Source organism: Tuber melanosporum (assembly GCF_000151645.1).
Source record: "Tuber melanosporum whole genome shotgun sequence assembly, scaffold_1, strain Mel28".
NCBI classification, from domain to species: Eukaryota; Fungi; Ascomycota; class Pezizomycetes; order Pezizales; family Tuberaceae; genus Tuber; species Tuber melanosporum.
Window position 1 is genome coordinate 1 of NW_003298755.1, and position 65,941 is coordinate 65,941.

General features: G+C 46.5%; 12 protein-coding genes; 6 read left to right on the forward strand and 6 right to left on the reverse strand.

Moving 5' to 3' along the window:
• Nucleotides 1–4,202: 4,202 nt before the first annotated feature.
• Nucleotides 4,203–7,762, reverse strand: GSTUM_00003802001 (uncharacterized protein). XM_002835015.2 has 4 exons: nt 7,168–7,762; nt 6,512–7,100; nt 6,320–6,418; nt 4,203–6,232 (listed from the first exon to the last, which is right to left on the reverse strand). Exons 1-4 carry the CDS (start codon nt 7,605–7,607, stop codon nt 4,862–4,864), a joined length of 2,499 nt encoding a protein of 832 aa, XP_002835061.1. The 5' UTR covers nt 7,608–7,762; the 3' UTR covers nt 4,203–4,861.
• Nucleotides 7,763–9,129: 1,367 nt separating this feature from the next.
• On the forward strand, nt 9,130–11,534 carry GSTUM_00003803001 (uncharacterized protein). XM_002835016.2 has 3 exons: nt 9,130–9,440; nt 9,508–10,958; nt 11,016–11,534. The coding sequence occupies exons 1-3, from the start codon at nt 9,344–9,346 to the stop codon at nt 11,379–11,381; spliced, it is 1,914 nt and encodes a 637-aa protein (XP_002835062.1). The 5' UTR covers nt 9,130–9,343; the 3' UTR covers nt 11,382–11,534.
• Nucleotides 11,535–11,726: 192 nt separating this feature from the next.
• Nucleotides 11,727–12,915, forward strand: GSTUM_00003804001 (uncharacterized protein; the record flags this gene model as incomplete). XM_002835017.2 has 3 exons in its annotated part: nt 11,727–12,423; nt 12,475–12,643; nt 12,697–12,915. 3 exons carry the CDS (start codon nt 11,727–11,729, stop codon nt 12,803–12,805), a joined length of 975 nt encoding a protein of 324 aa, XP_002835063.1. The 3' UTR covers nt 12,806–12,915.
• A 221-nt stretch (nt 12,916–13,136) lies between these two features.
• GSTUM_00003805001 (uncharacterized protein) lies at nt 13,137–13,935 on the reverse strand. XM_002835018.2 has 3 exons: nt 13,531–13,935; nt 13,337–13,422; nt 13,137–13,255 (listed from the first exon to the last, which is right to left on the reverse strand). The coding sequence occupies exons 1-3, from the start codon at nt 13,889–13,891 to the stop codon at nt 13,193–13,195; spliced, it is 510 nt and encodes a 169-aa protein (XP_002835064.1). The 5' UTR covers nt 13,892–13,935; the 3' UTR covers nt 13,137–13,192.
• An 844-nt stretch (nt 13,936–14,779) lies between these two features.
• GSTUM_00003806001 (uncharacterized protein) lies at nt 14,780–15,910 on the reverse strand (the record flags this gene model as incomplete). The annotated part of the gene is made up of 1 exon (XM_002835019.1): nt 14,780–15,910. The coding sequence occupies one exon, from the start codon at nt 15,908–15,910 to the stop codon at nt 14,780–14,782; it is 1,131 nt and encodes a 376-aa protein (XP_002835065.1).
• Nucleotides 15,911–26,341: 10,431 nt separating this feature from the next.
• Nucleotides 26,342–31,130, forward strand: GSTUM_00003807001 (uncharacterized protein). XM_002835020.2 has 10 exons: nt 26,342–26,446; nt 26,509–27,303; nt 27,531–27,578; nt 27,663–28,199; nt 28,250–28,505; nt 28,561–29,170; nt 29,222–29,690; nt 29,741–29,979; nt 30,035–30,345; nt 30,407–31,130. Exons 2-10 carry the CDS (start codon nt 27,100–27,102, stop codon nt 30,949–30,951), a joined length of 3,219 nt encoding a protein of 1,072 aa, XP_002835066.1. The 5' UTR covers nt 26,342–26,446; nt 26,509–27,099; the 3' UTR covers nt 30,952–31,130.
• Nucleotides 31,131–31,760: 630 nt separating this feature from the next.
• GSTUM_00003808001 (uncharacterized protein) lies at nt 31,761–33,515 on the reverse strand (the record flags this gene model as incomplete). XM_002835021.2 has 2 exons in its annotated part: nt 33,009–33,515; nt 31,761–32,930 (listed from the first exon to the last, which is right to left on the reverse strand). The coding sequence occupies exons 1-2, from the start codon at nt 33,450–33,452 to the stop codon at nt 31,761–31,763; spliced, it is 1,614 nt and encodes a 537-aa protein (XP_002835067.1). The 5' UTR covers nt 33,453–33,515.
• A 167-nt stretch (nt 33,516–33,682) lies between these two features.
• Nucleotides 33,683–34,886, forward strand: GSTUM_00003809001 (uncharacterized protein). XM_002835022.2 has 4 exons: nt 33,683–33,797; nt 33,922–34,173; nt 34,242–34,489; nt 34,556–34,886. Exons 1-4 carry the CDS (start codon nt 33,757–33,759, stop codon nt 34,798–34,800), a joined length of 786 nt encoding a protein of 261 aa, XP_002835068.1. The 5' UTR covers nt 33,683–33,756; the 3' UTR covers nt 34,801–34,886.
• Nucleotides 34,887–35,017: 131 nt separating this feature from the next.
• GSTUM_00003810001 (uncharacterized protein) lies at nt 35,018–36,092 on the reverse strand. XM_002835023.2 has 3 exons: nt 36,008–36,092; nt 35,302–35,945; nt 35,018–35,275 (listed from the first exon to the last, which is right to left on the reverse strand). The coding sequence occupies exons 1-3, from the start codon at nt 36,049–36,051 to the stop codon at nt 35,199–35,201; spliced, it is 765 nt and encodes a 254-aa protein (XP_002835069.1). The 5' UTR covers nt 36,052–36,092; the 3' UTR covers nt 35,018–35,198.
• A 482-nt stretch (nt 36,093–36,574) lies between these two features.
• Nucleotides 36,575–38,705, forward strand: GSTUM_00003811001 (uncharacterized protein). XM_002835024.2 has 6 exons: nt 36,575–36,792; nt 36,871–36,996; nt 37,069–37,146; nt 37,216–37,901; nt 37,959–38,298; nt 38,361–38,705. Exons 1-6 carry the CDS (start codon nt 36,628–36,630, stop codon nt 38,406–38,408), a joined length of 1,443 nt encoding a protein of 480 aa, XP_002835070.1. The 5' UTR covers nt 36,575–36,627; the 3' UTR covers nt 38,409–38,705.
• Nucleotides 38,706–38,911: 206 nt separating this feature from the next.
• Nucleotides 38,912–42,100, reverse strand: GSTUM_00003812001 (uncharacterized protein; the record flags this gene model as incomplete). XM_002835025.2 has 3 exons in its annotated part: nt 40,935–42,100; nt 39,210–40,853; nt 38,912–39,129 (listed from the first exon to the last, which is right to left on the reverse strand). Exons 2-3 carry the CDS (start codon nt 39,997–39,999, stop codon nt 38,912–38,914), a joined length of 1,008 nt encoding a protein of 335 aa, XP_002835071.1. The 5' UTR covers nt 40,000–40,853; nt 40,935–42,100.
• Nucleotides 42,101–43,091: 991 nt separating this feature from the next.
• On the forward strand, nt 43,092–43,897 carry GSTUM_00003813001 (uncharacterized protein). XM_002835026.2 has 2 exons: nt 43,092–43,284; nt 43,344–43,897. The coding sequence occupies exons 1-2, from the start codon at nt 43,176–43,178 to the stop codon at nt 43,823–43,825; spliced, it is 591 nt and encodes a 196-aa protein (XP_002835072.1). The 5' UTR covers nt 43,092–43,175; the 3' UTR covers nt 43,826–43,897.
• The last annotated feature ends 22,044 nt before the right edge of the window (nt 43,898–65,941 follow it).

Genomic DNA, 65,941 nt, shown 5'->3' on the forward strand with positions numbered 1-65,941 from the left:
TAAGGGACGCCTGTCAAGATGCGCAGCAGTGCAGTTGACCTACGACTATTCCAATCCTGGCAGCAAGTCTTATGAGCTCTGCTGCATAGGTATTTGAATATGGTGTGGAGGGTCCTGAAATTGGAGAGGGGCTCTTGAGAATGGTGGGGCAATAAAGATTTTGCCTGCTCATCCTCTGAAGGATTTTTAAAGAGCGAGAGTGAGAGAGGAAGAATGACTAAGAGTTCTGAAATAGTGATCTCTAGAGGTATTCATTAGGTCCTTTAGAGTAATCTGCTTAGGAGGTTGTGACATCTCCTGTATTCATTTACGAGCTTCTTTTTCTCATATGTAGAATAGAAAGCCCGTATTTTCGGAAGTTTCTATTTGAGTAGGATATGCAGTAGGACACTTGGTATCATAGCCATGTCGTGGGGTAGGAAAAGGTAGGTAGATAGGTAGAGAGCCTTGGTAATAAAAAGATCTAACAATATACCGTTAGGTGAAAACAACCCGATAAACTTCAGAGTTATCTAGGCCAACCATAATTCATTTCTGTAGACAGAGATTGTCTAGGAAGGATCAGGCTTTGCTCGTTTCATTTATAACTACTAAGAGTGAATTAAAAAATATATAATGTAGAACTGAATTGTATAGACTATATTATATTATTAAGGTCTCTTCTCAGTTGCTTGATGAGGTCTGAAGCTTGGAAGGCGCTTCGATATTTATATTCTGTGTCTGAGTGTTTGCAGACTACATCTATTTATTACACAACTATGTACCTCTCTGATTATAACTCGCAACATCGGGTATTCTTAAAAGGTGCGAACATCTGGAGACCCTGAAAATCACCACACCCTCTTTAGAAATTACGATATAACTAACTAGGAACCGTACTATTCCCAACAGTAGTTATTCCATCATTAGAGTCTTTAGACTTGTGGCTTAGTCCTCAAGTCAAACTGAGTTGACCCCAATTATTTCCGTCATTGATGAAATAATCAATTTTATCTGCACGTTGTATCTATAAAGGTAGTCATAATCGCAATCTTTCTAGGTCACCTGACTTCAAACGTTTATAACTTCTTACCCAACAGATAAATATCTTGTGAAGGACTTCCTACTAAGTTGCAGGAAGCTATTTCACTTGATTGACAAATATTCCCTTTTTCGGCAACTGTTGGTTGCTCTGTATAACAGGGTTTCAATCACTGTGTTAGTGTTGAGAGTTATCCCCACACCTCCAATGTTTTCCGAAACCTAGTTGTAACACTCCGTAAAGTCCATTAGCTTATATGGTAGTATCTCTCAGAGTTCTAGACTCTTCTGGTTATTGTCGAGTGGATGCGAATTTATTGATCTATCATTGAGATCCTTTATCATTCAATACCATCTCTTCATGTGAAAATGTCCTGTTACTTACAGTCCATGCCAAAGACAGTACATCTTTGAAGCCTAATAACACTCTAAGTAGTTGACAGATTCACTCCATTCTACTTCACAGAACTAGCCTAAGGTCCCCTCTCATATACCCTGTAAACAGGATCTGGTCTGACAGACAGTAGCAATATATTGGGTATTATTCTGACTCCTTCAATTCTGTGGCATTATAGTCACAGGATGCAATTGAGATTAATGTATATAATGATGTGTGAGCCTGGTAAGGGGGCCGGTGGGGGGTATTAGAAACCAGGAATTCCGATTCCGAGTGGAGTTACTCTACTTAGGGTGATTCTTGGGTATCGGATCCTGGTATTCCTAACAGTTTACATCTTTCAAGTTTTTCCAGTACACCTTTGAAGCCTTCTTTAGTTTACAGCTCTCGTCCCAACTATGGAAGAGCAGGCCACATGTCTATTATTGTACCCTACCCAGCATTGTGATTCGCACCTAGTGAACACGTTATAGGTTTAAGTAAACTGAAACAACAACTGTAAAACTTTTCAATTTACTAAGAGCCGTCTTCTCTGATCATTTCACTCCTCAACATATTTCATTAACTTATAATTCCTCCAGAAATCCTAATAGTTGATATAACATTTCTCTCCAATATCCTCTACATGGTGGAATGATAATTGTTAAAGGATCTCCTCTTGTCTCCATTTCTCCAATTGACTGTAGTCTGTCTGATCTGATATCTTTCTTCACTATCTCTTTATCCTTCTGATTAAGCCAGCCCATATGTGTATTTACCTTCATAATCAGCCATACATGATAATCCAAACACTTGACCTTTTGTTTAAATTTCTACCTCTGAGAATTTCCTTCTAGCAACATACTTTTACCTTCATATTTTATCAAAATTGTTGTTCAAACAGTTAGAGGTCAATAAAGGCTCAGAATTTGTATGGTACTGAGTGGATTTCTGATTGGAAGAATACCATAACTACTTACAGTCTCTCATACCTACTTGTGATGTATTTCTCCTGCCTTCTGCTATGCCTGCTTTACCTCATCTGTAAAATTTAGTTGTTTGAAAATAATAGTCATAGTTCCTATAAAACTTTCTTCTCTTTTAGTTTTCCTCCAATAATCATAGAAGCCCAATGGTAATTTTGCCTATGTGGTACTGCTGAATGCCTAGTAGTTGTTATGAATTCAACTTCTTCCGAATTGTTATCATCCAGTTCAATTACATCTTGTTCATGGTCTCCTATAGTAGATCATCGTTGAAACATGTTGGATGTATTTGTTGTATCCTTAATTGCTTCGGTCTTAACGGTTGTTGGTTCTCTGGTTAATGTGCCTTTACCTGATTGATGTGTACTAAGAAAATGACCACATTCTGTATCTGGACATGTTTTTCCAAACTTGGAGGAAATAAAGTTTTCGCATTCACAGTCTACAGCCACACATGGAAGTATTGCTATCAATCTCAACATTTGTTGTACTTGTTATACATGAAAAATGTTGTTACTTTCCTATATTTCTCTATTGTTCCCACTCTTCATTATAATATTTTTTTTAATTTGTAACTGCCCCTTATTTCAATCTAAAATTTCTGTCCTATCATACTTGTGCTAGCCTAAACTGTAATTACCCTTACATGAATCTTTTGTTGCCAAGCTTGTGATCATCCATGTCTCCATTTTTACCCTGATTTTTTTTTTTTTTTTCAGCGAAGTTGGTACTCATGCCTTGCCGTACTAGACCAGTGATAAGTAGCGACTATTCCATCTAAAGTCGAAACGGGGGAGCGAGCGGTAAACAAAATCCACAAGGGACTCGCTGAAAATCTCAATAGACAGTCTGATAGCATAATACCTAGTGTATTATCAAATTCCCACTTTCCATTAACTTACTGAGCCATCTTTAAGCCAGAAACATCCACTGGGAAGAATTGCCCGGGATCTCGTAGCCTGTATATACTGGAGGCTCCGCCGGTATTGAGGGAGGCAATTGCCATCTCACCAGGCTGACCATTCGTTGAATAAATTTATCAACCACGCCTTCAAACAGCCACCACACCATATTTTACGCCAGAATAATGCGAAAACCCTAGACACAGGATATATATTTTCCACTTGAGAAGCGGCGAGAGATTCTGAAGAAAATTCCATCCGATCTAAAAACAATCAAAATCTTTGACGATAAGGAGTATTCCCACGTCCCCCTGACAAATCTTGAAAACCCGCACAGGATAAGGAAAAATCGGGCTGTGACTAAATCCTGAACCTCGACAACACGGCCCATTGTATAACCTTCCCATTATACCACAACCCAATATGCACTATTACCCCCCGCACTTCCGGACACTACCCGACACAGCTAATGCTCAGGCAGAGACAAAATGTCCGTTCACCAAACACACCCCACAGTGAGCCCTACCGTAAGTACCCCCCTCTATCTCATACCACTCCGCTAAATTCTGCGTAAGCCCCGGCCGACCGGATTCACATTTTCCAAACGTTGGTGAACGTTATCGTGATGTAACGAACAGTTAGAGAAAAGCACAACACATATTTCAGATGGCTAGAGTTGAGAATACGGGAGTGAGGATATGTTGCTGATGGAGAGGTAAGTGTGGAAGAGTACGGGCTCGAGGGGTGGTGATTCCTGGGATGGAATGGGATGGAATGGGAGGACTGCTTAGACGGGTCATAAGACGCGCCGCAGCCCGCACACGAGGCGACGCCCCAGAACGCAATTGCCAGTAAGGAGGGAGCTAAAGTTTGGAGGCATCATAATAAAACGCCATTACATTTAATTTGAAGGAGAGAGCGAGGAGCACGGTGTTCTTGTTCTTTTTGGTTAATGTTTAAACTGCCGTCGCTACGATTAACACCATGAACCTCTTCCACAAATTTTCACGAGTGATACCCTGTGACTGCTCCTCCACAATTCCCCTCCTACCCACAACCAATCACAACGAACACACCCATCATACCGCAAAAAATACCATTCCATTTCAATTTCACATAAAAAGGAAAAGAGAGAAAAAAGAAAAAAAGAAAGCGCAGACAGTCAAACGCAAATGCCAATTTTGCCGGCTTTTTGTCGAGGAAAGGAAGAAACCTAACGAACACATTTCCACCCCTCCCAGCCTCCCCCCCTCCGTATCTTCCATTTCTATAATACAACGACATGAGTAGAGTTCCGTTCCGTATACTAAGCCCCGCGAAGACCTAGCGCAGACAGGGGAGAAAAAAGAGTACAATGAATGGAAAAAGGAATAACAGAAAAGAGGAGGAATGCAAAAATACATGAAAGAGAACTGGACCAAAATAATTTTTTTTCCCCACAAATACGGATAGATGAAAACCGAACAAGCGAATAGAAAGATAGTCGATCACCATTAATCATAAGATGATGAGAAACACATCCTCCGGACTCCACCCTGGTAATTCGAACACAACGGGGTTGTATCTATACTACAAGCTCAATATCGCCCTCCTCTACTGCTACGACCGCGATTCCCGCGCTCCCACATTCCGGGACCAGAATTGCGCGCGCGCTGGTACCCACCGTGACCGCGCTCGCCGCCTGAACCCCGACTGGACCTTCCGCCAAAACCGCCACGACCACGTCCCCGGCCACGGGAACCTCTGGGGGCGAAGGACCCGCGCCCGTAGCCGCCGCCACCGCCACCGCCCTCGCCATCATCATCATCGCTTCTGGAACGGTAGGGCCTGCGCTCGTAGTTACCACTACCACCTTCATCGTCGTCGTCGTTCCTAGGACGGAAGGGTTTGCGCTCATAACCGCCAGAGGAATCGTCTCTGGAGTGGAAGGGCTTGCGTTCATAATTACTCCCGTTGTTGCTGTCCCTTGGCCTAAATGGCTTGCGCTCATAGCCCCCGTCGCCCTCGCCGTCTCCATTTTCTTGCGGCCGGAAAGGCTTACGTTCATAGCCACTCCCATTGTTATCGTCCCTCGGTCTGAATGGCTTGCGCTCATAGCCGCCGTCGCCTTCGCCGTCTCCATTTTCTTGCGGCCGGAAAGGCTTACGTTCATAGCCACTCCCATTGTTATCGTCCCTCGGTCTGAATGGCTTGCGCTCATAGCCACCCCCTTCTTCACCACCGCTGGAGCGGTAAGACGGGCGATCACTGAACCCACCCCGACCCCCCCTTCCACTAAAACCGCCTCTTCCACCTCTTCCGCCCCCTCCACCACGACTAGGTCGGTCAGACTCCTCGCTATCAGCCTCGCCGCGAGTTGAGGTTGAGACATGGAACCCGTGATGGGAACCTATGCCCAGCTTCGACGCAAGTACCCGAGAAACTTCCGGAGGTGACGGCAGCCCCCATCCAAGGGTGGCGAGGCGATTCAGAGATTCGGCCAAAACAGGTTTTTTGATACCGCCATAGCAGCCGATAAGTGACATGTAAGTATCCTTCATCGTGTACGGGTCAATTTTTTTGTTGGCTTCCGTAACAGACATCAATATCTCAGCTGCGTGTTTTGGGAGTTCTTGCTCTACTCCCAAGTCGATCCCAGCGGTGACAAGTGAATTGTTGAGTTTCAATGGAAGCTTTCGAAGTTCACTCATAGCATCTGGATATTCCATCCCCGAGAGGAAGAGATAACCTACGCCAGATCTATCCCCTCGAGCAGTACGGCCAATTCTATGAATGTAGGTTTCCTCATTTTTGGGGGCGCCCATCTGGATGACGTGTGTTACACCAGGGAAATCCATCCCGCGCGCCGTAATGTCAGATGAAAGAAGGATTCCGGACCTAGCCCTGCGGAAACTTTCGGCGGTTCTTGTTCGCTGGTATTGAGAGAGACGGGAGTGCATCTCAAATGTCTTAGCCGGATAGAATGGGTTTATGGATCGTCCCTCCTCCTTATCCCCTAGATTGAGGTTTCGGAGGGCTTTAGAGAAGAGCATCACTGGGCGAACAGCCGTAAAGAAGATGATAGCTTTGAATGGCTGAAGGGGTTTTTCGGTTCCTACAGAGTTGTCGACAATCTCGATTTCGCGTTTTAGGAGCTCGACAAGCGCCGGCAGCTGGTTTTCAAGTCCCTTACATCTAACAATGTGTTGTGGGACTTTCTCGTGTGTCGCTGCCTCGCCTTTCTCGACCATCTGTAAGAATTTGTGCCCGTGGCGCATGGTTTTCCTCGCCATCTTCTGGACCTTGTCTGGGATCGTAGCAGAAAACAAGAGTGTTTGCCTAAATTTCCCGGTATTTCCAACGGGCGCGTCTCTATTAGGTAGGAGTTTGATAATATCATCAATTGCTTCGGCGAACCCCTGGTCAAGTAAGTGGTCCGCCTCGTCCAGCACTAGTATCTCGAGATTTTTTGTGCTAATCCCGGCTAGCGGGTCGGACAGAAGGTCATGCAATCTACCGGGAGTAGCAACCAAAATATGGCACCCCACGCTTCTAATATTTGCGAGACTCTCCCTCTTCCCAGAACCACCAACGGCAAGTTGGGTAACGATTTCAGTATTCTGAGTAAGGAACTGGGCATCGACCTTAATTTGCTGCGCCAACTCACGTGTAGGAGATATAATTATCGCACGAACATCCGCATTCGTCTCTCCGTTCCTAGTCCTAAAGTCGATCCTCATGCGAGGCTTAAGAGGGATAGTGGTGGATATTATGCGTTGTATAACCGGTAAAAGGAAGGCAAAAGTCTTTCCTGTACCAGTCTTGGCTTGACCGAACCTGTTGTCCGACAAGTTAACTTGTTAGCAAACAAACCTGGACACAAAATATTGAGAGCAAGACATACACATCATCTCCTCCCAAAGTCTCCAGAATAGTCTTCCTCTGAACTTTTGTCATTTCCTCATATCCCTTTCCTTTTACTATCTTGTCGATAATGACTGGGTCAACCAAACCTCTATCAGCCAGCTGTTGAAAACGAGTGATTGGCTCATCTTTTCTGTAATGATGGGTTACTCCAGGATCGCCTGTGTGATGGATATATTCCCCTGCAGGGGGATCAGGATCTGCTGCCGATTCCTCAACGAATTCCTGCTCCGCCTCGGTATCGTTTTTCAAAAAGGGCGAGACCGAGAAAAATCTATGTTGCGAAGAGGCGGCGGGAGGATTTTTTAGAGAATTGCGTACAATCGTGCGTGTAGGAGTATATGAAGTAAGAGAGCGAATGGAGATGAAAGAAATGCGTGCAATTGAGGAAGAATGATGGCGGAGGGTGGAAGAAAACATAATTGGATCGAGGGGAAAGGATATTTTGCCTTTCTATAAGAAAGGGAACGAAGAGGAGGGAGAGGAATAGCAATTGATTCCTTGTTTGAAGGGGAGTGGGGAGGGATAAAGTGGGAGGGGAGGAAATCTTCCTCCAGTGTTGGATGAGGTTGACGGCAAACAGATGGAGGAGCAGAGATTTCTTTCTTTCGCTATTCTTTTTTTCTTCCCCGGACCCTTGTGGTGGGTTATTATGCTTGGCATCCCACCGGATAATTGTTTCTCCGGATAAGAGATTGTTTCTCAGCAACGATATGATAAAATTAATCATATCATATCCATAATACAGAAGGTGCAAGGAGACATTACCGATTCCCATGGCACCGTGGAAACCCTCGAGTATGATATGATATGTAGCGACACAATAACAATTACGACCCTTTATCTCACAAAACCGGCAGCAGTCTACTCCAGTACTGGTACGGTGTTCGGGCTAGTATCATTACCGTACCTTGTATAGGCAGTCTCCCTTAAAGGATTCAGAAAGAGAATCCTTTCATTTGTCTGTATTTCCTCCAACCTAGGAAACCTGGGTTGGTATTTCCTCCCAGACGCCAGCAGCCACTCTAGGAGTCCAAGCCCTGAGAAGAGTCCCACCGCACAGTACTCGTAGTCGAGAAGGGAACCGCCTAGCCCCTAAGGCGATTTCTAGATTTTTCCAGCCCCCGGACAGGTCCAGTACTGGTTACTTCGGTAGGATTGATCATGATCTCCAGTTAGATCTCAGGATTCCGGTGAATGCACAGCTACCAGAAGTAGTAGGAATGACGGGCCTCTTTGATTCGGGGTCCAGCCATGGACCCATGTATATAAGAGCGGACCTCTTGACTAGCAGGAATGTCAGACTTCAGACAGACGCACAGAGGAAAATATACTGGGTTTAATGGCGACCCTACTGTTTCCCCTTCGCTCTTGGCTATTCCTCTTGACCCTGGCTTCCCAAGACTTGCTGTCTTCGCCCCTCCTTGAGTCTCCCTTTGACTACCGTACAATTCCAGCAGGCCCGCCTCTTCACTATTAAACTACAGCTCATACAAGCTACTGCGACAACCCAACGATAACAGTCTTACGGTAAACTGAACCTATCCATACCATAATGCAAAACAGGAGTTTCTTGGCTGCGCCATACCAGTTGAGTGTCAAGACTCAAGGCTCCCCTCATGGGTCGAAGTTGAACACCAAAGGCGGCAATACAGAATGTCCGGCTTCTGCTCAGCCGCACGAGTACCATAGGATATTGGGGCCATACAGGTATGGCGATTAAAGCTAGGAGGGCTCAGAATTGGTTTTGTCAAATCGCATATGCCATTCTTCCATCTATTTCCGGAAAGGCGCACCATAGTCCCAACACGGCATGCTATTGTAGCAGGGACTTGCGAAACGCCCATATGAAGTATACCTCAGACCAGACCAGTTTTGGTTGTTGAGCCAACGTTGATTCGGCCAGAGCCTCAACCACGGAGCTTTACATTTCGCGTTTCTCCGATAACGAATCTCTTACCCAACCCGCCAGACCTTCACCCTATCACCTTATTCGAATAGCACCAATTTCCTCGAAAACCCAACCGTACTACATCTCATAAAATATGGTTTTGACTATGCCACCAGCATCCTCGAATCTCGAGGTTCCTTCATTAGACAACACACTCGTTCGCAAACGTGGAATCTCTTCCGGAAGAACCCCTACGAATCCAAAGATGGAGGAATTTCTCAAGAGTTGGCGACAAGACGCTTTGAATAAACACCAGTACGATGCCGCTATATACATCGGAGACAAACTGTTAGCTTTGACCGGTATTCACGCCGCTCGCACGCCCCACTACTCTTTTGAAGATATTGCTAATACTGCCCTTGAGTTAAGGGGACCCCAAGGATGCTTTTTGGCTCGCTCAAGTTCACTTCAGCACCGGGCACTATAGTAGGGCTCAGACATTTCTTACTCGTAACGACTTAATCTCTCGATCCACTTCCTGTCGCTACCTCGCTGCCCTGTGTCTAATCAAACAATCCAAATACGACGAAGCTCTCAACATCCTAGGCGACAAGGACCCAACACATCTCTTTTCCGGTTCAACTTCTACTACCAATGGACGACGGCGAGCTGCTGCTGGCGGGCGGAGTAGTAAAGATCGAGAAGAACATGTTGGGAACGTAAAGTTTGAGGCGGCAATGTGCTATTTGAGGGGCTTGGTATATGCTAAGCAGAACTCCTTTGATAAAGCGAAGGAATGCTACAAGCATGCTGTCCTCATTGATGTCAAATGTTTCGAAGCGTTCGATCAGTTGATGAGAAACGCTCTCATGTCACCGGACGAAGAGTGGGCATTCCTGGAATCGCTAGACTTCGAGAGTTTAGGTGCCGATGGGGAAGAACCAGGTGAACAAGCAGAGTTCGTCAAAATGCTCTACACCACCCGGCTGAGCAAGTACAAGAACCCAGCGTACTTCAACAAAGCTACCGAGATACTCTCAGAAACTTATAACCTGGCACAAAACGCCGACATGATACTCTCCCAAGCAGAATTATTGTTCACGCAGTGCAAGTTCAAAGAGTGCTTAGCACTTTGCAAGAAAGTTATCGACGACGACAATTACAATTTTTCGATTTATCCTTTGTATCTGGCATGCCTACACGAGCTAGACGAAAAAAACACCCTTTTCTTAATATCCCACGACATGGCAGACAACTACCCGGAAGAACCAGTAACATGGCTTTCAGTTGGTGTCTATTATCTTACTATTGGTAAAATTGCTGAGTCTAGGCGCTTCTTCTCGAAAGCCTCAATGATGGATCCACACTTTGGACCGGCCTGGATCGGATTCGCGCACACTTTTGCAGCAGAGGGCGAACATGACCAAGCGATATCTGCCTACTCTACTGCCGCTCGACTGTTTCAAGGGACCCACCTGCCCCAGCTTTTCCTCGGTATGCAACACCTCCAACTTAATAACATCACCTTGGCAGACGAGTATCTCAACAACGCGTTTACCCTCTGCAAGTCGGATCCATTACTCCTGAATGAGTTGGGCGTTGTGTTCTACCACAAGGATCACCTCAAAGAATCCGTTCAGCTCTTCACCAAAGCTCTTGACATTGCAGAAGAGATCGAAAGTGATCCCAAAGCATGGATAGCAACAAGAGCAAACCTAGCACATGCTTACAGAAGACTAGAGTTCTTTGATAAAGCATTGGAACAATTCCTTATCGTGAAACGCACCGGAGAGGGCAAAGATTCAAACGTATACAGCGCTATAGGACTGTGTCAAATGCAATTGAGAAGGCCCTGGGAGGCTGTCGTTAGCCTGCACGAGGTATCCCTTCACCTCCCGCGCCCACCCTTTGTATCAACACTAACATGGAAACGTTAGGCGCTGGCTGTGTCACCTCAAGATCCTATAGCAACAGAACTTCTCGAGAAGGCCCTCCAAGAGAACTCATCCTCAAACCTCCTTTTCCAATCATCGGTAATGAGCGCCGACGGCGAAATCATCATCCAAGACGACGAAGAAGTCGAAGCCATCATCAATCAACGACTAAAAGGAAAGTCGAAATCACGTCAACGATACGGAAACGACGGTGAAAGCAGTAGTAGGGCTTTAAGAACAACAAGTAGATCTGTAGGCAGATCCGTGGCGACAGCCGGTGACGCTGGAGGGGGAGGAGGGAGAAAGCGACTCGGTGATGTTACAAGTAATTATCAGGAAGGCATGGAAATCAGTGATGATGACCTGTAATAATTCTTTTATGATTGGTTAGGCGCATTGTTTTTTTCTTCTCTTTTCTTTTCTTTACTCGTATTGGAAGGTTCTGGATTGGTACGTCTGTAGATAATAATTACGGTATTCCAGTATGCTCCAGGGCGAATGGAGCTATGAGGGCAAAATTTTTGTTTATCGAGGGGTTTCTTTTCTTTCCTCTCTTGCCCAAGCCTAATATTATGAGGACCGTGATACAATCCCAAGCAAATGACATTGTGATGAAATTCACTCGATGGGGTTTCCGCCGTCTACCAACTACTCGAGTACGGTAATTCGATCGCCAAGGTTTGGCATTTCGGGTAGACACTTCAGAACCTTGAAATGACAACACGGGCGCCAACCTTAAATCTGACGGTATCACAACTAATCCATCCCCGCCACCGTCACTACCACCCCCACTACGATACCACCACGACTTCCGACATCACATCTGAAAACCAATCCCTTCTCCAAACACCACTGCCACCAAACGCCATGTCAAACGAAGACCTAACAGACGAAATCTCCGCCTTGAACTCAATCTACACACCAGAGACCATCATCCCGTGCTCAACAGCCACGGCCCTCAAAACCTACACCCTAACCCTCCCCACCCAAATCCCACGAAAACTAACCCTCTCCTTCCCGAACACGTACCCGAGCGGCCCGCCGACAATTCACGGGACCAGTAACATCGTTGGCGCCGCTGACTTCGCGCGAGACGTGCTCGGGCGGGTATTCCGTCCGGGTGAGGTGTGTTTGTACGATTTTGTAGAGGGGTTGGTGGAGGCGCTGCAAGCGCAGGGGGGCGTAGCAGCAGCGCCGGTTGAAGAAGAGGTGGCGGTGGCGGTGGAGGGGGGAGAGGGAAGGGGAGAGCAGGAGGAGAAAGGCTCATGGACAATCGCGCCTCCATTGACAGAGAAAAAATCCGTCTTCATCGCAAGAGCCATACACGTTTCCTCCCCTGATCAGGCGAAGACGTACCTTCGCCGTTTGCTGACTGATAAGAAAATTGTGAAGGCTACGCATAACATTTCTGGTTCTCCTCCTCCTTCCCCCGGGACTCGCGCGATCGTACTGACGAGCGCAGCGTACCGTGTTAAGGATCCCCGCAGGAATGTAGCCTACCAGGATAACGACGACGACGGGGAGGCGGCGGCGGGGGGGAGGTTGGCGCACTTATTGCAGGTGATGGATGTTTGGGATGTACTGGTTGTTGTGTCGAGGTGGTATGGTGGGATTAAGCTTGGGCCTGATCGGTTTGCTCCCTTCTCGGGATTAGTGCGTGGAGATGGGGGTGCTAATGTCGTAGGTTTCGGTGTATTAATGCGGTGGCTAGAGAGGCTCTGGTGCTCGGGGGGTGGGTGAAGGAGGAGGGAAAGAAGGTGGGGAAGGGTGGGAAGGGGAAGGGGAAGAGTTAGGACCTGTGGGGTGGTGGTGGCGGTGGTGTGTATGCGGTTTAGAATAATTTAGAGTTACCAGAGCCCCCGTGAGAGTATGTGAAAGCAGAGGTGTATTTGTTAATATGGGGCTCGACTGATAATAAGTGATTGCTTCTATGATAATATGATACTAGCGTTATTGGCCAAATTTCTTATCATAGGCTCACTGGTCCGAAAAGACCCTTTTCACATCACATCCATTCCAACCAAGCTATCACAAACTCCTGTCCTAAGCCCTCCTACACTAGGCATGTGGGTTATTCACAGCTATATCACCCACTACTGTATTTCACAGAAAGAAAAGGAAAAATAGCCAATCAACCTTAATTGATCTCAAAACAACCTCTATCCCAAAGAATCTACAACTTATGAAAGTGGATAATCCGTAGTCTCCCGAACTTCCAGTGTCTCCCTATGATGAACATGCGCCTATATCATTCATAGATTAGCTCCCGAACCCCAACCCCACCCCGTGCGCGCACAAAAAAAAAAGCAGGAGAGGATACCTACAAACGGCAATCCACAATATCCACACGGTACGATCTCTGGCTTATCCACGTTTATAAAAATCCTCGGATGACCCATAGGCCCACCCCCTACCCCTCCCATCAGTCAGTCAGTCAGTCAGTCAGTCAGTCAGTCCCACACAACCAACAGTCAAAAGCGAAAGAAAAAGTAAAAGTAAAAAGCAAGTGAGCGCAAACCACCATCACAAACAACAACTCTCTTCTCCGAAAACCTCACGGGCTGCCGATGGATCAACTCGATAGCAGCGTAAGGCGCCGGCTGCAATTCCATATCAGTGTTCTCGAACAGGGGTCCCACCATGCCCAGCTCCCTTGGTTGCTGTGATCGAGACCACGTGGTCGCGCGGTTCGGGGCCTGCATGCGACGCTCGGCCTCCCCTGCCTCGGCGACCGATTCCTGCGGCGCATCCCGGTCCGCTGTAGTCATGCTGGTGATGTTTGGTGGCCTTGCGATTGTTTGGTGTTGGGTTTGGATCGTGCGGGATTGGAGGTAGAAGAGGGGCCTCGGGAGGTGGGAGAGGCGGAAGCGCGGGAGCATAGTTGGGTTTTCGGGTTGGGGGAGGGGGAGTGGGGAGTGGTGATGGGTTGGGATGGGGGGGGGAGTTTGAGGTTTGGATCTTTGGAGTTTGGTTGCTCGGTTGCCGGATAATTGTTTGGCTGGGCGCTGTTACGTAAGTCGTGTTGCGGGCTCATGGAGTGTCACTCGTGAGATATGCTTCCACTCGAGAGATGGTGAGTTTTGGTGGTGGCGCCTTGAGCAAGGGGTTTTTCACTCCTCCTTCTCTCTTTTTTTTTTACCGCTCACATGAAACAAACGTAAGTAAGCGGCGGTGACTGTTAGTGCAACTAGAGTACCGGTACTTGTACGAGTACAAGTACCTCATGTTGCCGAGTGCTAAGTAAATCACATGATCTAATATTATTCAAATCACCGAAGGATGCTTGACGGAAAGTGAGCTGAATATTCGAAGAATAGACTTGACCCTCCTCCCACCTTGGCACCTCCCGATTCAGCCAAAGTAAAAAAAAAAAAAAAAAAAGAGAGAGGGACAGTACGAGTAGATTACCTACCAAAGTTGTTGGAACAGAATATTACGTGATTTACTTAGCACTCGGCCACATGAGGTACTCGAGTAGAGTGTGGCCTATTTTAGTTACACTTAAGCCTATCCGAAAATACGACTATCGCAGGGCGACCACTCAACCACCACGGGTGATAAATCTCGCATCAGATCCCTCAAAAGTGATACACGATCCCACACCGGACAGCGTAAAAGAATCCCAGAAGCAATTACACCAACAAAAAAAACAAAAAACTAGCACCGTACCGTGCATATCGTCACCTGCTCACCCATTTGCCACCTTCACCTCCACTGTTTGTGCTCACCCACGCTTTCCCAATTTTGGCCCAGGTCCGAAAGGGAACCTACTTCTCCTGATCTTCCAACCCCTCCTTAGCTATCAAGGCTAGCTCTTTCCTTTCCGGGAAGTCCTGAACCTTCTTCTTGAAGAACGAAACTCTGGCCTCCTGTGTCAAATCGATAGCGCCACGAAGCTCCTCTTTTGGCACCAACCAGAGGTCCACCTCTAATCCGTCTTCTATTCCCCTCAAAATAGCTTGGTCAAGAGTCTCCCACCCATGCTTATTGTCCTCCACTTCTGGAAAGAATAGCAAGTCGAGTCCCCACCAGTTCACCCTGCGCCAATGGTTGAGAAATTCGGTGATGCCGCGGACGACCCTCTCGCTGGAGGTCATAACAACGATCTTTGTGATAGCCTTGTTGTCCTTAGACAGGCTGATAGCAAGATCCCGAGCCACCCTTATCGTGTGCTTGACAACATCGAGTTCCGGCCCTAGAAGATGGTCGTCCTTGGGTGGGTCTGGGTCTCTATAAGTTCTGTTGTATCGGGAATTCGGACCGAAGTAGATGGCGCCTATGGGCAAAGCCACAGCGCACTGGACAATGAGGGTATTCCTCCCCTGATGGATTTGCTGATTGGGCGGCGAACTGTGGACGTTACCATAGTCGGGCCGGCCACCTTTGGGATAACGGATGGGGGTGCGAAAGAGCGCCGTTGTAACCTGCGTGCCAGCGTTGTACCGAGTGCAGTCTTGTGAGGAGGCCTTCTCTCGCCTTTCCAGACCGCAAATATCACTCTGGTACAGCCTCCCGGGAAACTGCAATTGTGTGCTGCCATCTGCAAATTTAACGCGGACCCCGTTTGGCGTGGTCCGGTATATGTTCTGGGAAACTTCCAACCTTCTTATATACCCTTCGGGGTTAGGTATCGAGCGGAGACCACTGGCAGGCGGGAGGGTGGCATAGATGTTTGTCGTTATCTTGTCCTCCTCAGGGTAGTTGTGGAATGTGCCCTTTCTAAAACCGCTGGGGGTGGTAGAGCTAGTGGCTTTGGCTTTGGAATTGCCGTGGACTTGACCGCTCTTACCAGAGGCAGTGGTAGAGAATTTTCGTTTGGGTTCCGGGACAGTTTCCTGCTTATCCGAAACGATTAAGGAAGGGCGTCTACCGGCATGACTAGCAGATCTCTGATCCATGTTTGAGTTTAAGGTTTTCGAAAACCAACTCTGTATGTTGTGAAAACAGGAGGGCGCGGGGGAAGGAGAATAAGTGGGGGGCAGAAGAAAAAGAAGGGGTATGATGCGATACGATACGATACGATACGATACGATACGATATCGCTAGCGCTGGCCAGTGTAATGCCCTGAGAACGGATAGGGGGTTCGGAGCCTGCGGCCAGAGTCACAAAGGAAACTATTATCATATCCAGTCTCAACTATGATACTGCTGATTTGCCCTTGAGCCCAGAGGTCTTCAGTGGGGGTAATCCCCATTCTTGAACCTGTTCATGATGGGTGAACGAGAATGTTCTATTATAGGAAAGTGTTGGAATCAACCGGTCAAAATTTCCACGCCTTTGCAAACCACCTGCTCGCCCACCGGCGCCCAAACTCTCCAATCGCTTCCCCTTTCCTCCCCTGCTGCTTTCCTGCCTCAGCGCCTCACATGAGGTTGCAGCGGAACCATCTCAGGCAGAATGATTCTTATAAGCACTCAGCACAGTATCCCTAGCGTAACTCCCACGCGGGATACAAGTGACTGCGCCTGCCACAACCCTCCTCCCTGCAGTAACTCGTAAAGCGCACTAGTATCTTCAGGATAACCCAATATCATCGCCACCCCGACCGTCAATAAATCTCTCACCCGATGGGGACTCCTGCTCCCCTAACATCTACTGGATGAGTAGATGCAGCCTTACGAATCCCACCTACACTTTCCAGGAATGGCGGTGGCAGCGGTCTTGCTCCATTATGGTTGGCAGATATCGCTCGATTTCGCGGGGCATTCTACAAGGTTGACTATGATATCATGGAAATTTTTAAGTGCGCTTTTTTGTATGATATATAAAAGATGGATAAGAGTGGGAGGGGAGCTTAAGTCAGGTGAATTGATTGGAACCCTATTCCCTCCCTTCTCATTTGCTCCTTGTGAGCAGGAAAAAATGTTTACTTGCCGGATTTTTGTGGCCGAAGCGAACGCTAGGAGGGTTGAGTCAAGGTGAATTGAGGTGAACTTTGTTGTGTTTGTTGTTCTGATGGGTTCGATTGAGTTCGTTCAGTTTTGGTCAGAGAAGGCAGACTACTGACTGGTACGATTTACCGTCGTTGCTCAGTTATGCCTTTCCGTCGGTCAGTCGGTCAGTGGGTTGCCTATAGCACTGCGGTTGCAACGACCACCCTATCAAACCTTGATATTTGCCCTACGGCACCATCACGATTGATCACTCGCCTGGGGCGCATGGGGGTTTTGGTTCGTCGCCTTACCTTTCAAACCTCACCGAAAAATATAATAACAGGGAACGGGGCCTTTGTACCGGCAAACTGTTGAAATGTTGAACCTGTTTAAATCAACAAAGCGCCCACTTCACAAGGGACCACCTCTCTCGTCCCCAAAGATGCAGTTCCCTTCTCCTATTTCTTTGTCACCGTCCTAGCCCCCCCCCTCTTACATACTGCATAGTTACTTTTGCTTGCTACAAAACAGTTTCTTGACACCCCTTCCGAACCTTTCTTCCCGCCTTTCATCTAAACACACGAAATAAAAATAAAAAAGAGAATTTGGTCATCAAGCACGCCCTTCCCGCGCACTTGTTTGGTTGCGTTCCTATCCTCATGGAACCTTATTCACGAATCTTCCGCCCGGAGCTCCTGGGCTTTAAAAACCACACGACCGGCTTGAAACCTGGGGATGTCACTTCTTACTGCCCCTCCATGGGGCTATCCTTCACGACATGGCGAGATACTTACGGTAACAGTTTTGTCGACCCAACGTGTATCATCGTAAAAATCCACGGGGCCTTTTCTCTCTCCCAACCCTCCTCTTCTACACCGTCCTCCTCTTCGGTCTCCGCCTCCGCGACTGCGTCTGCTTGTGCTTCCACTCCCTTCACGTCCTGGTCGGCTGCGGACTGGTCACAGAACACGTTGATACCTTCGCGGACAGACACCCAATCGGCATATCCAGCCACCCTCGGTCCCGGGGATGCAAGCACGGCCTTTGGGTTATTCTACGGCCCGGGCTCGCCAAGGAACTCGGCCGGAACTGTTCCTGAAGTTTTCTATGAGCAGTCCAAACCTCATGTTGACCTTTTCGCAGCTGGAATGGTCTTGATGCACCTTCTGCAAACCGTCGTCAATTTCCCCAATCCCTTGAATGGTGGCATCAAAAATGTGGTCTTGGTGACGGACTCGAATTACCTCTTTTCTTGTCTGACGGAGCATGTATATGGTTGGCAGAAGAAGGGGTATCGGAACGCAAAGGGGAAAGAGGTCTCCAATGCTAATGCTGTGAAATGGGTCGAAAGCCTTGTTGAAAATTTCGAAGGGCAGGGCGTTGGCGTGAGGTTTTGGAAGGTTGACAAGAAGGATAACTGGGAAGCTGTTGATCCGGCAAGGCGGGTTTTGGATTTACAGGAAGAATTCAGGAGGAGGTACGGCATGAGAGCCTTATTGAATATTGGGGCTATCTGATTGGGGGTCGTATGATAAGCTCAAAAATAACATAATTTGATGTTGGTGAGTACTTTCCCTCACCTCATTTTTATCTCGGATATTCCCCACTTTCCCACCGCAAAACTCTTAAAGTTCCAATCTCTGCCCACTGACACCATGGGCACTATCGTAGGTTAAAATAATTGTCCCTCTCGTATAGCAATGCTACTTTCTTGCAGTCGCTGGGGATGCCTGTTTTTCTGCCCCTTTTTCTGTCCCTTTTTCTTTCCACCAAAATTTAAGGCACGACATCACTAACACATACGAAATCCAAGATATAAATAGGAAGGAAAGAAATACCCTGACTTCATTCCATTCCCACCTCCCTTCCTCATCCTTGTATATACGGGCACCAATATATTACCCAGTCACGTCATTTGTAGCGAGAAAGGTTGTGGATATCGGCAAAGAGTGTGTACTCATTTCTTATCCAATGAAAATCGCCCTCCATGAGATATTGGGCCCCTCAGAAGGTCTCAAAGTTGCTTTTGTTTCTGTTGGTCCAAATCACAGTACCATAAACCGAGACGGCAATCATGGTACGAAACTGCTGTGTAAGAAAGTCTTCGTCGTTGGTGTGATTCCATTAGGGAAGCCACAATCCGGTATCATACCCGTAGGTTTTATAAAGGCTTCCCAGGTTCTCAGTCTACAACCGTCTTTCGGGCAAGACTTCTCATAGATGAGTAAGTTTCGCAGGTTCCGAGGTTTCCGGAACATAGGCGTCATCAAAGATGACCCCGCGTTTCCGGCACTTGTATTTATGGTGTTGGCCAATCATGTCCTGATGCTCTCAGTAGCATATTTGGATGGGCCAAGGGAACAGAAAGAAAAAGTGTCATAATAATATTATTATCATACAAATATTATATTTCATAAACCCTGTTCATCAACGAAAAGTCAGAGTTAGGGTAAGGGATTTTTGCCAGAGAATGTGGATAACTAACTATTTCTAAAAGTGAATTTGTTTTTTTTTTATACTTTTTTCCTTTCCCAATTTTCCCGCCTCCTCGCGTATGATATGATAAGTTAGTCTAGGTCTCACCGGTGGTTCAGATCTAGGATGTGTACAGTACTTGCACTGTACTACCGGTACTATTCTAGCAGGTTCAGTGCAGTACGAATGGTGTGAGATCTCCTAATAATTACGGATTTTGAATACCGGTATTCGCTGCGTGTGAAGAACCCCTTTTTTATGATATCATAGGTTAATAAAATTTTCATCGCTAGTGGTTAGTGACTATTCCTTCTTCTGTGCAAGTCAGCAATGTGATTTACCACCACCCTCCGAACCGCCAAAATATCCCGAGTACCAGTGCCAATAACACTGCAGTTCGTTTTCCCGGTTCGTGGTTCACGAACTATAAACCGCTTCTTCGAACTGCGGCGAACCGGCGGTGAGACCCCATACCGTAGACGTGCTGCCGTCTGCAAAGTTTTGTCTGGGACTGCGCGCAGCCACTCGTACTGTACATTCTAAGTATAAGTAATCTGCAGGAATCTTGGCACTGTTATTACCTTGGAGGCCGGCGGCGGCGGGTGGTAATCAGTAAGTAAGTTACGGCACAGCACCGTAGCACACACCTTCGAATTTGGATTCCCCTTCGCCTGAATGCATGGAAAATGCGAGAGGGACTGTGGCGGCTGAAAAGGAGGTTCAGGAGTCCAGGGCCATGGCAAATCAGTGTCATAGATCAAGACAAAAGTGCGTGGTCTGCATACCGGTATTGGAGGCGTGGAGTGGGTCTTTACCATGTATTTAAGCCCGGTGGTTTCTACTGTATTCGAGCACTCGTACAGTTGTAACTAAACGGGGGGATCAAAATTAGATTGGCCACACTATTAGGGGGTTTCACACCGATGGTTCAGATCCAGTACCGTATTAGGGAGGTTTTGTTACGATGGTCGTAACTTCAACAGTGCTTAATCTTGGCAATGTTGTGTGTGGCAACGCATGAGATTTTTGTCTGTCATTTTGCTAAGGAGAGTTAACTGCGCAGAAGTACTAGTAGTCCATATGTTGACATCATCATTATCAACAACAAAATAATTTCTAAGAATCATTCAACTTATTCAACTATCGTCCTATCCCTTGATGGATTACCATGAACCAGTTGTCCAAAAACATGTTTTATTTTTTCTAATTGTTATCATTGCCTATCTAAATCATATTAGGCAATTACGACTATGTTTACATGAGGAATCTGAAACTAGGAGCCAGTGATTCTCAGTCTGACAAAATCTGATCAACTATGAACAAACACTTTTCCTCTTAAATACTTGTGGATGGGATAATGTGGATTTTCAAGAGTACCTTCAGTAAGTATATCAGAGCTTATCACATTGAGAAATAAATAGTTCAATGGTTTTTAATGTAAATTAGGTTTTCAAAAGAAGATATAAAGCGGATACTACCATGCCTTCAACTAGAGTGTATATGATGGCGATATGGCTTCCACCTGCTATTGGAGGAGGCTTTTTGCATCCTGCTTTACTGGTTATCTTACCCACACCGCTTGAAAGATTATCTCACGATATTTGGATGTTCAAGAACCAGGTTGTCCGTAGTTTTTAATGACACTGTCATGTATCTTGTTCGACGATATACTCAAACATTGGTATGGGATAAAAGTAGACTTAAGCTTGCTACTTTACAAGGATATGCAGAGGTGGTAGAAAGGAGTAGTAGGTTAAGTGGAATATGGGTATTCATGGATGGAACTATGAGATCCTTTTGTCACCCTGGAGAGGATCAGAAAAGCTTCTACTCAGGTTATAAAAAAATGCATACATTTAAGTTTCAAAGTATCATTATACCGGATGGTTTACTTTCCTCTTTGGTTGGCCCCTTTGCTGGTCTGATAGGAGACTGGGTACTTTGGGAATCCTCAGATTTGGTGGAGATCTTGCAGGATTTATTTCAAGGAGGAGATATATCGGAGGAGAAAAGGTTGTATGTATATGGAGTTTCTGCATATTCACCTAGATTTGGAGTAATGGAATCCTTTTTAGAGCAAGTTAATCGACCTTTAACAGTTCAAGAAGAGGCTGCAAATATTGTTATATCAGGTTAGAGAATAGTTGTTGAGTGGGGATTTGGTAGAGTTGTAAATTATTGGGCATTGAATTCTTTTCACTCTGGTCTGAAAGCGGGTTTATCACCAATTGCTAGTTACTATACGATAGCTGCATTACTGAGTAACATTCTTTTATGTATTTCTAGTGGAAATCAAGTTTCAGAAAAGTTTAGTTTATCACCTCCAATAGTGGAAGATTATTTGTTTTTAGCAGATATACAAGTGAGGGAAGACTGATAGGAGAAGAAAGAAAAAAATCTTCCTGTTTTTGTTAAAGTATTTTCAAAATTCCTATAGTATTCTCCTTAACCTATTTCAAAGATACTTCAGTATTTTTCATACGAGTTTCCAGTCCATGAAAACATAACTCTATTGCTTCAAGTTCTAAAAGATTTGAAGTGGATACAGGAATTCCTGAGGTACTCTGAACCGGACCAGCATTGCTTACAACTGGTACAAGAGCATTCACAATATGCTCAAACATGGAGGTTAAATGTCCACTTTCCTCTGCCAGACTCATATCCAAAAATTTACCCTGCTCTTTGATTTTCTTTCTTTTGTCTCTTATGCTCTCCACCTTTTCCTCCTTTGCCGCAGTCTTCGACAGACTTTGAGAACCAGTAACCTTCTCTTTACCCTTCTCCTCCTTTCTTCCTAATCCCTCTCTTTTTTCTCCTCCAGCCACTTCCTCCTCTTCAGCCTCTTCCTCTTCCTCCTAGTAATGTGTATGGAGTGCTGCTACTACGGCTTGGTAATTTCATTTACCACTCATTATTGTAAGTAATCTTTGTCAGTATGTCTTAGCAGCGGTATTATTGGCTGTCTTTTTTGCTTTTGACTTCTTACTTGTAGTCGTATTTCCACGACCATCACCACTCTGCCTTGTATTTTACTATTTATTTATTATTGTTAGTAATTTATAGTAGAGAGAATTAGATAGAAAAATAAAAGAGTAATAACATGAGCGAAGAATGTTGTTTATAGACTTACTCTATCAATGCGTAGCTTCTACTGAGCCATCGTTTGCTCATATTCTCCATCTGCCTGTACCTTACCACTTTCTCTCACTTCTTTATCCATCTTGACATAGGATTCCATCAGCATTTGTGCCATCGTACTGTGTAGATTACTCACTGGTCACCCAATTGCCTAGGTAAATAATTCCTGCATTGTGAGCCAAAAACATTCCTGATTTCCACCGAGTGAAAATTCCCTACCATGCAGAACACATAGCCAAGCCAGGAGCAGCTTTTCTTTAGCAATGTATCGGTTTCACGTAGTACTTGCTTGTGCCGTACGAATAACCTCAAGGTCAGGAGGATTATAAGTGGATCCCACTGCTTGAATTACTGACATTCTGGTTGTGGCTTTGAAGGTGTGGCAGGAGTTTCAAAAGAGATAAAGATGGGAAGATGGAAAGTGGGGTTCCTTGGTTCTTTTTTTGTTAACAGATTGGTAAACAAAGTAATCTGATGACAGTCTTATTTAAGCACTGTTCTTAAGACTGTGCAAAGTTGAGCCACTGAGCACTTGTACATATTAGGAAAGGTTAGTGTCGTTGCTCTGATAATAAGCTCAGTTCAAGTTACAACCATTGTAATAAAACCTCCCTATTAACTTGCTAAATCCATCATCGGGAATCAGACAATTATAGGGCTTGGCACTTGTGCAAGAGAGTAGATGAGATTAAGCCAAGATATTGAGTGACTAGTGGTGATCCAGAAATGAATTTACGCGCACAAGCAGTATCAAGATGAGACTACACTCATATTTCCACGAACACATCATAGCTAGCAGTCATAATTGATTCCTCAACACTCAATAGACTATCGTGAGTCAGGAAAAAGAAGTTAGAGGGATATCAGAGATCTAAATCAAATCCTGTAAAGTGAGTCAAATGGGAGGAAAGTAGTGTAATAGCCGGCTATAAACTAGAAGGCTTGCAGAGAAGGGGAAAAAAAAGTTATGATATTGAAGATATCAGAAAGGCCTTCAGTACAAATTACTAAGCGGTACAGGCCAAAACTGAAAACCCAGAAAGAATGCCAACTTACCAAATACAATTTGAAGCCTATTTGATACCCAAAAAGAAGCTATAGTCAAAGTCAGAATCTCAGTGTCCTTGTCTTTCTTGAAAACCATCGGATCCCAATCTCTCAACCTGCGATTGAAGAGATAAGATATCCGCCTCTAATCCAGCAAGAAGCGTCTTATGTTTATCAAATTCCTTGAAGGACAATTAGTAACTGGGTGCAGATGAAGGAGAGGATAGAAAAAATAGGAAAATGCTCAGTGGTGAAGAAGAAGGAAGGGTTAGGATATAGCCAGAGGGTATTCTGGCAGGAGCTTGAGAATAAATTATATGAAGACTTTTTGGAGAGAAGAAAGACAGGATGAACAGTCAGGCAAGGATGGTTTCGAATACAATCACAGATACAATTATATGCTCTGTACTTGAATGTGAATCCAACAATCTTTTACTTCAGTAATAGTTAGTTTCAGGAGTTCCTAGCTCAGCATAAGATCAGTCTTCGAAGTATCACCAAAAAAGCGCAACAGGTTCCTGATGGCTATAAGCTACTAGTTATAAACTAGTTACGGTTTAATCGACGCAACTTGCAATTCCAGGCACACGACTTTTGGGAAATCGCAATCGCACATCCCATCAGCTGATATGAGCCTACCAACATCTGCAACCAAGACGAAATGCCTATTCCTTTCAAATATCTTGAAGGAAAGACTTACAATTTGGCTGGGGAGAAGACAATTTGGGTTAAGAAGTCGAAGTCAGGTTGGAATAAGCGACAAGCAAGTTTAGTTCTCTGCATTTTTGCAGATGGCATTCCTCATATCCTACCTATGGTTATCTGCCATGGGAAAGATCTCCGGCTAGGGAGGGAGAGAGAAAAATATGACTCCCATTATGCCGAATGGCTTGCTCTGCAACCAGACCTTCCTCCAAAAAGTCCTGGTTATCCAAGCCTTACTCCTCCATAAGACAAAAGGTATATAATGTAATACATCCATATAGCCAGATGTGTACGAACTTGAGATCGACTGCGGTGTGAATTCTGGTACGAAGTTCCTATAGAGACTGAAAGCAACCTTTGAGTAATCCAATTGTATGCTCACTAGCAACCTAGATATGTGAAAGTTGGTAATTGAAAGATCAATTCTCAGCAATATCCTTATCTGGCTTTTTGTAAGGAATCACGAGCCACTCCTGCATTGGATAACCAGCATCACCCCAAGCCCAACAGCCTTCTCCTAATAAAGAACTATGTTCCTTATAGAGACGTGTTTCTTTCCAACAGTAAGAATCTGCACGGCTTCCAACAAATCCAACTGCATAATCTATTATCCTTCTGTCTGGTGTATTCACGGTTTGTATGTTAAGTGAATAGTTTGACTTTCGATCAAAGAAAGACTCCCCATAGTAAGCAGTCTTTATATATAGTGGAATCAATGATGGTCCATCCATTTCTCCACTCCGGAATTGCAATTTCCTCAATTCTCTCTTTGTATAAACTCTTTTCCTCCTCAGTTGGCCAAGAAATATACTTTTCCTGGAGCCCACATGATAGAATAGCATATAATATTCTCTTGGTACAAAGCACTACAGTGCCTTCTCATATTCCAGCCCACAATCCTACCTGTCTGATCGACGCACCATTACCGTACGCTCCAAAACGATAGACAGCAATCAACAGCTGACGCTCAACACTAATTTGCTGTTCATGATTGGATGATTGGTTGGTAAAAATCGGAGAGGAAGAAATAATAGATACAAGTTTGTTGAAGGTCCTGGGAAACATGCGGGCAAATGTACGAAAGCGACGAGCAAGCTTAGGCCTATTGGAGTCTCGGTAAACATTCAGGCAAAGGTCAATTTCTCCGGTAATCTTTGGAATAAGGCTTCGTGTTTGCAAATAGCGTCGTGATAAAATCTTCTCCAACAATAAAAGAAGAATATGAGAATTTCGAACTCGTGGCGTAAGATCAGGTCAATATTGTTCAATAACTCGAAAAAGCACTACTATGATAAGTAGCTCTTTGACAATTCGTTCACGATAGGATGTGGAAGGCATTTTCAATTGCTCAACTTATGTCAAGAATAGATCCTAGTTTTCTTATTAAATGATCTGTGCCTTTATTCGTCATGAGGAAATTATCCTACACTAGAAAAATTTTCATCACTAGTAACTAGCGACCATTCCTCTTTCTTTGCAAGCCAAGAGTGTTCTGCCACCTCTGAACCACCAAACCATCCCGAGTACCACCACCAGAGCTGGTACAAGGGTAGGAACCTATTAACCGTAACAGACAAGGATGTATTTGGCTGGTTAACCGCAAATAACTGATCCAAAACTTCTTGCCAGACCTTGTACTAGTACCGCAGTTCATTTTTCTAGTTCATGGTTCATGAACCAAGAACTGCGTTGTTGAACCGTGGTGAACCATCGGTGTGAAACCCCCTATTATGATGATACCGATGCGATGCCAGACGGTAGTCTGCGCAGTTCAGGTCTCTGTGAGTCTACTCGAGTGCTGTAGTCTACGCGAGCATCCACGCACAGCAACCACCGGTACTGTGCAAGCACTGTACTGGTTCTGTACTGTACTGTACCATATTCTTGAGGATTATTAGTAATTTCCATGACTGTTTCTGAAGTGCAGAAAAAAGATGCACATCGGTCATGCATACTCTGCACCTGCGAGAAGACCAGCTGAATGCATGATGGTCAAACAATACCAAATAGACTACTGCTTGCGCGGTACAATACAGTACCACAGCAACACACACTGTAATCTATCTGTTCTCCTTCATACAGCTTGATCGCCCAAACCATCATAGTTCGATATTCACGGTTTTGCCACCACCATAGAGAGTGCGATAGCAGGACTTCAAAACATTAGGAGTCAACGACATTTACTGCACAGGAAGGTACAATACTCGGGTACTTGGTACCGGCACAGCATTGGTTCGTTGTTGGCTAACTTAGCTAGATCTTTGCCCCTCCCCCACGCCCAACACAGTCAAGCACGGTAAACCCCCCCCCCTGTTTGAGTGATTCATTCCCCGATATTATTGTATTCAACTGAGTGGCTAACCTTTCGATTCTTAATTCACCCTCGCTCATCCCCTCATCCCCTCTCAACAATCCATTCCTGATCCTTTTTTCTCTTTTTTGGACGAGCACGGTACCTTGCTGTACTCGAGCACCCCTACCCTAGAGCACCTCAGTGGCAGCTTCAAACCCGGCTCATCCTCACCCAAACCTTATCCTGGCCTTAGGAGCGCTCAAGATATCCCTCCAACGAGGCCGGCTTTCGAAAGAAGCCACAACCTTGCATGCGTCATTCCTAAAACCTTATCGCGATTATCGGCCCTTCCTACCGTCATCCTCCCACAGCACTCGTACCCGAAGGCTCGCGCCCTTCAGCCTCATCCCACCACCCAGGGCCAGTCTCGGAGCCTTATATAACTCCCGATTCCCCCCACCAGTGTCCTCCATTTCCGCATCGTCTTTCCCCGGATCCTCCCCGTCCATTCCCCATCTTCCTCGCCAAGATCCCACCCCTCAAACGCCTTCAGACATGAAGGAATTGCCCATTCGTTCCGGCGGTGCAACCGTTCTCGCTGACAAGCTCGAACAACCAGACCTCGACAACCGATCTTACAGAGTGATTCAACTTTCGAATAAACTTGAGGCTTTGATTGCGCATGATCCGGACACGGATAAGGCCAGTGCTGCTTTGGATGTGCACGTGGGAAATTTCTCGGATAGGGATGACTTGCCGGTAAATTCACCCCCACCTCTCCCTATTAATTGTTGACTTACGCCCCGCTACCGTGCCCTTTTGGGTGCCCTCCTCTATGCAGCTCTCCCCACCCACCCCAGGCCTGGTGGGTACCGGCAGGAGGTGGTGGGTGAGCATGAAGGAAAGCTAAAGCTGGACCCCAAGATCGGTTTCCTCGATGGAGATTGATGGAAATAGCGTTCTAATGTTTGTGTTGATTACAACAGGGTCAGGCACATGCCGTAGAGCATCTCTTGTTTATGGGAACTGAGAAGGTATACCGGATATTGGCCGGGGTCCCTAATGCTCAGTTACATTTCCCTATTCAGCTAACGATTTGTGTCACTTGTTCCCGCTAGTATCCCAAAGAGAATGAATACTCACGTTATCTCTCTGAGAATTCTGGTCAATCCAATGCATACACGGCTTCAACCTCTACCAACTTCTATTTTGAAGTGGGCCACCAGGCATTGTACGGTGCTCTGGATCGCTTCGCACAATTCTTCATCTGCCCGCTCTTTCTCGCGGAGACTTTGGATCGCGAGCTCCGAGCTGTGGATTCGGAAAACAAAAAGAATCTTCAAAATGATATCTGGAGGATCCACCAGCTTTCAAAGTCCTTGTCTAACCCTAGCCATCCTTACTGCCATTTCTCCACCGGAAACTTGGAGACTTTGAAAGAAGAGCCCGCTAAGAGGGGCGTAAACGTCCGGGATGAGTTTTTGAAGTTTCATGACAAGTATTATTCCGCCAACCTCATGAAGCTTGTAGTCCTAGGCCGTGAAGACCTGGATACCTTGGAGAAGTGGGTTATCGAACTCTTTGAAGGTGTCAAGAATAAATGCCTACCTGACCCGAGATTTGAAGGCCAGCCATTTACCGATAAGGAACTCTTGGTTTGTTCCCTTACGGTTGCCACCTTACATCATGTTGACCCGTAGCACAGACGCAAATATTTGCAAAGCCAGTTATGGATACTAGGTCATTGGATATTACCTTCACATACCCAGATGAAGAAAAACTTTTCGAGTATAAACCTTCGCGCTATTGCTCCCACCTTATTGGGCATGAAGGTCCTGGGTCCATATTAGCCCTCCTCAAAAAGAAAGGCTGGGTAGACTCCCTGGCCGCTGGCCCGGAGCCCACTTGCGATGATGTCTCGTTTTTTAAGATTTCCACAAAGCTGACAGAGGATGGGCTTGGTAAGCGCCAAATTTGCTCTTTGCCACGGATATCCTCAGCTAATGCTTCACGAAGAAAATTATGAGGAAGTAATGAAGATTATCTTCGAATACATTCACCTCATCCGTAGCACACCCCCACAGGAATGGATTATGAGGGAGATGCAAGCTGTTGCAGCCGTAGACTTCAAATTCCGTCAGAAGAGCCTGGCATCCAAGTTCACTTCCCGCTTTTCATCTATCATGCAAAAGCCACTTCCTAGGGAATGGCTACTCTCCGGTACTGCTCTTATCCGGGGATTTGACGCTTCCCTCATTTCAAAGTCCCTGGAGTACCTTAACCCAAATAATTTTAGATGCACAGTTGTCGCCAGAGAATGCCCTAGGGGTGATTGGGAAGCGAAAGAGCGATGGTACGGGACGGAATACCGTGTTGAAAAGATCCCCGAGAAGCTCCTCTTAGAAATACGAGAAATATTTGATAATTCTAGAGAAATATCCGGGGAGCTTCATCTTCCGCAAAAGAATGAATTTATTCCCACCAATTTTGAGGTCCAGCGTAAAGAGGTTCAGACGCCGCAGAAGGTCCCCGTTGTGATCAGGAATACAGAAATATCCAGGATATGGTACAAGAAGGATGACACCTTCTGGGTCCCGAAGGCAAACCTCAACTGCACACTCAGAAAGTTCGTATCGCTCTACCCTCACCAAAAGTATGATTGCTAACTAAACAATAGCCCTTTGGCATATTCCACTCCCGGAAATACTGTGCGTACAGCCCTCTACTGTCGACTTGTAAAAGACGCCCTTAATGAGTATGCCTATGATGCGGAAATCGCTGGTCTGGATTACAATTTATGGGGGCATTCTCTCGGTCTGGACGTCGAAATTTCCGGATACAATGACAAAATGCCATTACTATTGGAAAAGCTACTTTTGAAGATGCGTGATCTGGAGATAGCTCCCGATCGCTTCAAGGTGATCAAGGATAGGATGGCGAGGGAGCACCGCAATTGGGACTTCACTCTGCCATACAATCAAGTTGGAGAATTTGCAAGGTACTTGCTTTCCCCGCATATGTGGCTGAACGATGATATTCGTGATGAATTGAGCAACACTACCTTGGAAGATGTGAAGAGCTTCTTCCCACAAATAGTGAAGCAATTTCACCTCGAAGCGTTAGCCCACGGAAACCTTTACAGAGAGGTTTGTGTCGTTCGCATTCGTACCGCAGAGGGTTTCTGATTTTAAGATAGGATGCCTTGCGACTCACTTCTTTGGTCGAAACGATCCTCAGACCTCGTGTCTTGCCTCACAGCCAATTCACAGTCAGGCGATCTCTGATAATGCCGGCCGGTGGTAAATTCATTTATCCTCGCCCGCTAAGGGATGAGGAAAACATCAATCATTGCATTGAATTTAGTTTATACATTGGAGAACACACTGATAGGGCACTGAGGGCAAAGAGTATCTTGTTCTCTCAATTGACTGAAGAGTACGATCTTAACCTACGAAAATGTTATAATGTTACTTTGTTAACCCATTTCCAGACCAGCCTTCAATCAGTTAAGGACAAAGGAACAATTGGGATACGTTGTATTCTCTGGGGCCCGCATGAATTCTACTACCATCGTCTACCGATTTCTCATTCAATCCGAGCGCACTGGGCCTTACCTAGAGTCAAGAATCGATAAATTCCTCGCTGATTACAAGGACACTCTGGAGACAATGAGCGAAAAGGATTTCAGAGGGCACATCAACAGTCTTATTGTGAAGCGAACCGAGAGGTTGAAAAATCTCCATCAGGAGAGCAAGAGATTGTGGGGGTATATCGGCAGTGAGCTGTACGATTTCTCACAGAGTTAGTAATTCTACGCTTTAGCAATTGCGCCCCACACCTGCTAATTAGTTGCTCCCCACAGTCGATATTGAGGTGGACATAATCCACAACATCACAAAAGCTGAAATGTTGGATTTCTACAACAAATTCATCGACCCGGCATCCCCCACGCGAAGCAAGGCATCGGTCCATATGCATGCGGCTGCGGTTGCAAGGGCCCCTAAACCTGGCGATAAAGACACTATCGTTGGGGAGATATGCAAGTATATCTCAACCCATTCCGGTACCGAGACGGATCCAGCGGTGATCTCAAAGGCTCTCTCGGCCGTCGACTTCACCGAACCGAAGTCCGCAATGAGCGGATTTCTTCAATGTCTCACCCAGGACCTCAAAATATCACCCGAGACAGCGCAGTACATTGCCCAGGAGGGTGCCGCAATGCTGGCCACGCTCCTACCTAGCCTCGCGGGGGCTAACCCTCTACCGCGGGAGGATGAGGGGGAAATTGGCGACCAGGGCGAGGTCATCGAAGACATCTGTGCATTCAAGGCTAGACTACAATTGACGAAGGGGGCTATGCCGGTTAGGCCGTTGATAGAGTTTGAGGAGTCTTCTGTAAAGCTATAGACCCGAAAAATCCTTTTTGTGCTTGGAACGCCCAGGATCAAAAGGAATAGGGGAGATAAAGAGTTAGTTTACTCTAACTTTCGATTCCTGTTTTTTGTCCTTATTTAGTTTTTGTAACGGCACTCAGTAGGGCACGGGATGGAATGTGATGAAGTCTGAACGCTTTCATGAACGCGCAAGCAATATTTTTCCCACGAGTGAGTTTGACCTGCGCACGTTGCGGTCTCGGTGAGAGGGTCAAACTGACAATGCAGACCACGATACGTATGTATTGTATTATCTGTATAGTAGGCCGTGTGACCAGCTGTACTCTTATTCGTGCCCCGGGGACTTGTTCGCTTCCAGGCGGTGGGTAAGATGCCGGGGTTTGTTAAGCTACAGTTCTCGTTTCGAAGCGCCATACCCATCACGTGGGATCACTCGATTGACACATTTGACAGTGGTGTATCGCACTAATGCGTGATGTCCTCTTTGTTTGGCGGGCCGGGCTAGGTGGTGCGCGCACGAGTAGCGTGGCATGGCATGGCATGGCATGGCATGGCGCTATCGTAGTATGAGTACGGCATCGCAGCTGAGGAAGTGGCTGACTTATGATGCTTGGAGTGTAATTTAATACGTCACGCGCGCCCATCCTAGATTTAGTTGACAGTAAATTTATTCTGTGATGCTAAGGTACGAGTATTTGAGTACAATGCAAGTGCTTGGGAACCTGTACAAAATATGCTACGATAGTGGAATATAGCACATCCAGTCTCATTCACTTTTCCAAAAATAAAAAAAACAGGCAAAACTCCCTTGGCCATCCCACCCTACCTAACCCCAACAACCACCAAATTCCTCGGACTAATCCCATACTCAAACCCAGCTTCCACCCACGCCTCCTTCACCAAGCCCTTTTCCACCCCTTCCATGAGGTACACCCACCGATCGACAACAATCAGGCTCTCCGCGACGCCAGCGCAGAAGGCCATCAAGCTCCAAATAACGCTGATGTCCTTCTTCCTGCACGTAAACCTCTCTTCGTACTGGGCCACCTCTCCCGCGCTGACCTGCAGCCTCTGGGCCCAGCCAATTTTATCGATCGCCCCAGAGACGTAGTCGCCAAAGGACGAGTAGCACCTCTTCCTCAGCGAGCCGATAATCACTGGCTCAGCGCCGGTGACGAGCCCACGGTCGAAGAATATGCGCTGTAAGAGGGCGCGGAAGAAGTGTCTTGTGAAGAAGGCTTCGCTACTGGAGGGGGTCCAGTTGCTGGGCGCTTGGCAGGCCATCATTCGGGCTGTTATGTTTAGGCGGACCGCTGGGTTCGTGTGGGTGAATCTGTGGCTTAGGGGGAACCCGTCCGGGTCTGCCGCTGCGGAAGTCGCGGCTAGGCGTGGGTGCGGTGAGCGTAGAGGAGGTTTGTACGTTGCGCCGGATTTTTCAGTGAGAAGGTTGTAGCAGCAGCCGATTAGGGCGCAGGCTTTCACCGATGGGGTGGTGGCGAAGGAGATGAGGCCGTGGTGGAGGAGGTTCCCGCAGGAGTGGAGGGAGATTAGGAGGAGGGATTTGGGAGTTGGGGAGGGGATGAGGGTGGTTATTGGGGTGAGATCACTTCCAGAGATGCACTTTTGGATGTATTGTAGGGTGCCACTTTTTCCATCGTTGGTTGTAGTTGGCACTGTTTCTTCTGCGGCGGGGTCGTCATTTGGCACTCGGGATGTGGGCTCCCGGCTTTGCTGACTTTTTCGTCCCTTCCGCTCACGCCTCTCGGCGAGGCTATCGAAGCGGGTATCCATTTCTTTTGCCCCCTCGATATTTGCCGGTCGGGATTCTATGCCTACAACGTTATGTCCATACTTCTTCGCCAGCGTCCGACTTAGGTATGCCTGTCCGGAGCCAAAGTCCAAGATATGCGTGATGCCTTCCCCGCCGATAGGCTTGTCGCGAGCGTTGATGTTAGAGACCAAATCGTCGATGAACGCAGAGAAGTTCTCTACCTTTTTTTACCGGAAAGATTATACATGAGTACAGTACTATCCGATGGGTCAAGTTGCATATTTATGTGCGATTCGTACCTCGTGGATCTTCTTCGGCCGCATGCCAGCGTTCAACGCCCATTCCTCGCCGCTGTGGGATACCCCGGCTGATGTTTTGGCTTTCGCTAGGGCGGGCGGTCGGGTGAAATCTCGGTTGAGCGAGTGGATACGGACTTGTGTTATGAAGGTAACTAAGGTCTCTGGACATGTTTTTGGGAGTTGGTCTATTGGTGTGCGGAGTAGGTGGTCTAGCACCGAAGGTATTTCCTGCACCGAGAAGAATGATATCCAGTCTGCCGGTAGGATTTCATGGTAGAGGTCCACAGGCTTTGTGCCAGAGTCTCGAGTGAAGAAGTCGAGGATGTGTACACCACCGCAGAGGGTTTGGAAAAGCGGGTTAGAGGTGAAGGTTAATAGAGAGGTAATGTACTCCTCTGGAGAGGTAAATTGAGGGCTATATGGAAGGAGCGGGGTGGGTGGCATTCTGGTGACCTTGGGTTGTTCGTTTCTCCTGCTGCTCGTACATGTTATTTTCCTCCCGTAGCGATGATTTGTTTAAGGTGGGATTCATCTGTACGAGTATGGTAGTCTTTTCTACCGTAGTCAACACATATCATAACATCTGGTCTTGGCGCCAGGGCATGGCTTGGCACCTGCCCTACTCGAGTAAGCTCCTCGACGAGTCCCGAAGCCTCAACATTCCCTCTGCCCTTCGACACCAACACCGGCGATCAGGTCAACCCAACCAACGCCGAGAGCCCTACCTCCTTTCGCCATCACTTGAACCATGTCGACGATCACTAGTACGGCTCTCCAGAGCTCACAGGCGTATGTTTCTCCCTCCTTCTCCTCCCCTCAATCCACACCCTCCCATCCTGCTGCTCCCCACACGTCCCACGATGGAAAACCACAAAACTTACACTCAGGACGAGCGATTCGACCGATTTTTTAGCCCAATCCTGCCGGCTTCCTTCTCCGCCAACCAGCCAAAGACCATCCGTCTCTACCCGTTATCTAATTATACTTTTGGTACTAAGGAGAACCAACCGGAAGAAGACCCCTCTGTCCTTGCCCGTCTGCAACGCCTACAAGAACACTACGAGCAGTATGGTATGCGACGCACCTGTGAAGGTATCCTCGTTTGCCACGAGCACTGTCATCCGCACATCCTCATGCTTCAAATTGCCAATGCCTTCTTCAAGTTGTATGTTTACATTTCCACTTGGTCCCCGCTGCCATTCTTGCTGCTGACGGGGAGTATGTGATTATTAGGCCAGGCGATTACCTCCACCATCACGAGAGCGAGCTGGAAGGGTTTAAGTCTCGTCTGAACGAACGCCTTGCTCCGGTCGGCAGCCAATTTTCCGGCGAGGGTGTTAATGATGAATGGGAGATTGGTGATACTCTCGCCCAGTGGTGGAGGCCAAACTTTGAGACATTCATGTACCCTTTTATCCCGGCGCATGTCACCAGGCCCAAAGAGTGCAAGAAGCTATATTTTATCCAGCTTCCCAGAAGCAGTTCCGTCTCACCCTTCCATCTTTTAGAATACCTTGCTGACAATGCGATGATGCATGGGGTAATAGAAGTACTATCGGTTCCGAAAAACATGAAATTACTGGCTGTACCACTGTTCGAGTTGTACGATAATACCGCGCGTTACGGACCCCAGCTTTCTGCAATCCCCCACCTACTTAGCAGATACAACTTTGAGTTCGTTGATGAGAACGGAAAGGTTATTGCGGTCACCCCCGGTGGTGGTCCCGACGGGGAGCCGCAAACAAAGGTCCTTGCGGGGGGGGAGGAGAATGGGGATATCAAAACCGAATAGAATAAGTTAATTGGTGGGGTTCACTAGTGAGCAGATACAACTGTAGTCTCTAGTTTTTTTAACTCTTTGTCTCTGGGCCCTTTCAACGTGTATCGACTGGTTTTTTCCTTTTTCTTTCCTTTTTCTTTTACCTTGGTATTTCTTTTTCGATGAGATTGTGACTTGTATTTTTAATGAGGTAAAATGACAATCTATACGGGCTTACATGGCTTCTTATATCTTGGGCACCGCCCCAAGTGTTGTACATTTCTACTCAATCTAAACAAAAGTAATCTATTCATACATCCTGTTGCCATTATTGTTATTACTGATATGAGAAAACACCGTGAAAAAACTTTCTGCTCGCCACCGTGAAAACAATCCATTACGCCGTGCCAGTAATCCTAGGGAACACCTTATTACAAGATAACAACCAAGAAGAGAAGGAATATCAGAACCACAATGAGAATCGCGATGCAGCAACTGCTAGCAGTATCTATATCCAACGTCAGCTCCTAAAACCTCCATCCCGCTGGGGGAAGGGGAACAAGCCTTCATTCTTCCTTATAAAAGTGTTCAAATCCCTAACTCCCTTCTTAAGCTTATGCTCCACCCGATCCACATCCCCATCCAGCGCACCGAGCACTCCAGTCTGCTCCTCCAACTCCCTGTTCATAACATTCGCCTGCTCCCTCAGGTTGACCACGGTCCTCGAAACCCCCTCCAGCATCTCATCCTGGTCATGGATGATTTCCTGCTGATATTGCATCTCGTAGCCACTCCACCCACCACCCTCTTCATCTCCCCCGTCATCCATGACTCCCGTCGCTGTAGCTCCCGCATTCTGCCGCGAGGGCAAAGATGACGTGGCATTTATTTCTTCCCGCATATCGCCAACTTCGCCTTCTACCTCATCCACGAAACGTCGTCGGCGGACGACCTCTGGAATGTCCAGGCCGAATTTGTACGGGTCCGCTTCCATCTGTCGGACGGTTGCATGAAGGTCACTGAGGTCCGTGCTTATTTCATCTAGCAGCGTTCTGAGTTCTGTTTGTGCGGAGAGGAGTTCCGGAGAGGGGGGTGCTATCGGAGTATGGAGGAGGGTGCGGATGCGAAGGTAGCTGCTGAAGGAGGTTCGGGCGGATTCAAGGAGGTTGGCGAGTTCGCTGGGGGGTTATTAGCAATGCGGAAGGGGAAAAGGCTAGGTAACTAGGGAGAGAAGCGGTACTTTTGAAACTGTATGAAAGGGTCCGTATCTGCTGTTGAGGACATCATGGTGGTGGGCTAACACAGTAACTGGAGTTCTGGAGCTCGGAGCTTTTGAAACTGGTGATTGATTTGGGGATCTTGGTATCAGAGTTGACGTTTCAAGAGATTAAATTGATTAGATGGATGCGATTAGATTGTGGCCACTGTCCGAAAATAGGGATCCGCAAAATAATACTATCATTTAGATACCTCTTATCTCCCACGAGTACTCATATGACTTGAATTAATTTCCGCAAGATCCGGGCCACCAATGCCTCAGCAACTGTTTGAATTCTTAGATATTTTGGATATTTGATATATTTTTAACGTATTGAGCTAAATCATTGATAGATATTATATTGTAGCGGTTTTAGGACCTTCCTTCAACCTTCGAACCCTAAAGGACCAATCGGAACTTTTGTTGAAAATTTTACTAAGGACCCAAATATACCTCGGTCAGCGCACAATCCAGAACGTCAAAGTTCGACATCTCGCTGCTCATTCCATTCCCGCATTGAGACCCCGCCATCAAAATCTCCAAAAGCCTCCCCCTCCTTCCCCCCCACTACCACCAACAAACCCACCACTCCCCCAAACCCAATGGCGGCTGCACGACTTGCACGCAGTGCCCTCACCTCGTCGCTGCGTAGGAACGTTATCGTTCCTCGAAAGTTCCCCGGCATCACTAGGTCGCTGGCATCCCCGGCGCCTGTCCTTATACCCGGAGTTACCACACAATCAACTACTCTTTCGAATGGATTGACGGTGAGAAATAACCTTGAATCTGAAGAGGTTTTTTTGGGTGGAATGACTGATTTTTTTCCTCCTCCACCTTCTAATTAGATCGCTACGGAGCATTCGCCATATGCTCAGACTGCGACTGTCGGAGTTTTCATCGATGCTGGGAGCAGGGCGGAGACTGATAAGACCAACGGAACTGCGCATTTCTTGGAACATCTTGCTTTTAAAGTATGAGATTACATCCTGTGTTCGGTGATATCCATGGATGGACCGCTAAAGGGTTTTTTTCTCTTCCTGTAGGGAACCAAGAGCCGAACCCAGGGTCAGTTAGAACTCGAGATTGAGGACATGGGTGGCCACTTGAATGCCTACACCTCAGTACGTTTTTATCAACCCTGGTGCACCATCTCCCATATTTCAGTTCTTAACGAGTAGTTATCAATATAGCGCGAGAACACAGTCTACTACGCTAAATCCCTTAAGAATGATGTCGGGAGGTCGGTAGAGATCCTCGCCGACATTCTCCAGAATTCCAAACTGGATGAATCGGCCATCGAGCGTGAGCGCGATGTAATTCTCCGTGAGCAGGAGGAGGTCGACAAACAACTTGAGGAGGTCGTCTTCGATCACCTTCACGCCACGGCATTCCAAGGTCAACCACTCGGTCGCACCATCCTCGGTCCCAAGGAAAACATCTTGACGATAAGTAAGGGGGACTTGATCGACTACATCTCTACCAACTACAAGGCTGACCGTATGGTCCTTACCGGTGCCGGCGGAATCCCTCATGAAACTCTTGTCGCACTTGCCGAAAAGCACTTTTCCGGCGTCAAGCCGAGTGAGAACCCTGTGACCCCGGGATCTGCACGTGGTCCGAAGCCCGAATTCATCGGATCGGAAGTCCGCTTGAGAGATGATACTATTCCTACCGCTCATATTGCCATTGCCGTCGAGGGAGTCAGCTGGAAGGACCCTCACTACTTCACTGCGTTGGTTGCTCAAGCTATCATTGGTAATTGGGACAGAGCCATGAGTAATGCCCCATACTTGGGCAGCAAGCTTTCTTCCTTCGTGCATAAACACCAATTGGCCAATTCATTCATGAGCTTCAGCACTTCATACTCTGACACTGGGTGATTTCACTCCCCATTCATCCCATTCCACTATGAATCGCTAACTCGCACACACAGACTCTGGGGGATCTACCTAGTCACCGACAAAGTTACTAGAATCGATGATCTTGTACACTTTGCCCTTCGCGAGTGGTCCCGCCTCGCTCTAACTGTGACAGAGTCTGAAGTCGAGCGTGCGAAAGCCCAACTCAAGGGGTCGCTCCTTCTCTCTCTCGACGGTACCACCGCCATCGCCGAGGACATTGGCCGTCAGATCATCACCACCGGCCGGAGAATGAACCCTGCCGAGGTCGAGAGGGTTGTTGGTCAAATCACCGAACAGGACGTTATTGACTTTGCTCAGCGCAAGATTTGGGATCAGGATATTGCTATTAGTGCGTTGGGTAGTATTGAAGGGGTATGTCTTTTTTTTTCTTTCCTTTTTACATTGTGTTTACGCTTGCGCTAAATTTTGCCTAGCTGTTGGATTACCAACGCGTTCGCAACGATACTAGCCGCAACTTTTAAGCCGCTGGCGGGGGCGACGGGGGGGTTGGGTTGGTAGATAGAATAGAGGTTTGTGTAGGTGGGGGAAATGATGGATGACCCGTGAAATCACCTAACGAAAAAAGAAAAAAAAAAGCAGCTGGGGTTCATTCGCCGATGTACAATACACCTACCCTTCTATATCCCCAGAATTTCTTTTTTCTTCCTTCAGCATTTGGTTTTTCGTCATACTTCCCTTTCTTTCTCTTTCGCTCAAACAAAATGGAAGGACAAACGTAACTTTAAGGTGTGAAATCAAAAAAGATAAAAATCAAAAAAGTTGCGAAAAGTGATCATCCCAATCAGTCAATCAATCCATCCATCCATTCATTCATCCATTCATCCATTCGCTGATGCACAATGGAGTAAGTGCCGAGCGATTGGTAACAAATAGGCAATTCTATATTGGTCCAAGACATACAAATATAATATATACAGAAACAAGGGGAAGGAAGGGAAAAGTGGGACTACAGCGGAGGTTCGGGTTATACAGCACCATTATAGTAAACCTTCCTAACATCCACCAATTTCTTTCCCCGACCGCGAGCGATAGTCTCGGGCAACTTCTGACTCCTGAGGGCTTGAATGGTAGCCTTACAGACATTCATCGGATTCCTGCTGCGACTAACTTTGGCCGAGAGGTCCGATAATCCCAGACACTTAGCTATCTCAAATATGTACTGGGAAGTGCGCAATCCGAATCCTGAGCCATCCACTCAACTCGCATCAGTTCCCACCCACAACACCAACGAAACGAGGGAAAGAAAGAAAGAGGAAACCAACCCGGCGGTCGACTAAAAAGCTTCAACTCCACCGCCCCAACCTTAATATCCAGATTCCCGAAGATGGTACGATCCTCATACCTAGGCACGGGCATCATATTCCGAATAGCCATGTATGTAGCCATGCGCTGAGCCTCGGAATGCTCGACGCTCTTCCCTTCGCCAATGCCGACAAGGCCGTTACCATTCCCGGCCACGGAGAGACAGTATATCTTGCGGATCTTGCCCATGCGCGTCTGATTCACGACGCTGTGGGAGACGAGGATCTTCGTCCTTAGCCGCCTAATCTCGGCGACGGAGAAGCCGGTCTTGAGCGAGACCTCGCGCATCCAGGGTGGGTCACTCGTGGCGGAGCTGGCAGTGGCGGTTGAGGAAGAGGCCGAGAGCGTGAGCAGGTGATCGAGTCTCGGGAGTGGTTGGAGGGGGTGACCGGGCGTGTAGATTTGCGGGCCCCAGGGGGAGTCCAGGATTGGGTCGAGGGTGGAGAGGTCGTCAAAGTATTGTAGCTTCATGGGGTCGTGGTCCGGTTGTCGGCGGCGGTTGTGGAAATGCGCGGGGTCGATGGCGGACTCCCCCTCTAGGAGGGAGGCTACTTGGTCGTTTGTGTAGTATTTCGACAGCTTGGATATTTCGCCAGAAGTGTAGGGGGTTGGTGGAGGTGTTGTGTAGGATTCCGGTTCGGCTTTCAGCCTGCGCCGGTTACGGTAGGGGTTTGGTGGTGTTGTGGTCAATTGGCGGGCCCCCCGGGGGGGCATTTGGAGGAGGCGACGTAGGGGGCGGACCGCGTTCATTTTGGTATGGTAGTGGCGATGGTGGGGGGGGGAGATGTTTGGCGGGGTGGATTGAGGTCAAGTTTTTGGCTAGAATGATAGTCGGGTGTTCGCTCGCGGTGGTTAGGGTTGTAGGGTAACCCCAAGTTCTCTATTGTAGCAGGCGGTCAGGTTTTCATTTTTCCTCTATTGACAACGATAAATCGCCAGGCAAATTATAATTATATTACAAGTGCTGCAATTATTGCAGGTACCGTACTGGGATAGTACATCCGAAGAAAATCGCATAATGATCGTCAAGCCCAAAGCCAGAGAATGTAATTCTACATAAGCCAACCCGAAAAACCATGAGGGATGAAGAGAAACCTTTTTCCCAAACGCCCTGCAATGGATTCCGTATACCGGGAGAAGAGCCGCCGGACACCGAAAATTTAAAGAAGGTTTATATAAAGAGAGAGAGAGAGAGAGAGAGAGAGAGAGAGAGAGGAGCTGCAGGGTATTCTACGAGTGGACAAGTGGAACACCGTCCAAAAGTTTTAACGAGAGAACCTCCCACGTTTACTAGGGTTCCCGCGATTAATATTGTCAGTATAGCGCTTGCGCTGCATGCCCAGCTCTGGACAGGCAGCGCGGACATGGCCAGGTTTCCCACACTCGAAACACTTCCCGCCTCCGCCGACAGGACCCGAAGTAGATGGGGGGCCACTACCGGAGATAGAGTGCAGTTTCTTTAATATTTTTTCATCACTGTCCCTCTTTCTGGCCTTGGCCTTCTTCTCCTGCCTGTCCGTGGAAGAGTCGCTGTCAGAGTCGTCACTGGAAGAGGAGGAAGAAGAGTCGTCAGAAATTTCTTGATCTGGCTTTTTGGGAGTATCCTGTTGTATATCGCCGTTAGCCCATTTCCACCCCATCTATCCGTACCCCCACGGCGCAGGAAGGAAAGAAGGAGAACAAACCTCAACCTTAACCCCATACTTCCCGAACTTCATCCTTCCACCAGTCCCCTTCTCCTCCTCTTTCTCATCATCATCACCGCCATACCCCCCCTCACCAACCAAGTCCCCATACCCAACTGTGACAACCCTAACCGACGCCTGAGGGGCCTTTCGGATAATGCTCAGCTCCCACCGAGTTTCCGCGTCTTCGCGAGTACTTGCTCCCGAGCGATCTCTAGTAGCCAGGAGCGCGGCCTCGCGCTTCGCGTTCTCCTCTTCAATCGCTCTTTGAACCTCCGCGTGGGATTTACTTCCTGGCACGGAGGCGTTTCTCTGCATGAACTAGATTGAAAAGCACCAGAGGTTAGCTAGAAAGAGGGATTTTTTGAAGGGGGTTGGTTGATCTGGTACATTCATGGTGAGTAGTCTTGACGACATTGGTTTTGCCTTGACGATCGGCCGCGGGGCGGGCCCGCCTTTGGGGGCTTTGGATACCATTTTTGGCGGCTGCGGTGTTGTTGCTGTGGTGTATACGAGTAGTCGGGATGGTGATGGTGGGTTTTGGCAGAAGGCCAGGAAGGTTAAAAGGCGAAGGCGAGTTGAAAGGTGTTTGATTACGTAAGTTGTCTTGATTTTGCAACCGGGATGCTCCCGCGGTGATGGGTTAGAGCTGGAATACGAGTACAATGTACAGTACATGTTGTGAGATACATGTTGTGAGATAGAAGGGCTAGTTGGAATAAATGATAGCTTAATACTAATATGGTCGCGATTTCTAGATTCTGTACTGTATAACCATATTGATTTGCCTGATGGGAGAAGGTGAAATTTCTGGGCCATTGCCATTATTGGAAAACAGGTCCAAATGCTACCAGTAGCTTGCAGCTGAAAGCTCTCTAGCTTTCTGAAGAACAGTTTTCTCCTATCATAATTATGTAGCACCGTACCCGCGAGACTTTTCCTCTAGATTACCGGAACCGCCTGCGTGGCATTCTCGGTTTCCTGTCTCTGTGATTTGCATCTAGTACTTGGGTAGACGAAGTTCGGCACATTACCAATGCACCTTCTGTCGGAAAACTGCTACGTTATTAATTCGATCTCACTACATCTTCTGGCACTCGCTCCCTTTGAGGTTTGTAACACTGTACGAGTGCAGTACTTGTGCCAGTGACCTATTTGGCACTGGCCACCATGGCTAGCAAAGATTGGTTCCCATCCTGACAAGACTCGAACGATCACGTGTTTGTAGGTGTTTGGTGGGAACACTCAATTCGTCCATCGACTGCTGGCTCCGGGAGCGGAACGTTGGTTCAAGTTAGGTAGGGGTTTTGGGGAGGCACTTTTGGAAGGTGTCATGGACAGGCCCACTCAGATTCGGTCTCCGATACGGCATCGTGAGCAGCTGCTCGCTCCAAACAAGCTCGCCGCCACTGTAGGTAATGATCGCGGGTGGGGGTATTCCGCCACACTGGTCACTCGCCAAACCTCAACCTGGCCAGCTTGAAGCGGAGCCATCACATAGAGGTTGCCATTCCATGACCCACCTGATCTTTGCTCACAGGCAAGATACTTCCTGTGGGCTGGAAAGAAAACCTCGATACCAGTAGCGGTACCCCACGATCCGAACATCTCCAAACCTCCTCATATCCAACCCGCTGTCCAGCGCTCGCCCATAGGATTAACTTTGATACCATTCGCAGATCTGCTCTGGACTATCGAGAGTGACGCCCGGAGAAGCCCGGGTGGGGGCGGTTGCGTAGGAGCCAGTGAACTCGCCACAATACAAATACTCGGGGTGGGGGTGAAGTATTGGGACAAGCAGGGGGGCTTGATGTCTCTGTGAATTACTTGAAGTGGGATTGAAGATACTAATTTGAGTAATTTGCACAGACATAGAACCCCCCTGCTCGTCCCAATACTTTCCCCCTACCCCTAGTACGGCACCGGTCTGATACCAGGAATTTTTTTGTACGGGGCGCTCATCCCTACCGTAACCCTTCTCCTATCGTAGAGGCACAGTACTCGAGTACAGTACCATGTTCCTCGACAGAAGCGGAGCGCCACCCCCTTGCTGAGTTGTCAGTTGTCTCGGGGTGGGCACATGACCCACAGAGCTGCTACAAAAATGAGCTACCTCCAGCAGACGTCGGAAAAGCTGAGGAAAAAGTCACTCCTCGGCAACAGAGCTAGCAATAACTTCCAGAAGCTCTCATTCCTCCCTCGTCTTGTCTTCTCTGCGGCGACTCTGCGTATACTCACAACATGGGCCAATCCCAGAGCACCCGCCGTCCCGAGCCAGGCGCAACCTACCGTGCAAAGGCAGCATCAGAAGCTCAAGCACAAATCGACGCGTCACGTAAAGCCAAAGCAGGTAGCTACCAACTCCCCCAACCTCCATACAAAAACCCCCCCAAACTAATAAGTCATTAGCATCTAGAAACTCCGACCACCGGAGCGCAAGGGCCCACTCCATTGAGGCGCAAATGCACGGGAAAAAAATGAATGAATACCACGCCCTAGCCAGCAGCGAGGTATTCCGATACCACAACCCAAAGTACCCCTCCACCGCCTTCTCGTTCTTCGGCGCTCTGTTCTCGCTCGTCAAGACCCCGCCGAATGATTTGTCGCAATTGGATTTGCATGGACAGCGCGTGGCTGAGGCTGTTCCGATGGTCAAGGACCATTTGAGGATGTGCCGGAAAGAAGGGATCAAGAGGACTCTGGTTATTACAGGGAGGGGCGTGCATAGCCTTGGGGGCGTTCCAAGGATTAAGCCGGAGGTTGAAAGGCTGTTGGCTGAAATGGGGGTTAGGTACTGGAGCAGGGCAGAGGGGGGGGCTTTTATGGTTGAGTGTGGAAGGGAGGAAGGTGGGGGGATTGTGGGGTGGATTTGGAGGGGGATATTTGGGTAGAGGAGTTTATAGCGGAGGGGAGACAGCCCCCCAGGCCACCTCCTCACCAGGACAACCAAACCCAAAAAAGAAACCTTTCTCCAGTGGTTCGCTTAGGTGAAATGCGTAGCAACCGCGCTGATCGCCGCTCGATTTCCCATATAAAACCCACCAATAAGTATCTGTCCGGGTGTCTTCGGATATTGTCTGTATCGATAATTGCGCGGGCGTACTACGGAAACGCATACGCAGCACCCGGTACGTACCGTACGCACATTCACCGTAACACTACCAAACACTACGAGTGACACGATGTGAAGACGTCTATAACTTATGATACAGCTCTCTTGAAACACTCAAGCCCCGCACCCACACCTCCGCCATGGTATGTATAGCGCCCCCCTACTAGCCGACCGCTATAAAAAGCCACCATCCCCTTTTCTTCCCGTTGTAATTCTTGTTTGAAGTTGTACTTCTTGCTCGATTGCGGTCTACTGGGCTCTATTTATCCTACAACGATACTACACAACGTAGTAGTAAAGAGAAGGGAAACTCGAGCGAGGAAACCAAACAAGTACTACAATAGAGTTGGCCAAGTAAACTCTACTGTAGTCAACTGTGTAATGATCAAAAGGGTACACATGTAGAAAAGGGAGTGTAGAAAAGACTCGATTGGAAACGGATATATGAGAAATTGGTTAAAGAAGAACCCAAGCGACACAAGAAATTTGGATGATTTGGGGGGACCATTGAGATAACGAGACATTCTAAGCAAACGATCCAAAGACTTGACATGTGCGCTAACCTGTCGATCCGCATATGGAGGGTTGTCTGCTGGGCTTAGGGTTTAATTTCGTCAAGTTTGTTCCTCTTTGGTAGGAGGGCATCTATGATACAAGCAGTGGGTGGAGGGGGGTGTGTCGGGTCTAATCGTTGGATAATAAAACCGCCAGACATCCTTGGAAGGGGCACAGAGGGCTCGGGTGGCTCGGGGGGGAAAGGGTTATGTTGGTTGTAGACTTGTTATGTACATATCTGGGAATCGGATCGGTCTGCCCCTGCAGCAACTTTGTAATTCCCGTAGAGCTATTCCTGGTGGCCCACTGGAGCGGTGTTTGGGGGATTTTTGGTGTTAGCTGTGTCGAGATTGACGGTGTTCTGGTAGCATCCCCTCGACCCCCACGTGCCCACTCTCGGCAGCCCATAAGAACGGTGTTCAGCCGTGCAGGGTGTCAGTTGTGTTGGGATTGACGTCGTTCCGCTCCAGCAGTATTGCCACAATCCCGCCATGCCCATTCTCGGCAGCTAGTGAAAGCGGTGTTTGGCTGAATATGTTAGCTATGTTGGGATTGATGTCGCTCCGTTCTAGCAGCATCCTCACGACACCCTCGTGCCCGTACCTGGCAGCCCAGGCGATGGCTGTGTTACCATGGAAATCAGTTGCCTGCGCATCCCATTTATTGGCCTCCAACAAAGCAATTGTTATTTCCTCGCATCCGAGGAATGCGGCTCCGTGAAGCCCGGTAAATTTAAACCCACTAGGAGTGTCTTCACTGTTGAAAATGTTGAAAATGGCAGTTAAGTACCCGTAGCTGGAAACTACGGTCGTGTGCGTACCTCTCATATGAGGACGCGTAAGCAGTGAAAAGTTTTCACCTCCTTATTTCTTCTCTTTTCTTTCCTTCTTAAGAAGTCAACTAACTCTACTCCACACCTCTTGTATGAAACTCTCCTCACTCTTCTTTCTCTATTGTTCACACACATACAACACAAGGTTCCCTCATTACCATTAGAGCCAACTCTATCCACTGCGTAAAACCCACCTTTCAGTCATTACTGTTGCAACTACAACCGGTTTTATCCTGTCTGTCTTCCTCAATTTCCAACATTCACGATCGAAAGGCAGTTCCCAATAACCCATCCCGTACAATAACAGCATCTTCGAAGATATGTGTTTATCGTATCCATCGAGTACTTTCAATGCGAGCCTTTTCATACCGTCGGTCGTTTCCCGTCTCGCATGTTCACCCCAGTAACAAGACGCATAGTTCACAAAAGGGATGGTTGGCTGGGGAAAACGAAGAGAAGGCGAAGCGCCCTTGACGTGCCGGAAGTTGAGGTAGGTCAAACAGACCCCAGCAATCGTCGAGTGTGGCTTAAGGAACAAGTTGGGATTATGGGAGAGGTACTCCTGCAGAATGTAGTGAATAAGGCGGAAGGTAGATGAGGACTTTTCGACTGTGACAAGGCCCAGAGAGCATGCAAGAAGGGTTTGCAGAGCAGGAATATTCCGAATATTCAAGTCGATGGATCCTTCCTCTACCCCCAGTGCGTGGCATAACTCGTCGACATGTAATGGCCGCTCCGCATGTGACACCCACATTAGAACGTCCATGCCGAGCTTTGATCTACTTCTCTGCTGTGCCTTCACTCGTGATAGGGTTGCGGCGTAAGCATCGCCCAGACCCTCCCCTTTGGTCATCTCGTCCAGAATTTTTCTTCTCTGGTGGAGAGTAATCTCACCCAGGATTGCATCAATGTTTAGAGAAACGAGAAGGAAACTAGAACCTATCGTTAGTGAATAATAACTCACACATATATTAGGAATACACTTTCTATGCTTACATTTCTGAGATCTCTGGAATGACTCATAATATCGGCCCGCAATTCGTCGTCCATTGCATTGGGGTCAGTGTCACCATCCAGCCTCATCTCCAGATAACTCTTGACATCATTCTGAGTAGGACTAATAGGTATTTTAACCGCCTTGCGAAATCGTGTCACGATTTCATCGTTGATATGGGGCCTCCCGGTAATGAATATTCGCGTGTTTGGTGACACCCGGACGATTTCTCGCAGTGACCCAAGGAGTTCTTGTCGGTGCTTTGGCGTGGATTCGTCCAGAGCATCGATACATATAAATACCCGCTGTAATGATGTAATGCTCTTCTTCAGAATTTCGACCAGATCGGGTGTTAAGAGACTCCGGCCACCAAATTCTTTTTTGGCCTTCTCAAAAGCCTCCCGTATATCCTCCGGGATTTCTCCTCTGGTGACAAGTTGCTTGAGGATGGCGCCCAACATACTTGTGATGGATTGTTCCTGTTGGGCGAGGAAACCGCAGTAGAGTCCTACAACGGCAACATCTTTCCCCCCGGCCTGATCGCACAGGCTATCAATTACAAGGGAGCTATTTACTGATGTTTAGTGAAATCTGCATTATATTTCTCGAGACAAGAGGTCACCCTACCCCAGATATGTTCTCCCCACCCCTGGGCCCCCAGAACAGAATAACACTCGCTCACCGCAACCATCTTCCGCATCCCTCCATTTTCTAAGCTCGTTGAGTTCTAGTACCCAGTTCCCCACACCCTTGAACCGCCCAGCCCGCACACCATGGTGCCATTGCTGTGGTTCAAGTGGCGATAGCCACTGTAGGATTGGATGTCTCTCGGGGCCTGTTTCTGTGACCAAGTTGACAACTCCGTTCTGGTTGTAGTTCAACACATTAAAAGAGTTGATATTGCCGGTGACTTGCTGGTGCCCTGACGACATTTGTGCTCTAGTTTATTACCCGAATTCCCGTTTCGGAGAGAGGTAGAGAGGGATGGCTTGGAATGAGAATCTAACTCCTCTCGGAGTTTGAGCAAATCTCGAGTGCCTGAGGAAAGCGGGGGGTAAGTCTCTGGTGTTGCACAAGTATGCGCTGGTCGAATTGTTGGTAATGGTTAGCCGGAATTGAATGTTTGAGCGGAAAATGCCGTTTACCTGAATTTCACCTAGCATACTCGCTCGTCTTTGCTAAGAATACCTCCGCCGGCCGGAGTCCACCGAATATTCGCTTTACGGAGGTATTATTGGCAAGGACGAGTGGGTACAGCACTCGAGCATATTGCTCTACGAGTAGAGTACGAGGCTGGCGGGAAAAACGACGAGCCGAGTAAGGTTTTTCCACTGAGAACAGCCATATTCGCGACCTTCCAGCCACTAATCAGGTGAAGCGGTCCAAACCGAAACCTCACCTACGTGATACAATTCCCTGGATTTTACTTTTGAACTATGTATCTAATTAGACTGGTTGAAGGATTTCTAAGAAAGACATGGTCGGTGCATTGGTCTCGGGGCATTTTCTAATGATTTCGCATGTGGAATGGTAAGGCTTGGCGCCAGTTTCTATTTCAACTTTACCATAAACAGTATTGCATGCTAAAGTAGTCAACAGTTCATTCAGAACTTGGGGAGATACTTGAGACAATAATATCATATTTTCAAATTTTTTACAGTCTCAGAATGTATTGCGCAGAAAACGTGAAGAGTGATAACACCTTCTTTTATATGATAGTTGGACAAACTCAACCACCTTAACAAATATCAATCCTTTCATATCCCTCTAAATCCGGAAAAGTCAGGTAATTTCAAGGGTTCCCCCCCCCCCAAAGCATGGGCATTTCTTCTTCGGCTCCCTAACAAACCTCCATTTCTATATGCCCCGAGATATGCAAATGTCAGGATTTCTCGTTCTTCCCGTAATCTGACACAGGAAACCCATCATGGCTTGTCACTCGGCTCCCAGGAGGGTTTGAATGGCAAGTTTATGAGTGGGTGTGCTACGATACTGCCGGGGAGGGGGAAGCGGGTGTGGTGCCAGGAGGGATGCTGTTATTTACGGGATGCGATAGGAACTGGTCTTAAATACATGATGAAGTCCCCCTCCAGGCTTCTAATATGCAGACCGTGCACTTTTGTCCTGGTCTATGCCGTGGCCATCTACGAGTCTAGCGGTGCGATAGCATGAGGTAACTCACCATAAAATTACCAGGTACCGTTAGCCGTGGCAATAATAGCTGTCGCCAACATGAGAAGGTTTGCAGGAAGGTAAAGAGAAGGATCGGGAGCAAATGAGGGAATAGGGGTCCTAGTTAAGGGGGGTTAGGAGATGCAACAACGGTCCATTCATAGATTGTACAGGGAGCTGCGGCGTTAGATCCCAGAAGAAAAATATGCAACTATGATACCCGGCATCTAAAATTTTGGTATAAAACGCCTTTAGCAGGTATTGCAACTTATGCTGGTAATTCATTACGGAATTTGTTGTTTGTGATAGGGAATTCACCGTGTTATTTGAACAATAGATAGAGTGCGGGTGCACCCTGCCAAAGTATCATAGGCGACAAACCCTGCAGCTCGTTCTCCGCGGCTCCGTTGGTATCTCATCCCACCGCCTCCCTTCAGGCCTCCGTACGCTCTCCTACCGTTGGAAACAAATCCAGTCTTGTGCCCCCGGCTACTAAAACCGACTTATCATAGTGTCATTCAATGGCTCCCATACCTCCTACGAGTGCCCGGCGTGATGCGAGTGTCTCTCATGTCTCCTAGAGTGATCGGCACTCCGAATTTTTACCGTACAGGTGCGAGGCCTTGGGAGGCTTAAGCAGGTGTCGCAAAGAAAAAGAGGATCGCGTGTCTGGCGCCAAACACTAGCGCGGAGGGGAGAGATCTACCACAAGCCAAACTGAATCGATACCGACATTTAGAGCATTGTTACAAAGCTTGATTCCTACGCTGGCCCATGAGTTCTATGATGCAAGAGAAAATGTGCATTAGGACAGGGGGATGGAGGGAGGAACGGAAAGGATCAACAGTATGGGTGATTCGTGCAGTTCAGAAGATGCTCCGAAGAATAATCTTTCAAATTCTATAGTGTCTGCAATCACCCAGCTGGTTCAAAAGAAAAAATTTCGGGCGATAAAAAGGGCGAGAAGGTGAATAGCCTCCCGGGGTGTTTTTTATTTTGTTCATTTTATGGATTAGTTGGGTGTTTGCGGTGGCTACAGAATTTGAAAAAAATATGCTGCAGGTTCACCCTTTGGGCCGCTCGAACCATACCACGGAGGAAGATGACTGAATGGTGCCAGATAGCTGTATGGTGACAAGTATAGTCAGTTTGAATTGTAATGCCTCATAACACTCCCATAAGTCGCCCTGCCCCTACATGCCTTCCCTATGACACTTCACTACACTAGAAATTTAACATGTATCACAAGTCAGGTCAAGTATGATATCCCGCCAGAGCCCTGAAGGAAGAGGAACAAACAAGATGCAAATCACAAATACTTACCACCCATTTCCAGCGACAAGATGTCTAGGTATCCAAAGAAATGAGCACAGCAGGGGTATTAAATTTTGTAATAAAAGAAAAACCCGGGAAAGAAGGGACTATTTGAAAGAAAATCACTGATTTCAAATTTACGGCTAACACCTTTAGGTAGGTTAAAATAATGATATCTGAATAATAATGGAGGAGTAACTAAACTATTCATGACTTCTGATAACTTACGTTTTTCGCGACATTGCGCCAGAATTTTGAGTCGGTTTGTAGCGACGGGGGAGGGGGGGGATCTGAGAAGGCCACCTCAATCCAAACACGGTTTTGTCTACCGCGCATGTACAGTACTCTGATGTTACTGTGCACATAAGCGCTATTTTTAGTACATGCGTCAACCGTGGGACGATTCTACCGTCGGGATGGCGAGGAGGATAGAATACCGACTGCGGCTAAGTCACCAATGGCGGCTGAGTCCCTTTTATCTGGGAATGATTGGAGGAGTAGCTGGGAAAGGAGGGTAGACCCTTAGGAACCATGGTGAGAGCGGGCTCCCAAGGCCAGTGATTTTGGCCGTTGGGGGGGGGGGGGTATAGTAAGGTTCAGCTGGTAGGTAAGAGAACAGTACTATCATGTAGATGATAGGACCTGATCTGTGAATCATTGACCGGTCTTGGCCCAGCTGTGGTACCACACAAATGGACTTACGGGGGCGAAATACTTCCTACCCGCAAGAACAATTCACATCTGGAAAATGTACTCGGGGGTAGGCATTAGTCGGGCGCACTTCCTAAATAAGCATGGCACTTAGGAACTAAAACAGAACAGGAAGGGCGAGTGATATCTAGTGATAAAAATATATGAGCTGCAAAAGTCAGGCGCGCTTTCATAACTTCTATTCTATTTACAAACTAATAGGGCATAGGCCCTCCCTCTGCATCAATGACTGCCTGTAATTGTTGTGGCATACTATGAATCAAGTTCTCTAACCGTTCCACAGGAATTGCATGCCATGCCCTATTTAATACAATTTTTAGGGTAGGAATATCACCAATTCTCCCCAAGTTTGGCCTAGTTCTACTTCCATATCTATTCAAAGTACCTCTATGTTAGGAATACCAGAACCCGATACCTAGGAACCACCCTAAGTAGGGTAACCCCACTTGGAATCGGAATCTCTGGTCTCCAACACCCCTCTCTGGCTCCCTTATGGGGCCTGCGTGTCATCATATATATTAATCTCAGTTGCGTCCTGTGACTATATTACCACAGAATTGAAGGTGTTAGAATAACACCGTATACATTGCCGCCATTCATCTGACCGGATCCTGTTTGCAGGATATATGTGAGGGGACCTTCGGCTAGGCCTGGGAAGTGGAACGGAGTAATTACATCAACTACTCAGAGAGTTACTAGGCTTCAAAGGTATGACACCTTTGGCATAGGCCGTAAGTAATGGGACGATTTCGCACAATGAGATGGTATCAAATAGTAAAGAATCTCTACTAGAGACTGATACAATTGCATACAACAGAAGAGTCTAGAACTCCAAAAGACACTACCAAAGAAGCCAACGAACTTCACGGAGTGTTGCAACTGGGTTTCGGAACACGTTGTAGACATGGGGTGATTCTCAAATACTACAATGGTTACTGAAACCTACTACCCAGAGAGCAACCAAAGGTTGCTGACCGACGGATTAATTACCAGTCTAGTGGAGTGGCTTCCTGAGAGTGAATAGGAAGTCATCTAAAGAAAATCTATCCGTTGGGTATGGAGTTACAAAGGGTCGGAATCAAATAACCTACGATAGTTGTAATGACGACCACCTTTGCAGATATAGCCGTGGATAAGACTGATCATTTTATCAATGGTGAAGACAATTGGAGCCAACTCAGTTCGACTTAAGAACTAGGCTATAAGTCTAAAGACTCTGCTAATTGGGATATTACTATTGGGGACAGTACGTTTCCTAAGAAGAAATATCGTAATTACCGAAGAGGATGTGATGGTTTTCAGGGTCCACAGGTGTTCACATCTTGGAAGAAAACTCGACGTTGCGAATTACGATTGAAGAAGTACATAGTTGTATGATAAATAGATGTAGCCCGCGAATACTCAGATGCGGAATATAAATATCGAAGTGCCTCCCAAGCTTTAGACATCATCAAGCAACGGAGAAGAGACCTTAACAATATAATATTGTTTTTACGATTCTACCCTACTTTACCTACTTTACTTTACTCCTAGTAGTCATAAATGAAACGAGCCAAGTCCGAGCCTTCCTAGAAAATCTCCGTCTACAAAAACAAATCTCGATTGGCCTAGACAATCTTGAAGTCTATCAAGTTATCTCTGCCTAACAGTATATTGTTAGCTCTCCTTGTTACCAAGGCTCTCTAATCGGTTACTACTTACATGGGTTCGATTCACACTTTCAGTGAAGTCATTGATACTATGGTCGGCCTAGATACCCTTGAAGAACTATTCCGAACCAATTCAATTTTCGAACCACCGACTAAGGTTCACTTGCTATTTATCAGTCAAGTGCTTTCTAGTCAGTTTGAGCTTTCAGAAGTAGCATTTCTGTTACAAGAAGCTCCTTCGTGGTATACCGACCCCAACCTAGTTCCTACGGAGGAACAATTTCAAAGAATATATGAAACCTGGTATGGACCAGAATTCAGTTGGAAACTCTTCCTTGACTGGGATACCAGCGAGGAAAGTTCTCTTAGCAGCAGGTTCTCTGCTACTATACCTCTAGCATGGAGACTCGGAACTCATCCGAACTCCCATTAAGATCTATCTCCTCTTACTGTACGATGCAGCCAGGACACCAAGTGTCACACCGCATATTCTACTTAAATGGAAACCTCCCAGAACTCGGGCTTCATAGTCTGCTTACGAGAAAAAGAAGCTCGCAAATGAGCAAGAGAGATGGCTCAACCTCCTAAGCAGATCCTACCAGGAGAACCAATGGATACCTCGGGAGATGATCACTCTACAACTTTCAGTTATTCTTCCTCTCTTCTTCCCGCTCTTCAGAAACCTATTGGAGGACAAGAGGACAGGGCTCACAATGTCCCTCCATCCTCAAGAGCCCCTTCTCCTGCTTCACGATCTACCACACCATGTCCAAATACCCATGCAGCAGATCTCGCAAGACTTGCCGCTAGGGTAGGAATTATCATAGGTCAAATCTGACAAGACATATCAACCAGTATTGATACTGCAAATATTGCGTTTGACACCCTATTAGCAGATTCTCAAGCCAATGCGCGAGGACTGATAGCCATCCAGCAATGATTGTTGGAAAGACAAGATATACATGACAATGACATTGCTATTATGTTATGTCAGTGTACAATGGTAGAAGCGAATGTCTGAGAGATCCAAGAAAGGATCAACAGGGAGATTGCCGTCAAATTGGCTGCACAAGATGCACGACAAGAGCATCACGAAGGGGTAACCACCCAACTGCAGCGAGAAGCTCTAGAACGAGACCTCACCCTAGAACGTGCTTTCCAAGAGTTCAGAGCACACCAGATCCAGCAAAATACCGCAATGCGAACCTTGATATCTAATTTGCCCGCCAAGCAAGAAAGGGACTCAGAATGGTATAGCAACTTTACCCGTACCATCCAGAAGGATCAAACCCACATATCCGATACCCTATGACTAGTTCTTAACAAGCTTAAGGCACTAGATAGCGGACAACCAGGTAGTCAGTACACTATGTTGGAATCAGTCCTAGAAGAATGGGAAGAGACTGCAGAATAGGGGGAATCTGAGGAAATCCCTCCTCGAGACAAAGGGAAACAGAGAGAAGGAGAACCTCCAACCTTTTTAATACCGGGCGGCAACCTAGATGATGGAAGTGATGATGGAGATGACGATAGAAACAGAAGAAAACGTGGAGGAGGACCATCCAGATTTAAATGGGGATTAACCCCTGAACAGCGTGGAACAGCTGATATACTTGCAGAAGCATTGGCTCAAACAGTTAAATGACCGGCAGACCTGCCCCCATTTTTCGAAGCAAAAACCAGTCAATGCGTTTACTATTGGTTAACCCAATGTGTAGACTACTTCGAATGAAATCCAAGAATCTGGGATGATGATCGAGAACGCATCATTTACGCCTTGAGAAGGATAAAGGGGATCAGGTCAGTCCAATAGCTGTATGGTATCGATGCACAATGGATGGTCTCCGAGAAGAAGAACAAGACCCGTAACTATCTTCCTGGACTCGCTTTGAGCACGAATTCACTAGTCGGTATGCCCCTCTCGAAGAAAGATGAAAGGTCATACTGGATATGGAATCTGTAGAGTACAAAAATGATATTCAGACCTTCGTGGGGAAAATGCATAATCTGAATCTCCACGCCCGATTAACAGGACCAGCCTGGCGAATGGCATGTGATAGGAAGTTGCCCTCCAAAATTAGGTGACGACTCTCCTTAAACAAGTATGATACCGATGCCAAATGGGAAAAGGCAGTCCGGGAAGTAGGAAGGGATGAGGAGGAACAACAGGAAATGGACCACCTGGACTGGGACAAATCAAAACCTGTAAGGATGTCTTCAGACAAGAAACCTGCGGACAAAATTCAACCAAAGGAAAAAAGAGAGAAACCCTTCATAAAGGGAGGTGGTTCCTCTAAGAAAAGGAAATGGGGATCGGAACCCAATAAACTGGTAAAGAAATCTACTGGAACTACGAAGTTAACACACACAAACTTCAAAGCTGCCTATGAAGGAATCCCTCAGTCAACTATCGATGAAAGAAAGCGGAATGGCAATTGTACTTGTTGTGGTAAGAAAAACCACAACTACAAAACCTGCTGGGGACAAATTCAGGTATCTAGAACAAGGGCAGATGACCGCCCATTCAAGACACTAAGGCCTAGAAGGGTGACAACAGTTAACCATCCCAGAGAGATTTCTACCGCCCAAGTTCCAAGGGGTAATAAACTCTGGGAACTAGGTGATAATGAAGAGATGACTTAAGTCATCTCATTGGTACCGACAACTGTGGTGTTCGGATAGTCTAGAAGAGACATACTCTCTAGGAATGGAAATCAACCGCAAATTAAGGGGACGTCAAAGCAAAGAAAATGACCTTGCGATCATGACCTGAGTGGGAGTACATGCATCCTTCTTGCTGCAAGGACAAGAGGATTAATAAAGAGCAATGTACGCATTGGCGGCGCCTCTATACTTCCCAAGGGAGTGACACAAGCTTGACCTAATGACCTAATGCATGATTATTAGGGTAGTTAGGCATGTGATCTGGATACTGAAAGGTCTCCAATAAGGACCAAAGCCTGGACAGGAAACAGACAGTACCAAGGGTTCTGGAGGGAGCAACAGTAGGGCTAAGATGAAGGATCTAGAGGATAAGCGAAGCACATCTTCGATGTATACGAGAAATAGGTACAAGAGCTCTAGACCTTACCTTTAGTTACTGCTTATATGCCGCACTGGTACCGAACGGAACTCGATAAAGTGAGGACACTGTCCACGGTTAAGCGAGGGTGGAGAATAAGCCTGGGAAGGTTATCAAAGAGACAGCTGACCAGCCCTACACACCCGACTTTTGTTTCCATGATATCTGGACGATGGCAGAGACCTCCTAGATTGGTTCCACAGGAAGTATAAGTGGAAGGTATGGGAACCCCTCAGCAGGGGGTAAAGATCGCTAGTAGTGGGCTGCCCGATATACCAAGTGGAAACAAGTTTGTCTGAGGAGACCTAAATGGTCGAAACTGCATGGGCGCAGTAACAAACATCCCAGTTGCTATCAATCTTCAGACATGTCGAAACGACAAAACCACGATTCGATACCTTACTCAAAAAAGCGCGCTTTTAGCGCACCAAAGCCTACAAGATATGATTGTCCTGAGGGACATGCTTACATTCACGTTATAAACCCGAATTGTCAGTGCTACAAAATATGAGTGCTATTAGATTCAGGATCCAATGTGTTCCTAATCAACAAAGAACTTGTAAAAGAATTAAAAATCCCATTTACAGAGAGACCGAATCCGGTCAACATTCAGGGCTTTGATGGAGTATCAACTCCATCGGGAGGAAAGTTCTACATACACCCTATTTGGCTTGAAATAGGACGAAACAAACACATGTTTGAAGTTACGTGCGAAATTGCAGCAGCGGGCGATTATGGGATGATAATTCCTTTTGGGTGGTGGCATTCAGAGCATCCCCTATCCAACATTAGAGAACCTACAAAATGGGAATTTCGGGACTCTAAATGCACGAACTGCATGGAAGAAGAGGATGAAAGAATTGTGGATATGTTCAAATACGATGAAACCGTCGCTTGGGATGAGAACGCGATCCAAATAGGAAAAATCAGAGTTGTAGAAGATCCTAATGATATCAACTTTGATTCCATTCCAAAATACTACTGGAAATTCAAGAAATTATTTCTACTACAAACGGCAGCAAAGTTAGCCCCTAGGAGAACCTTCGATCATGAAATTAAATTAATCGAGGGAGCAAAACCCTCTTGGTGACCGATTTATCCTCTATCTGATAAACAACTTAAGTTGTTACGAGAATACCTCGATGACAAGTTACGACAAGGAAAGATCACGAAGAGTCAATCGCCTTTTGGTACTCCAATTCTCTTTACACCAAAGGCAGATGGATGACTACGACTAGTGGTAGACTACCGAAACCTGAACAAGATAACCATCTTGAACAAATACCCAGTACCATTAATGTTGGAGTTACATGATCGCGTGGCAGGAGCTACTATCTTTTCCAAAATTGATTTAAAAGACGGCTACAATCTCATCAGAATCAAAGAAGGGGATGAATGGAAAATGACTTTCTGATCGCGCTATGAACATTACGAGTATAAGGTCATGCCTTTTGGATTGGCCAACGTTCTAGCTACATTTCAGAACATGATGAATGAGGTCCTTCGGGAATATTTAGATCAGGGGGTTGTATGTTATTGGGACGACATTCTCATTTATTCCAAAAATGAGAAGGAATATATCGAGCTAGTAACAAAAGTATTACAACGATTAACAGATTTCCAACTCACGATATCAATAAAGAAATCTTTCTTTCACGTTAAACAAGTGGAATTCTTAGGCTACATGATAGCCGTTGATGGGGTATCCATGAGTACCTGAAAGGTGGATTCAGTATTAAACTGGAAATCACCTACGTTAGTTAAAGAAGTCCAAATATTTCAAGGATTTGCTAATTTCTATCGACGTTGTATAGAAAACTTCTCTAAAATTTGTGCTCCTATTACGGAAAGATTGAAAGGCGATCCAAAGAAGTTCCGGTGGGGCCCGGAAGGAAAGGGCCTTCCAGGAGCTTAAAAGAAGATTTACTTCGGCCCTAATTTTGCACCACTTCTTCCCAGAGAGAGAAACAGTGGTGGAAACGGATGCTAGCGACTTTGCCTTGGGCTGCATCCTATCCCAGTTTGTGGAAAAAAGACTACATCCTGTAGCTTTTCATTCCCGCAAGCTGAATTCCGCAGAGCGAAATTATGAGATACACGACAAAGAACCATTGGCGATATTGGAAGCTTTCAAAGAATGGCGCCAATACCTGGTTGGAACTGAAAAACCTATAACTGTGTACACCGATCACCAAAACCTTCAATATTTCCTCACCTCGAAGGTCTGGAGTGGACGCCAAATCCGTTGGGCGCAGAAGTTAGTAGATTACAACTTCAGAATTGTTTACCGCCCAGGAACACGAGGGGGAAAACCTGATGCACTGAGTCGACGGACAGAGTACTGCTCTGAGGAGGAAGCTGCACATCGCGAACAGGTGATATTGAAACCCGAACACTTCCAAATCAGTTCAGCAACAAGAACTGCAAAAGGGGAAATTCAAATATGCTTAATAGCAAGCAGTAAAACGAATGATACAAGCATAGGTGATATACAGGAAACTCCTAACTGGAATGACTCAGACTCAGTAATTCGAGTAAAATGGTTAGACACCAGGGCAAGATTGCCAACTAAAGGCTCAAGAATAGCAGTAGGCTATGATCTCTACGCAATACAGGAAAACACAGTCCCAGCATAAGGACAGTTAGTTGTTAGAACCGGTATTGCAATTGGTATACCAACTGGAGTGTATGGAAGGATTGCTCCTAGAAGTGAACTCGTAGTCAAAAGCGGTATCTCCACTGGTGCTGGCGTAATCAACGCAGATTATACTGGCGAATTCAAGGTACTGCTATTCAACTATTGAGATGCAGACTGTCACATCAAGGCCAGCGATCGAATTGCACAACTAGTGATAGAAAAAATTAATACTGCAGAGATGACAGAAATAGACAACCTAGAGAATACCGAAAGAGGTACATTGGGATTCAGCAGCACAGACATTGCAATAAGGGCTATCACTATCCGAGAATTAGAACCGGTAGTCACCTAACTACAGGCGTCAATAAACCAAAATACACATTAGTACGATGCAGCCGAAGTACCCGAATTAACACTCATGACTAGTACCATACTGGCCTGTAAGGAACTAAAAAAATTCAACCCGGAATTTCTAGAGCAAGTCCTAAAAGCCATCCCAGGGGATAGAGAATGGCTTAAAAGAAGAAATGAGTTAAAAGCTTACAAGACCATGGCAAACCTTTTCCGAAAGACTGGACCCTATCTGATGAGTTGCTTTACTATAAGCAAAGACTATTCGTACCAAAAAATCAGGACCTTTATACGACAATAGCTGAAGGATGTCACGATGCTAAAATAGCAGGACACTTCGGACAAGAAAAAACCCTTGAGATAATTATGAGAGATTTTTATTGGAAAGGCCTGACAGATTGGGTAAACGATTACGTACGGTCGTATGACGATTGTCAACACAACAAATCTCCACGACATGTGAAGTATAGTCTACTACAACCACTGTCAATACCCTACACAGTATGGGCATTAATTTCAGTTAACTTTATTACACAGTTACCCCAAAGTCAAAGATGCACCCAAATCATGGTAGTGGTTGACTGATTCACAAAGATGGCTCACTTTGTCAGATTGGAAGGAACAACCACCGCAAAAGATATGGCAACCACCTTTACAAAGGAAATATGGAAGCTACATAGCTTACCAACAGAAATTGTCTCAGACATGGATTTAAAGTTTGCAGGAGAATTCTGGGAATCCCTATGCAAAACACTTAATATAAAAAGAAGGATGTCTACAGCGTATCATCCTCAAATGGATGGACAAACTGAGTGAACCAACCAAGTGCTGGAAGGTTACCTGCGAAGTTTTGTCAACTATGATCAGGATGACTGGTACCAACTGTTACCTCTAGCCGAACATGCTTACAACAACTTGGTAACCAGTGCACATGGGATGACACCCTTCTACGCAAACTACGGATTCCATCCACAAACTGAATGGATGAAGGAACGTGAGGCGCAAAATCCAGGAGCCACACTATATGCAAACTGGATAAAAACGATTCACGAGCAAGCAATAAAGTCGCTCCAACAGACACGAGAAGCTATGGCCAAATACTACTATAGGAAGGCCAAGGAGCAACCTGACTTTAAAATTGGCGATAAAGTAATATTAAACGCAAAGAACATTCGTACACGCCGAAAGTCAATAAAACTTGGCTCTAAATTATATGAACCATTCGTGATTTTGGAAAAACGAGGAAACCGCGCCTGCAAACTCAATATCTCGGATCGATGGAACATACACCCAGTATTCCACGTAACTCTATTAGAACCCTACAGAGAGTCGGTGCGTGTGAACCGACAACAACCTCCTCGAGAGGTTGTTGATATTGAGGGTAACTTACAATGGGAAATAGAGAAAATTGTAAGAAGTGAGTTACGCTCTTACAGAAAGAGAGTACGCGGTCGCTACTAAGAGGTACATGAACTATGGTACTTTGTTAAATGGCAAGGATGTTCTGAAGATGAGAACACCTGGGAACCTGCCACTGGTATGGATAATGCGAGGGAAATGGTGAATGAATTTCACCGTGAGAATCCGGAAATGCCAAGGCGGGTAAAGGAAGGACGATAAGAGAAAGGTTTTCCTACCGTGGCCAAGCAAACGTGGAAGGTTTTTTACCCTACTCTCATTGGGTCTGAAAGGAAGTTAATGGTTAAATTATGTTTGTTTATTTTTTTATTTCTATTTTTATGTACCAAAAGGCATTCGGGGCGAAGCCTTAAGAGGAGGGAGCTCATGTTAGGAATACCAGAACCTGATACCTAGAAACCACCCTAAGTAGGGTAACCCCACTTGGAATCGGAATCTCTGGTCTCCAACACCCCTCTCTGGCTCCCTTACGGGGCCCACGCTCATCATATATATCAATCTCAGTTGCGTCCTGTGACTACATTACCACAGAATTGAAGGTATTAGAATAATACCGTATACATTGCCGCCATCCGTCCGACTGGATCCTGTTTGCAGGATATATGAGAGGGGACCTTCGGCTAGTCCTGGGAAATGGAATGGAGTAATTCCGTCAACTACTCAGAGAGTTACTAGGCTTCAAAGGTATGACACCTTTGGCATGGGCTGTAAGTAACGGGACGATTTCGCACAAAGAGATGGTATCAAATAGTAAAGAATCTCTACTAGAGACCGATACAATTGCATACACCAGAAGAGTCTAGAACTCCAAAAAACACTACCAAAGAAGCCAATGAACTTCACGGAGTGTTGCAACTGGGTTTCGGAACACGTTGTAGACATGGGGTGATTCTCAAATACTACAATGGTTACTGAAACCTACTACCCAGAGAGCAACCAAAGGTTGCCGACCGAGGGATTAATTACCAGTCTAGTAGAGTGGCTTCCTGCGAGTGAATAGGAAGTCATCCAAAGAAAATCTATCTGTTGGGTATGGAGTTACAAAGGGTCGGAATGAAATGACCTATGATGGTTGTAATGACGACCACCTTTGCAGATATAGCCGTGGATAAAACTGATCATTTTATCAATGGCGAAGACAATTGGAGCCAACTCAGTTCGACTTAAGAACTAGGCTATAAGTCTAAAGACTCTGCTAATTGGGATATTACTATTGGGGACAGTACGTTTCCTAAGAAGAAATATCGTAATTACCGCAGAGGGTGTGATGGTTTTCAGGGTCCACAGGTGTTCGCACCTTGGAAGAAAACTTGACGTTGCGAATTACGATTGAAGAAGTACATAGTTGTATGATAAATAGATATAGCCCGCGAACACTCAGACGCGGAATATAAATATCGAAGTGCCTCCCAAGCTTTAGACATCATCAAGCAACGGAGAAGAGACCTTAACAATATAATATTGTTTTTACGATTCTACCCTACTTTACCTACTTTACTTTGCTCCTAGTAGTCATAAATGAAACGAGCCAAGTCCGAGCCTTCCTAGACAATCTCCGTCTACAAAAACAAATCTCGATTAGCCAGGACAATCTTGAAGTCTATCAAGTTGTCTCCGCCTAACACTCTATAAGATTCAAATCAGGTGACTGCACTGGCCACCTGATTTGCTCCATGTCATAAAGTCGCCGGTACCGATTAGAGTGACCTTTATGGTCTGGAGCACCATCCTCTACTACCTCAACCCAGCTGTATTCCTCACAGCACTCTTGCCAAAAAGAAACTAAATGTGGTTCTATAACTGTCTTCACATGGAGTGCTGAATCCATCTTTGCTTTTCCTGGGATAAAGCAAAATTGGATTTAAGCCTGACACAAAAAGCCCCCCAAATCATTTTTGTCTCATGCCAAGATTTGAATGTAGTGTCAATACAATCTTTGTGGTACTCTTCCGAGGCCTTGCGCATTATCCAAGGCTGAGCAGCAAAGCCAGAGGTTGAAAAGGACGACTCATCAGTCCATAAAACTCACATCCAATTGTCAAAGGTCCAGTTCAACCTTGCTTGACACCAAGCAACTCGGATTGGACGATTGGCTAGTTGAATCTCAAATTTTCTCCATGGGAGTCACAGATTATATCCCATAGAATGCATAACCTGCTTAATAGTATCTGGACTGCATGTGTAATTCATCTCAATACAAATAGCATCCCAGCTAAGATGTCGTGTTCTTGTATCACATGTCACAAAGGCTTCTAGTTGCTCTTTTTTGGCCTTGTCGAATATGGGGGGCTGGCCAGTCCATTTACTGTTGGAGGGTGTGCCCATTACTTGTGTCCGTTGATAGATCTTTACCAAATAGTTAGCCATCATCTTATTCTCATGATGATACTTGCTCCATTGAAGTTGAACTTCTAAGGTGACAATTCCCATACATAGTGTTCAACTTCATGGCTATATACTTACCTTTTGACACATTCGTCTATCAATTTTTAAATGCTCGTCAATCTTTGTCCAGCTCCACCTTGCCTCATCACGGAGTGCAATCACTTTAATATGCTTATCACAAGTTGTTTTGTGATGTCTGATGCCTTGTGGATTCTGTTCCCTTATACCTTCTTGCTTCATAGTTGTTGTCACGGTCTTGTTATGGTGTTTATTGGTGAGATGTTGTGTCCCCGATGTTTTTACCCCTACTGGTAGTTATTACATTCCACTTCCGAGCTTGGCAATCAGGGGGTGCATACAGCATAGAGGGGCTTGTACCACCGCGCTGTAAATACCCTTACCCCCGAGTACTGTACCATGCACCATCCCCCGCGGCCTCTCCTCGCTTTTTCAGCCGGGTGAGAAAAGTAAAGTCGAATGCAGAATTTCCATGAAAGGCATTTCTTCCATCAAGTCCAAGCGCAAAGTATCCTTTAGCACATGCCGGATCTTAGATCCTAGCCATTCGTGCTCGCTCGCACGACTTACAGGCTCGAACAACTCGCCGCTGGACAAGACCAAGTCCCTCCCATTCTCACGGGTAATCGTCACCACGCGATACAATAAGTCCGGTTACGAGAACGGATAAGTTTAAACTAGATATCTGGTGTTGGGATTGACGTCGTTCCGTTCCAGTAGTATCCTCACAACCCCCTCATACCCAGACTTGGCAGCCCATGAGAGCGACGTTTGGAGATATTTGGTGTCAGCTGTGTTGGGATTAACGTTATCCCGTTCCAGAAGTATCCTTACGATCCCCTCGTGCCCTCTTCTAGCAGCCCAGGCGATTTCTGTATTACCATGGGAGTCAGTTGCCTGCGCGTCCCATTCATTCGTCTCTAACAAAGCAACTGTTATCTCCTCGCATCCGAGGAATGCAGCACCATGAAGCCCTGTAAATCCGCTAGGAGTGCCTTCGCGATCAAAAGGCCATTCCCAATATTCCATCTCATGCAATAACAGCATCTTCAAGGATATGTGTTTATCGTATCCATCGAGTAGTTTTAATGCAAGTGTTTTCACACTTTCGGTGGTTTCTCGTCTAGCATGTGCGCCCCAGTACCAAGAGGCATATTCAACAAAAGGCATTGGTGGGATTGAGCGAAGAGTAGGCGAAATGCCCCTGACCTGCTGGAAATTGAGGTAGGTCAAACAGACCTTAGCAATCGTCGAGTGTGGCTTAAGGAACAGCTCAGGATTATGCGAGGGGTATTCTTGAAGAGTGTAGTGAATAAGACGAACGGTAGATGAGGACTTCTCGATCGTGGCAAGCCCCATAGAACATGCTAGCAGCATTTCTACCGCAGGAATGTTTCGAATATTCAAGTCAGTAGATCCTTCTTCCACCCCTAAGGCGTGGCATAGCTCGTCGACATGTAATGGCTGTTCCGTATGTGATACCCACATTAGAACTTCCATGCCGAGCTTTGATCTACTTCTTTGCTGCGACTTCACTCGTGCTAAGGTTGCGGCGTAAGCATCCCCCAGGCCCTCCCCTTTGGTCATCTCGTCCAGCTTTTTTCTTCTCTGGTGGAGAGTAATCTCGCCCAGGATTGCATCAATATTTAGAGAAACGAGGAGGAAACTAGAGACCATCGTGTATATGATAATTCACTTGTATTGGGAATGCACTGGCTTCTTGCTTACATTTCTGAGATCTTCTCTGGAATGACTCTCATAATATCGGCCCGCAATTCATCGTCCATTGCATTGGGGTCAGTGTCACCGTCCAGCCTCATCTCCAGATAACTCTTGATATCACTCCGAGTAGGACTAGTAGGTATTCTAACCGCCTCGCGAAAATGTTTCACGATTTCGTTGTCGATATGGGGTCTTCCGGTAAGGAATATTCGCGTGTTTGGTGATACCCGGACGATTTCTCGCAGTGAATCGAGGAGTTCTCGTCGGCGCTTCGGAGTGGATTCGTCTAAAGCGTCGATGCAAATAAATACGCGGGGTAGCGATACAATGGTCGTTTTAAGAACTTCTACCAGATCGGAAAGTCGGGGACTTCGGCCGCCAAACTCTTTTTTGGCCTTCCGAAATACCTCCCGTATATGCTCCGGGATTTCCCCTCTGCTGACAAGTTGCTTGAGGATGGCGCCCAACATACTAGTGGTGGACTGTTCCTGCTGGGCGAGGAAATCGCAGTAGAGACCCACAACGGCAACGTCTTTCCCCTCAGCCTGATCGCACAGGCTGTCAATTATTAGAGAACTGTTACCCGCCGGTTGTCAGTGACGTCTGCGTTGCCTTTCCCTAGATAAGAGGCCTTCATAACTAAGATATGTTTTCCCCACTCCCGGATTCCCGTAAGAGAGCAACACCGGCTCAACGCAACCATCTTCTGCCTCACTCCATTTTCTGAATTCGGTGGTTTCCAGTACCCAGTTCCCTACTCCATCGAGTCGGTCGGTTTGCACACCTTGGTGTCGCTGCTGTGGTTCAAGTGGCGATAGCCATTGCACGATTTGACGCCCCTCGGCATCTATTTCTGAAATGAAGTTGACAATACAAGTATTGTTGAACGAGTTAATATTGTGCGTTGACAAAATTAACCGCGATTCAACAATCGGTGGCAACCCACCCCTCTTCATCACCCCATACTCTCAACAGTACCTAAAAAAATTGCTCTAAGTCAACCAAGAAGAAACCATTCTGCTCAATTCTTTTTTTTAATAAACTATGCCTCCTATTCTTCGCAGTCATGCCAAAAAACCCATTCCCTCCACACATCTCTCTGAGTTTACCAATGGGGAGGATTCTCGGGTTACATGAGCTTCAGATGAGATATCAGTAAATTTCCCACTACCTTAATATCCCCTACACTACTGTCAGAGACACAATTACAAAGGGACATCAAGAGGACAAGGAGAATAAGGGTAGAGAAAGACATCCTAAAACTACCAAGTCACAGGATGATGCTATGGTGGAGGAAGCTCTTAAAAATCACCATACTACCTATTCTGACATTGCTGAGCAAGTTACTCCTGATGTTTCTAGTAAGACAGTAAGGTAAAGACTTGAAAATAAGCATCTTAGAAAGTAGATGGCACAAGAGAGAGTTTATTTGGATGAGGATCTAGCTCAAGAGAGGTTAGAATGGGTATTAGTTTATAGGCATTGGATAAAGGAAATGTGGAGAAGGAAGGCAATGTGAGAAGATGAGGTAGCTGTGGAAAGAGAAGAAGGAAAAAGGAGAAAATAAGTTTTCAGATACCCATATGAGAAATGTAATAATGATTGTGTTGAACCTAAGGCTAGGAGAGGGAAGAGAGGGATTAGCCAGATAATGACTGGTTATTTTTATAGTCAAACTTATGGTCTTTTTTTGCCTGTTTTTCCTGATCTTTCTTCTGCTAAGGGTGGAGTTACTGGGAAGTCAATTATTGATATTTATGGTCATTATGACTTTCTAGGGATATGGGAGAATATCAGAGGAAAGGCTGGAGAAGAAGAGGTATTTTTTATCATTGACAATGCTAAGACTCACTTGCCTTTTAGGAGATGGCTCAGAAAGCAGGGAATTACACTGATGGAAATTCCTGCCTATTCACGAGATCTCAATCCAATTGAAAATATTTGGTCTCTGGTGAAAGGTAAGCTTACAAGAACTACCCTGAGCTATATCTTATGAAGGGTGATGTCAATATGATCAAGAAGGCAATAGTAGAGGTCATCACTCATTGTTGGG

Excerpts from the sequence above, each read along its gene's own strand:
- GSTUM_00003802001 (XM_002835015.2), bottom strand. The coding sequence starts at position 7,607 with ATGTTTTCTTCCACCCTCCGCCATCATTCTTCCTCAATTGCACGCATT. Across the intron at positions 7,101-7,167 it reads ACTTTGGGAGGAGATGATGT|GTTCGGTCAAGCCAAGACTG; the intron begins GTATGTCTTGCT and ends GTCGGACAACAG. Across the intron at positions 6,419-6,511 it reads GGCACAAATTCTTACAGATG|CTCCTAAAACGCGAAATCGA; the intron begins GTCGAGAAAGGC and ends GCGCTTGTCGAG.
- GSTUM_00003803001 (XM_002835016.2), top strand. The coding sequence starts at position 9,344 with ATGGAGGAATTTCTCAAGAGTTGGCGACAAGACGCTTTGAATAAACAC. Across the intron at positions 9,441-9,507 it reads CAAACTGTTAGCTTTGACCG|GGGACCCCAAGGATGCTTTT; the intron begins GTATTCACGCCG and ends CCTTGAGTTAAG. Across the intron at positions 10,959-11,015 it reads CTGTCGTTAGCCTGCACGAG|GCGCTGGCTGTGTCACCTCA; the intron begins GTATCCCTTCAC and ends TGGAAACGTTAG.
- GSTUM_00003805001 (XM_002835018.2), bottom strand. The coding sequence starts at position 13,891 with ATGCTCCCGCGCTTCCGCCTCTCCCACCTCCCGAGGCCCCTCTTCTAC. Across the intron at positions 13,423-13,530 it reads AGTTGTTGTTTGTGATGGTG|GGGGTGGGCCTATGGGTCAT; the intron begins GTTTGCGCTCAC and ends TGGGAGGGGTAG. Across the intron at positions 13,256-13,336 it reads GATATTGTGGATTGCCGTTT|GCGCATGTTCATCATAGGGA; the intron begins GTAGGTATCCTC and ends TGAATGATATAG.
- GSTUM_00003807001 (XM_002835020.2), top strand. The coding sequence starts at position 27,100 with ATGAAGGAATTGCCCATTCGTTCCGGCGGTGCAACCGTTCTCGCTGAC. Across the intron at positions 29,171-29,221 it reads CTCAACTGCACACTCAGAAA|CCCTTTGGCATATTCCACTC; the intron begins GTTCGTATCGCT and ends ACTAAACAATAG. Across the intron at positions 30,346-30,406 it reads GCTGTACGATTTCTCACAGA|TCGATATTGAGGTGGACATA; the intron begins GTTAGTAATTCT and ends TGCTCCCCACAG.
- GSTUM_00003809001 (XM_002835022.2), top strand. The coding sequence starts at position 33,757 with ATGTCGACGATCACTAGTACGGCTCTCCAGAGCTCACAGGC. Across the intron at positions 33,798-33,921 it reads GCTCTCCAGAGCTCACAGGC|CCCAATCCTGCCGGCTTCCT; the intron begins GTATGTTTCTCC and ends CCGATTTTTTAG. Across the intron at positions 34,174-34,241 it reads GCCAATGCCTTCTTCAAGTT|GCCAGGCGATTACCTCCACC; the intron begins GTATGTTTACAT and ends TGTGATTATTAG.
- GSTUM_00003810001 (XM_002835023.2), bottom strand. The coding sequence starts at position 36,051 with ATGTCCTCAACAGCAGATACGGACCCTTTCATACAGTTTCAAAA. Across the intron at positions 35,946-36,007 it reads CCTTTCATACAGTTTCAAAA|CGAACTCGCCAACCTCCTTG; the intron begins GTACCGCTTCTC and ends ATAACCCCCCAG. Across the intron at positions 35,276-35,301 it reads CTTCCCCCAGCGGGATGGAG|ATACTGCTAGCAGTTGCTGC; the intron begins GTTTTAGGAGCT and ends CGTTGGATATAG.
- GSTUM_00003811001 (XM_002835024.2), top strand. The coding sequence starts at position 36,628 with ATGGCGGCTGCACGACTTGCACGCAGTGCCCTCACCTCGTCGCTGCGT. Across the intron at positions 37,902-37,958 it reads ACTTCATACTCTGACACTGG|ACTCTGGGGGATCTACCTAG; the intron begins GTGATTTCACTC and ends TCGCACACACAG. Across the intron at positions 38,299-38,360 it reads CGTTGGGTAGTATTGAAGGG|CTGTTGGATTACCAACGCGT; the intron begins GTATGTCTTTTT and ends AATTTTGCCTAG.
- GSTUM_00003813001 (XM_002835026.2), top strand. The coding sequence starts at position 43,176 with ATGGGCCAATCCCAGAGCACCCGCCGTCCCGAGCCAGGCGCAACCTAC. Across the intron at positions 43,285-43,343 it reads GTCACGTAAAGCCAAAGCAG|CATCTAGAAACTCCGACCAC; the intron begins GTAGCTACCAAC and ends ATAAGTCATTAG.